Source organism: Carex rostrata, chromosome 13, assembly GCF_964058835.1.
Source record: "Carex rostrata chromosome 13, lpCarRost1.2, whole genome shotgun sequence".
Lineage (NCBI taxonomy): Eukaryota > Viridiplantae > Streptophyta > Magnoliopsida > Poales > Cyperaceae > Carex > Carex rostrata.
The window spans coordinates 6060672-6126587 of NC_135930.1; the positions used below are offsets into that span (position 1 = coordinate 6060672).

A 65916-nucleotide genomic window follows, 5' to 3' on the forward strand; every position below is an offset into this window, starting at 1 on the left:
AGGAATTTTGTGTGGGCCACACAAAATCCTGCATGATCTCCAGCCAATTCTCCATTCTATGCTGGCCGCAGGAAATTCGTGTGGGCCGCAGAGAATTTGTGAAGGCCGCACAAGAGGCCGCACGAATGCCAGTCTGGCCTGATTTCATCATATCTCTTCAGATTTTCCTTCCAGATTTCGGGGGATTGTTTCCCAAGGCACAAAAATAGCTATATATTGACAGGGAGACACCAGGGGAAGACATCTTTCAACTTAGCTTTTATTCTACACATCTTTCCACATCTTTTCTATCTTCCCCAAGTGATTGAAGGCGATTGAAGAGAAGGATTGAAGGTTTTCTCGAGCGAGCAAAGGTGAAGACAAGGGGCAGCGAGCGAAGAGATTGGTGTTTTCTATTCTCTTTCTTCTTTTCCTTAGTTTTAATCATGTTTACTCTTGTATTTCTCTTGGATGTTAACGCACCCATGAGAGGCTAGATTTCCTCTCTAGGGGCTTAGGCTTAAAACATGAACTTGTGTTAAAATCTATCTTAGTTGGATATTTTTCTCTATGATGATTGTTTGCTTGCATGTTTGTTCTTGTTGATTTTATAATTCATGTGCTTGTATGATTTGTGTGCTCGTTAATTAGCGTCCCGTTTAGGTCTAACAAACTTAAAGTGCTCGGATCAAAGAATTGATGGTACCAAATTGTATACATGAATAACCTTAGGATTAAGATTAGAAATGACCAAATCTATTTCTTAGTTCGGAACCACAAGAAACAAAGGTTGAATTGAGGTGAAGGACTTAACCGTGAAGCCTCATATTTGATTGGGACCCCTAGAATTGAACCAAATATTGGTATGAAGGACTTAATCGTGAAGTATTGATATTTAGGGATAAACTAGGCTAACCTGTGCTTATGGTCTAGATAGCTAGGGTGAAGGACTTAATCGTGAAATCCGAATTATTTAGGCACGTCATTAATTCACGAAAGTGACCCTTTTTGATATTTAAGGCTTAGAAACCCCATAATTGCAAACATGAATTTAGAAACCAACTAAGTATTGATTTGACCAAGTGATTGTATGCCAAAAGCCCCTAGACTTCCATCTCATTAAATCACAAAACTCCTTTTATTTGTTTGTTTAAATTGCTTTGTTTACTTTTAGACTCTCAATTGGGTATTGAACCCACAAAACCAATTTTCAAACAAACCCCCCATTTACTTTTATTGCACTGTTTTAGAATTAATTAATTTAGTAAAAAAGTAATATTTCCCGTTGTCTTTGGATCGATACCTAAACTACTACAAGGATAGGTTGTATGCTTGCAACTGACCTATTATTGTGTACTAAGGTTTTATAAATTTAAAAGTGAAAAAGTGTATTAAATTGACCCATTATTCGATACCTAAAATACACAACAGTTATGAAATGCATCAAAAACAGAGATAGAAGGATCAGAAACTATACTAAATAATTGAGGAAAAGAACAATACAGTGCACAATCACCAAACCATCTATCAAGCCAAAAATAAGTATCCTTACCAGTACCTATACTTCTATTAATTCCTAAGTCAAAAATAAATCTGAAAGAGAGAACACCGGACCAAAACGAAGAACATCTAGAACAGGATAACCCCGAAGAGCTATATTTGGAGGAAAGAATTAATTTCCATTTTCCCACAACAGTGGGATCTTTAAACCTATACCACCATTTGGCAAGTAACGCAATATTCATGAATTTCAAATTGAGAACACCAAGACCCCCTTGATCTTTAGGGGAACAAATAACTTCCCATGAAATGAGATGATATTTTCTCCTTTCTGAAGAATTACCAGCCCAAAGAAATTTTCGTCGTATTCTATCTATAGTGAGTCTAATACCCACCGGAAGTTTGTAAATTGATAACCAGTAAAGAGGTATAGAGGTAAGGACAGAATTAAGTAATGTGACTCTACCTCCTAGAGAGAGTAGAGAACCTTTCCAAGATTGCAATTTTTTTTCAAACTTAGCAATCAAAGGAGACCAATCTGATGGGCTTAGTTTTTTCCAATGTAAAGGGACTCCAAGATAAGTTATTGGGAGATTAGATAAAGTACAATTTAATTGACTAGCCAAGGAAGTAGCTAAAACATTGGGTATATTAAGAGGAACCATGACACTTTTATCAAAGTTAATTTTAAGGCCAGACAATAGTTCAAAACCTAGAAGTAAAAACTTCAGATATTCTAGCATCTTAGGGTCTGCTTTCAAAAATAGGAGGGTATCATCTGCAAAATGCAGATTGAGCACACCCTGTACATGAGAAAAGGTACCTAAACCAGAAATATAACCGGCTGCTTGAGCCCGACTAAGAATTTTATTTAAAGAATCTGCTACAAGATCAAAAAGAAAAGGGGACATGGGGTCACCCTGCCTAAGACCTTGTTTACAAGGGAAATAAGGACCTAATTCTCCATTAAAGGAGACACATGATCTGCCACCATACAAAATGTCCCTAATCCAAGAAATAAAGAGAGGACCAAAACCCCTAGCAGTAAGAACTTCAAAAAGAAAATCCCAATTCACCTTGTCAAAGGCTTTCTCGAAATCTAACTTAAGTAGAATACCTTGCTGTTTGGATAACCTAACTTGGTGAAGAACTTCAGTGGCACAAATAATATTATCACCTATAAGCCTACCTTTAATAAAAGCTGCCTGTGAGTCATCAATAAGGGGATCCATAACTAGAGCTAGTCTATTGGTAAGGACTTTAGTAATCAACTTAAAGCTACAGTTAATCAAACTTATAGGTCTATAATTTTGAATAATGGAAGCATCTGTTTTTTTTGGGATTAAGCAAATGGATGCTAAGTTTAATTTAGAAATATCCAATGTCCTATGATAAAAGGATTGAAAGAGACTAAAGAGATCCATATGAACTAAATCCCAAAATGATTGATAAAATTGAAAAGAGAGACCGTCAGGTCCTGGAGCCTTTGAAGGGTTGCAGTTTGCAATCCATTAATTGTATCAATAATTTTTTTTTTAACTATTCTTAATAAAAATTCTGGCTATGTTCGCAACTTTAGAGTATATGAACTCGTGTGTAAAAGAACAAACTAAATTGGCTCAAATTCTGATCGAACAATCCAGATTTAATCATCTAAATAACATATTAAATTGATTTGAATTCTGATCGCACAGTCCGAATTTAATTATGTAAGTTGTTTACACCAGTAATTGTTTATTTTTATACGACTAGAAAATAAGGTATAATTTATAGGACCAATGTCTAGAACTAGAGCTAAAATAAATAAATTCATCATCATTTGATGGGATGAAAAATGGATACCGAAAGTGTTGGGTCCAAGTGAAGGTTCTTTATGTGATGGTCTGATGGACCGGTGGGCCCTCTATAATATCAAAGACCATGTCGATTTGTTTATATTAATTGATGTAAGAACGTGACAGTTTTTAACGGTCAAATTTTTGGTTAGGGTAAATTTAGCTGGAGGTCATCAAATTTTGTTATTTGTTATAAATTGGTTATTCAAGTTTAATTTGTGTTTTTTAAGTCACTCAATTTTATTCTTTATTCTAATTAAGTAATTTTATAATTTTCTGTTCAAAATGCTAATGGAATATGCTCATTCCGTTAGTATTTTGGAAGGAATTAGTATATTTCGTTAATATTTTGGATATAATGAGAATATTCCATTAAAATTTTGAATGGAAAAGTATAAAGTGATTTAACTGAGACAAATGACAAAATTCAGTAACTAAAAAAAAACAAATCAAACTTGAACGACTAATACATAACAAATAACAAAATTTGATGACCTCCAGTGAAATTATCCTTTGGGTTCCGTAAATACATGATATCAAACTAGAACACACACACACACACACATTCTTATATTATGCACGTAGTTGCCTGATCCGTCAACGACTGAGATTGAAAGATGAACTTTCAAATTGAATGTCAACTCTTCAATCACATAATCCGTCTCTTTTTAATTAAATACACCTATTTTATGTGTAGAAGTATAAATTTAGTTAAAAACAAACTCGCTACAAGAACTGCTACATGGTTTGTCACAATTAAAATTGAATGAATCCCTAGCGATCTGTTTCATTATTTCTCTTTAAAACTATCTCCAATTCCTGCAATTAAATTATTTTCTTATTTCTCTATTTCCTCCATTTCATTTCTCCTCTTCCTCCATAGTTTCGACAATGAAAATAAAAACTATTATATCTTTTCGGATTTTGTTTAAGTCTACTATATCTTTGTGAATAGATGAATAGCAGATCTTGTGATGATAGAAACAATCATATCTTTTTGATCTGAATATATATGTAGAGAAAATTTTTATTTGAATCATTTAATCATATATTTCCCAATTTTATTTATTTACATATTATTTGTCCTCTAAATCGTTTAATAACATGTCTTACGTGTGGAGAAAATTAGATTTTAAATCACAATGACACTTCAAGAATTTTTTTTATATTATATTTGATATGTTTTTTTCATTTGTTATTTTTTTTTATTGTTATTTATTATTTTGACATTTATTTTTTATCCTTTTATTTTCATTTAAATATATATATTTTTTGTGTGAATGTGAAACAAAAAGGTCACTTTATATTCTATTCAATCTCATAATATGTTCCTGTTGTAACGCAAGGACACGATCTAGTATATATATATATATGAGGAGGGTTAAAATGCACCTTTCCCTCATATCTTCATTTTTAAAGTTCAAATAGTCGATTCGAACTTTCTAATGTGTCATATTAAAATGTGTTTGGAGACCAAATTTTACACTTTTTGAAATTTTTTTTACTATTTTTTTCAGAATTTTTTATTAAACTAAACGATAATAAAAAATTCAGCAAAGTGATGATTTTCAAAAATTCTGAAAAAATAGTAAAATTTTTTCAAAAAGTGTAAAATTTGGTCTCCAAGCACATTTTAATATGAAGAATACGTTGAAAGGTTCGAATTGACTATTTGAACTTTGAAAATGAAGATATGAGATGAGGGTGCACGTTAGGAGCACAAGAGGGAGGGTGCATTTTAACCATCCTCTCTCTCTCTCTCTCTATATATATATATATAGTAAGTCTACCATATATTGCAATGCATAGGCATCTTTGTGCATTGGACAATAAATCACCGGATTCAAAATCTAAATGACCGATCCAAACTGTTCATCTTGTTCTCCATATTAATATGTGCTTGGCGATCAAATTTTACATTTTTTGGATTTTTTTACTATTTATTAAGCCACTTTGAAAATTGTTAATCCAATGATAACAGTAAAATCAAAAGGCACCGTTGAATCGCGATTTTCAAAGTGGCTTAATAAATAGTAAAAAAAATTCAAAAAAAATGTAAAATATAATTTTGAAAAAAAAAAAAATAAGCAAACAAAAGTTTTATCCAATTTTAAAAAATACAATCGAAATGACTGAAATAAACTTATCAACAACATTAATACCGAACTAAACAAACCAAGCTAAATTTTGGTTAGTTCGTTTGAACCGAAATAAGAAGATTAATTATAAAAATAAATATTTTTTTTATCTTTTTTATTTTTTTAAGATGGGTTTAAAAAATTTGTTTGGTACGGTATAACCGGTTATAAATTGAACCAACCAATATATATTATGTCGTAACGTTCGAATTTTTATTAAATGTTTCGTTCGAGATGAGTTCAGAAATATTGGTGTCCACCCAATTTTAAAATTTATAAACCGAACAATTAACCGGTTTTAAAATAAATCAAATCGATCCATTTAATCGGAAAAACTGAACTGTTTAATCTGAGCTCTCTCAGTTCTGTTTGAAACTGATAGGCCTAAATTATATACATATTCGATCTGATTTTTATCACGAAATAACACCAACTATCTTGTATTTTGAATATAAAGTGAATATAATACATCTAGGATCAAGTTACTGTGTTTACTTGCTTTTGATTTGCAGGAAATGAAGAAAACTGAAGAAAAATGCTCAGTGCGGACACACGGTTTGCGATATGGCTGCAATAAGTACTTAGATGGATTTCTGGACGCGCGTCAATTTTGAAAAGGTATAATAAGCTATACATCAAAATCCGTGCGGATGCACGGATATCGATACAGACGCACGGATATCGATACAGCCGCACTCTGGTCGCACAGAAAAAGTCCGAGCCTAGTGCGGACGAACTGTAGCAGTCAGCTAAAAATGGAGTCTAAACTTAAAACGACCATAACTTTTGACTCGTAACTCCGATTAAGGCTTGTGACCACTTTTTGGAAATCTAGCGAGAAGATCTACAACATGAGAAACTAAAAAAAAAAAAAAAATCAAATTTCTCCCAGTGCGGGTGAGACCATACGCAGTGCGGCCCGGAGCACCCGCACTGGACCCGCAGAAAGCCAAAATTGCACGTTTTTGACAATTTTTCTATTTTTGGCGCATCATGGATGCGTTTTAACAGCCACATGTGGACAAGGCATCCTGAAAAACAATCAAAATATAGCACCCACTAACTCCACTTCCTAGGCTCTTAATTGAGCATCATCCTTGGCTATAAAAGAGGAGGTTTATTACAAAAATCATCCATTATCTCATCTCTCTCTCCACACACACAATACTTAGCGATAAATTCTGAAGTAAGGAAAGCTTTCAAACAAGGAGAAGAAGGGTTTCCTGAGCAAGATTCGGCAAGATTGAGGATTTTGATCCAATAAAGAGTGTAATCATTTCTTTATTTCATTTCTTCTTACTTTTGCCAACTTTTGTAATGAATCTCTCCATGAGGGAGTAGATCTCTCTCTAGGAGTTTAGGTCAATGCATGAACTTGTTTAATTATATCTTATTCGGTTATTTATTTTTATTATGATTGTTTTATGGGATTTGATTGTTAATTTCTGTGATTTAATAATTTGTGTTAATTACATAGTTAGTACTTGAATTGTAGTATCCCGTTTTGGATTCGAAAGAACCAAAATTGACTGTGATCAATAGGATAGTACCAAATTATGAATGCAAATACCCTAGGTTTAGATTAAGATTGTAACCAATTTAATCTAAGCCGGAACTATAGAAATTAAGGTTAGGGACTTGGTGAAGAACCTAATCGTGAAGTCAAACCCTAATTAGGACATCTCAATTCGAATCGGGTATTGGTATGATGGACTTAATTGTGAAGTACCAATATTTGAGGAGAGGAGAGACTAACAAGAGCTCAATGGGTCTAGGTAGCTAGGGTGGGGGACTTAATTGAGAAGTCCGAGTTACCTAGGCATGTTATTAATTTACGAAAGTAACCCTTAATAACATATTAGGTTAGAAACCTCGTCAAATCATACATGAATTCAAACAAATACCGAATTAATAGAGTTAGCAAGAGATTGTAGACCAAAGACCCATAGATCTCCTTTACTTGAAAGCAAACCAATCTTTCTTTCCTTTATTTACTTTAATTGTTTTTAATTCCTCTCTTTAGGGTATTGAACCCAAACTTAGGATTAATTAGAACAAACCCCCCCCCCCCCAATTTACTTTTATTGCACTTTACTTTCCTTTTATTTTCAGAAATTAATTAGTAAAGTTTAAACTAAGTATTTATCATACTCCCTGTGGATCGATACCCGACAATATACTACTTTGATAGGATTGTATACTTGCGATCTGAACCAAAAGCGTATTTAGGGTTTAAAAGGTACATCTCGTTGTACTGAAGCTTTTTACCATACCCTTTGGACGTATCAGAAACTAATTAAATCGAATCCAATGAACACTCCTATCTTTCCACATGAGAGAGTATGCTTGAATACAAAGTTTTTTCAACATTCTAATGTTCATGCTGATCCTTTAAATAAAACCAAGTGAGAGACTCAATTTTTTTAATAATATTGGAAACCATTTAAGCTGACACTCTAAATGATATGGAAAAACGCCATGAGAACATGAAACAAGACTTAAAGCATATAAAATGGAAGGGATAAGGCTAAGGTGCTATGGGTTGCATAGAGACCTACGGTGCTACGGTTTAATATTCGAATTTTCAAAATTCAAACGGTCGATTCGAACCGTTAATCTTGTTCTCCATATTAATATGTGTTTGGAGACCAAATTTTATATTTTTTGAAAAAATTTTACTATTTTTTTAGATAGGTAGAAAATCAGTTGATCTAAAATTTTTTGCACCATTCAGATATTTGATTTTCTACCTATCTAAAAAAATAGTAAAAAATTTCCAAAAAAATGTAAAATTTGGTCTCCAAACACATATTAATATGAAGAACAAAATGAACGGTTCGAATCGACCGTTTAGATTTTGAAAACTCAAATATTGAACTGTAGGTCGCTATGCAATAGCCTTCCCAAATGGAAGCTAGTATCGAAGGGGGAGGAATCAGCGAGACACAATATTTAAAATAAGGGCAAAATTGTCCTTAAATTTTTTTAGTAGTAATTTTTATTTAAATTATTAAACAAAGAAACGGGGATTATTGATAAATAAGTAAGTTTAGATGAAGAACTAACTATTTTTTTTTTAAAATGAGAAAATATGTAAATTGATCAACTAACTATTATGATGGGTGTGTACAGTGGCGTAGCCAGAATTTTATCAGGAGTAAACAAAAAATAAATTATTTAAAAAAAAAAAATTAATTGTGAGCACTCTCTGTCTTAAAAATGAATATTTTTTATTTCTAAACAGTTTGATAAAAAAATCAGGTTAAAAATTATTATTTTTACTATATTTTGTTATTAAGATAATTTTTGCGATAATTTAAAAATAAATTGATTAATTGTATGTTAAAATCGTTAAATAGCAAGGTATAATGGTCTAGATTAAATGTTAAGGCTCAAATAATTTCAAGATGCTCCTAGTTCTCTTCTCTGTGAATCAATAATTATTACTATTTTTATACTTAATAGACCAATACATCAAATCTATTTAGAAAGAAGTATTAAATAATATTTCTTCTCCAAAGAGTCTTTGTTCACTTTCTTTCCAAATCAACAAAACTCATTTTTGTTAAATTCAAAATTGACACGAAAAAGGCCGAATCAAGCCACAACTAGAATAGAATTGCGGTAGGGTAGGCAATGAACCGAAATAGAGATAGACAATTATCTAATTTTATACGGATTTATATGTAATTATCAAAATTCAGAGTAGACGGATGCCTACCCGTGGTCCATGCTGCCTCTGCCATTGGTGTGTATATAACTTTCCACAAGTTTAATTTTTGATATTTTACGTTGATTAATTTTTTGGGTAAATGTTTTTCTGGGCAAGCTGGCATTAGGAAACAAAGAAATTTACTGACTTTCAGAGGCCAAAGCATCACTCCAGAAATACTGGCAGAAAGGGTAAAACAGGAAGGTTTGCTTTGGCTCAGGTACTGCTGAAATGTACCAAAGTGCAGTGAAGTGTGGCTTAGTCATATTGGTGTAATAGATATATAGTTGGTACTTGTTATAACTGCTGGGATAAATTGCAATTAATACCAAAAAGAACATGTTGACTGCATCTTTTTGTTGCTTACAAGTTATTCTTCCAGAGTATTGCGCACGAACCAAATTCTCTTTGAGTTGTGTCTCCGCATGGAACAAACACTGATAGTATACTATTCTCAACGAATTCTCATGCTGTCAAAACTTCTTAAAGTGGGACCAACTTACCTCATACTTGGAAGGATCTGGGTTGATTGAGGGTAGGCATTCAATTCAATTGAGATCAAGCATCATCTCCAAGCTCTCTAATTGTGTCACGTCCCTGACACAGCGAAGCACAAGAACATGTGAATTGAAAAAAAGAACAAACAATCGACTCCAATTTCTATTACTCAAATCTCATAGATACAAAAATGGGGATAAAGGCAAGTTTAGGGGAAACACCAAAATTACACAATAATAGTCTATATGACTCCACAGATACATCCTATATTTATAGCCGATTCTACAGACTCGAGAAATACAAGAATTAATTGAGTATATCTCTCTAATTAATCACAGCATGCCACTTGTCGTCCAAATCAGCAACAGATCATCGTATACAGCTGAGCTGGCTTAACAGATTGAGGTCTCTCCGCGTCTTTCTCGTCTCCAGTCCGTACCTCACGAGTCGTCTCCAATAATGACGATGTGGGTCCCTTCTCTAGTGATTCAGACAAGTAACGGTCACGGGATTCATTTGATCTGCGGACCACTCTGTCAGCGGAACTCATTTCAATTAGAATCCTGACTGTGACCCATTCCACCTGCCCCCGCTGCCCAGTTCTTCTTTCTTCTCCTGCATGGCGCTCAGACGGGCCTAAATCGACCCGTTCGCCTTTTCCCCATGCCAAGGTCATTGCAGTGAAGATGGTACAACACCATCATCGACGAGTGTTTTGCACGTCGAAGAGTGTCGTACTGATAGTGGTTGCCCTGACATAGTGACAGAAATGCTTGTCGTGTATCAAAGAACTCACTCTCAAGGATATCATCCTTGTCCTTTGTGTCATTCGGAATGCCGGTTATCTCCATCTGAAAGAAACATCATGTAATCAGGATTTATAAGTTGCAACTAATTTTCATTATTATGTTATCATGTGCAAAATGCTAAAATAAGAGCACAATATAAGAAGTATGATAAATAATACTATCAAGATAAAGCTCTACTGGAAGAAAGTCCAAGAAAGAGAAAACTTACAGGTCTGAAAGTGTGTTTCTCCCTGCTATGGGTCGGATGCCTCTCCCTGTCCTCACGCAGTTGCTCCGCTTTATGACAGCTATCATGCAGAGAGAGAAGATTATTCATACAAGACAGCAGATGAATAAATGCAAAAGTCAACCAGAAGGATGAAATTGTCATTTTGGATAATGGTCAGTATCGGGATGTTTTTTTTATACAGAAAATTTTCATGAATAATGCTGCCAATTATCATGCTCACCTCTCACATAGGTTGAAATATCGGCAACTATTGCACACCCAGCGTGTACCAGACACCATAAGTACGCAACAGTGGTTGCAGGGATGCTGGAGATGAACTAGGATCAAGTCTTCCCTGTTGGGATGCAATATTTTGCCCAGCTGCACAAGGAAAAACAAGCCGTGTAAACATGAACCACCTTCTCATCACTCAGATTAGATTCTGGCAGACAATAAAAAGCACATTATCCTTATTTAGGTTTAAAAAAAAAAAACTACAGTACCATCTTCATTAGCATGGTATCCTCGGAGACATGGCTGCTGGAATTGGCGTGTTCACTAGCCTTGAGGGGACTCTTAGTGATTAGACCTTCCCCGGCCTTTTCCTTTTGCAGCTTATGGTCATTCTTCTTTTGGTGCAGTTGGGTAATCATGTCTTCTGCAACTCCTGGCCAATAGTCGCCATCAAAATAAGGCAGACGGGCTGCTGTCACCTTTGCTCTGGATTCCCCCTGATTTCTGAAGAAGTGGTCATACAGATTTGTCAGGTCAACGACTATGTTCTCTTTTATGCCCTTCTTCAGCATAGACAAGTACCTTCAAAACATAGACATGGGTAAACATTATAGTAAATATGTTTAGTAACATGTATAATGAATGGAATCTTTGACTTGAACTTGCAGGGATAACACACACCATTCACGCAATTTGTCAGACTTAGGGGTCTTTTGAATCTCAGGATGGCAATATAAGATGTAATCTTCACCCTTGAGAGGGGGACAGGCCCATATATAGCAGCTTGTGAATCCACGTCTTTTGCAATATTCAAGGTACCCAAGCTGAAAATATTATATGAACCAGTTATTATGTATATCAAAACAACTAGCTGGGATAAATTGCAATTAATTTCTTTCCTCCATATAACTTTTACATTAAAAACCTCTGGTGTTCATTGTTCGGATTAGTAAGAAGTCTCTCTATCATCTCTTTCTTCCAGATTTTCACAAGATGAATACTGTAAAAATACAAGATGGATACTGTAAAATTATAAGATAAATACTGTAAAATTAACAAATCAATACTCCATATCGCATTTCTATCATCTTTTTCCTCCAGATTTCCACAAGATGAATACTGTAAAATGACAAGATGAATACTGTAAAATTAACGGGGCAATACTATAAAATTAACAGATCAATACTCCATATCGCCTCTCTATCATCTATTTCTTCCAGATTTCTACAAGATGAATACTGTAAAATGACAAGATGAATACTGTAAATTAACAAGGCAATACTGTAAAATTAACATATTAATACTCCATATCGCCTCTCTATCATCTATTTCCTCCAGATTTTCACAAGATGAATACTGTAAAATGACAAGATGAATACTGTAAAATTAACGGGACAATACAGTAAAATTAACAGATCAATACTCCATATCGTCTCTCTATCATCTATTTCCTCCAGATTTCATTTGAAATGCTAGATCTGTTACTGCATACAACGAAAATAATAAATTCAACAGAAATAACTTACTAGATTTGAATTTTGTCGTGCTCTTCAACAAAAACAACTTCTATTCGATCGCGCTCCACGATTAAAGGTTCCATTGCGATCATGTATAAAAAACGAGATCGAGTCAGTAATCTCAATTAAAATCGACATTGCAAAGGAAAAATGAATCAGAGAAGGTAAATACAAAAAAACAACAATTACGATTTCATTGCCGTCGCGGTCGATCCAGATTATTCTTCCGATCCGATCCGATCCGATCATCTCTTTTTTAGACTGATCAAGTAATGCAAGAAAATAATAACAAATTCGATAAATAAAGATAAGGAGAGATCGAAATGAGAGATGAGAAGGAGATCAGAACTTTGATTTGTTTTGTTTGAGAAAGACAGAAAGATAAAAGGAGATCGGAACTTTGATTTGTTTTGTTTTGTGCTAAAAAAGAGATGAGAAAGAGAGAAGGAGAGATCGGAATGAGAGATCTAGATAGGGCACCAATCAATAGTAGCACACCTAGGCGAGGAAGAAAGCATTTCAGGTTCTGGGTGAGTAAGGTCGAAGCCTAGACACAAGAATAGTAAGCATCTTCCATCAGCTTGGACAAGGCAATTGGCAGAAATTTCCCACGCACAATGATGGACCACCCGCTTTGCACTCTTCGTGAGATTCTGAATGTTTGAAAGCAGCAAGCGGTCTTTGAATGCCAGAGTTCAAACTCGCCTTCTCCAGATTTGACGAACAATCATGTCTAAGCCGTTACGGGCTTAGAGAATCTTGAGGGAATCAATATGAATCCAGTTGGTTGGGGTCAGAGGTGAAGAGAGAAAGAGAGATCGGAAGTTTTTGAGGGATCGGGTGTTTAAATAGCAAGACGAGATGGGGACCGACAGTTAGAATGAGAGTTGATAAGGTTGTGGACAGATGGTGGACAAAACTCATTGGACAGAAACTTTTTCTCTTATTTTTCATGCTCTGAAAGGAATCAAGGTCGTTCCGATTCATATCGGACATCTGGAGTCATTGGATCAGCTTTAAGATTTGTGCAGATAATTTTTATTAAAGTTTGTCCCATGAATCTAAATCGAGCACGCGAATTTTAAAGTGAATGTGTTGTGAGCGGAAGAAGAGAGAAAATTATAATTTATAAGCAAAAAAATTTAGAAGGGGCATAAAACACTAGTCTATAGATGCAATCTTAAAATTTTGTTTCTTAATAAATTTTAAAGAATCGAAACAAAAATTGGTTCTTTTAGATAACAAACCATCTACTGTCAAAAAAAATTTAAAGTTAAAAAAATGATCATTTCTGTACTCCGTATTATTTTTATATAATTTGTAAAAATAAAAAATTCTGCTACACAAACTTTATTTTTAAAATTAGAAAAAAAAATGCTTTTGAGCAGTGTTTTCAAATGTAGCAGCATATGCATATGCAGTTTGATATCGCGCTCAGAATGTCATGTAGTTTCATATATACGGATTTAAATAATCGTATATACAATTATACATTACGCATAATATTTCATGCGGATGCAATAATATTTCATGCGGTCTAGAAAAAAAAATTGAGTTGGAGGAGACTAAAACCCCTTGATCTAAAATTGATTTATTAAATTGTATATTGTACCAATAATTTATTAAAACCACAAACAAATATGCTATATGTTCTTAAATTGATTTATTAAATTACATATTGTACCAATAATTTATTAAATTGCATATAGATATATATTTTTATTAACAATATAACACCATGACATAATTAGTGACTAATATATTAATAATATAATAGATATTTTGTAACCAACAAGATAAGTATAAAAAATATCCGTATCCGAGACTATTCGTATCCGAAAAATTATAACGGATACGGTAAGACCACTATCCGATCCGTATCCGACCGTTTATTGAGCTCCATCTCCATTTCGATGATAATAGAAACTAATTCCATCTAAATTTCTTAACCACTCCATTAGTAAAATTAGTTTTAATTTCTTCGCTTGTTTTTCAAACCAATGAATTAAAGAGAAAGTCTTGTTAAAATTATCTTAATTTCCTAACACTTGCATTAATATAAACATTGAACTTAAGTACCTATATTAGTCATGTCACAAGCTAACAGTCTAACATAACACAAAGATTACTATAGCAAAACATTGTTTTAAATTTTTATTTATAAGAGGCTATGAGCAGATCCACAGACCACAGTGAACTGTAAATTATGGTCTGGTTTTGCTGCTTCATACGCCAGAGCAGATCCACAGTGAACTGTAAATTAATGCCTCGTTTTGCTTCTTCATACGCCAGAGCACGTAGCTCTTCAGAGATTACTTCATATACGGTTTGGTACCTGACCTGGCATAACATATGTATTTTAGAATTAAGAATCCGAATTATATCTATATTCGTATTCGTATCCAAAAAATATTCTATCCGTATCCGTATCCGTTTAATATCCGATCTGTATCTGTATCCGATTAATATCCGATCCGTATCCTTATCCGAATAAAAAATACAGATACAAATATGGTTTTAGCACTATCCAATCCATATCCGATCCGTTTGCATCTCTACTCCGTGACATAAGACTAGGGGTGAAAACGGAGCAAATAATGCTAATACCATATCCGCATCTGTCGGATGATGAGCAGATACGAATACGGATATGGATAGCAAACGGATATCAAAATTCAAAATCAAATCCGTCTTAAATGGATACGGAACGGATAGTTCACGGATACAGATTTGAATATGGATATAAAACGAATAATAGTCAGATAATTGAGTTATATGAAACTTAAGACATATTACTTAACAAAATTCAAATATTACAATTTGTATGTTCCTGATTTGTACTAAGCAAAATCAAATGGTACTCGAGAAAAATTGCGCTGGTGTAATCAGAAGAGAAATATGAGAGGCCTTTCTGAGGTCTTCTTATTACAATACTAGTATTAATTATACCAGTGCGTTGCAACGGAAATATATTATAAGAATTCAAAAATCAATTTTGCGACGGGATAAACTTCAATTTTCTGTTCCAATGAATTCACCAATATTAACGTCAAAAATATCATCAAAATTTATGTTAATATCTTTTGACCCCAAAAGACTTGTTGTCATCTTTTTTTTATTTTTAATGTCAACCGCAGGAGTGGCTACAATTGAAATTTTTGATAAAATTGTTAAGCAAAAGCCGAACGCAATTTTATTAGTTGACTTACTTAGCTACAATCACCTATTTAAGAAATTATGATTTAGATAGAAATTTGACCACCCTTTAACAAATCTGAAGTAATATATTGTTTGGAATTTTGATATAGTCCCGTTAACATGACAAGGCCAATCAAAAGAATTAAACCACATAAGAACAGTTATTAAAGAGATGTGCTTTTATTTACAATAAGGAAAAATAAATATGGCTCCACATGCAAACAGGGAAGGAGTCACATGTGGAATTTAGTAATATTAGGTACCTTTGCAAGATAGCATGAAACAGTGCGATGAAATGTGTAAAATTGAATTTAGAAAAACCTCTCTAGCATCCAAGAATAGATAAGTGTGATCTGACAAGTTCTCTTCAACAAACTTTAGAGCTGCAATAATCTCTGCAAGAACAGCATCAGGTGTATCTTTAAATATTAAAAATATTGTATTTTTATATAAAAAAACACTCCCAGAAGCAAGTAAGAATTTCTTAATAAGCAAGAAAAAATATTCAGGGATTCCATTTTATTTGAGAAAAAGTGAACATTATATTTGTAACTAAAATAAGAAAGAAGGTTGAAATTTCAATAACTAAATGGTTTTGAATTTAAACACAATACTAACCTCATAACTTGTATGTCATCACTGAAGCCAGTGTGAGTTGAGCAATATCTTGAAAGAAGGTTGAACGCATTATGGTTTGCAAAATCTTCAAACTAGACAGAAATTTGAACCAAAGTATGTATGCTTCATAAAATACAAAAGTTTATTAGTTACAAAATCATTGATGCACAATTGTTTCCATACCTAAATGAGAACTTTTTTGCATATTTTTTTCTTGACAGCTGTCATGAACTCATGAAAAAAATCTTTGTAGTCCTGATACACAACACGAATAAAAAACGATTTAAGAACGGATTTCAAGAAAAAAAATCGACTTAAATGCTAGTGAAAATTAACAAATAGAGACATGGAATAAGAGAACCTAGCTAACTACTCTTCTTTGCTATAATCCAATATAAAACTCATCCTTAAGCAACTCTTCATTATTTGTCCCCACATCTATATATTGTAATAGGTAAGCCATCACCATGATATGATCCAACAATAAGCCATCCTAATTTTCTAATTTAATATAATTTAATTTTTCTATTTTTTATACCTCTCTTTAAGACTATTATAATTCTGGCAACAGTACAAATCCTCAGTTGTATCAGTAGAAACAAAATTCAAAATATATTCTCGATTTTTTACAACAATATGTATGCAATATGTATAGAAAAAAAAATAAAGAGAAATAAGGAAATAAATAAAAAAATCGATTTCTATTGTGATCCATATAGAAACAAAGAAAAGGAAAAAAAAGTGGAGTCTGCTCAATTGAAAAGGGAGAAATAAGGACAGAGAGAAATATATTGTTAAATTTTGGAGTCTGCTCAATTTTAATTGTAACATATCACGTGGCAGAACGTGTAGCGAGTATGTTTTTAACTAAATTTAGACTTTTATATATAAAATGGATGCATTTAATCAAAAAAAGACAGAATATATGATTGGAAGACTAATATTAAATCTAAAATTTCATCTTTCAATCGTAGCCGTTGACAAATTGGATACCCAACGTGCTTAATAATGAAATGGAGATATATCATATATGTTACGCAATATATTCTTAGAGGATATGTGAGGCCTTTTAGAAGATTTTTGCATAAAGCCCATTTATTTGGCCCACTATATAAATATAAATATAGTTCTAAGTCCGGATGTTCACCTGTTATACAGATCTGGTCCGATCAAAACGAATATATGGAGCCCTTTATATATATCAAACCTTAAATATATCATATTAAAATTTTGAAATTAATTTTAGCGATAATTAGCATCCCGATTATCTAGACAAATTTAATATACTAGAAAGAACAAATGAAATTTTCTTCCATTGAATCAAATTTGCACAAGGTTTAAGTTTGTTAATTTACTCTGAAATCTCATTGTCCAAAAATATATATGACTCAGATAAATATAATTACTAAAGTTTATTTTTTTATGAAAAAAAAAGATAAATATAATTCTTGTGTGAGAAGTTTTTCCTTAGTATCATATACAACCAAATATCGTAAACATGCCATTCATATACTTTAGAAAATACTTATAATAAGAATCAAGTGAAACATGCATGAATCATGATAATTCATGCAAAACTCCTTTTCTTATTAAACTAGTAAGTGCTGGCCACGCGTTGCCGTGGGAATAAAAAATATGTTTTAATCACTTATTTTAAATGTGATTAATTTAAAGATTAATTGCATAATTATGTATTAGTGATTGATCCTAAAAAGAGAAAATGTTTTTGTCCACTATCTGTCCACAGCCTTATCCACTTTCCGTTTAACTGATTTTAACGGACTCTACCTTCCTTTTATAAATCAGATCTCTTTCTCCCAATCCTTCGCCTCTCTCTACTTTTTTTTCTTTAGGAGCTTCTCTCTCTCGTTTTTTTTTTGAAAATTTGGCAGATCTCGTTTTTTTGAAAATTTGGCAGAAGCTGCTAAAATGCTTCTCTCTCTCTCTCTCTTCTCTTCTGCTCCGGCAGCGACGACCGCGACGACAGCAACGGTAGCGACGGCAATGACGGTAGTGAGGAAAGACGTTTCAACACTGCCGTGAGGAATTCAAGCGAGGAGATCGATCGGGCGATGGGGAAGTGTAGAAGAGGCAACTAGAAAACGAAGAGAATGGAGCGATACAAAATCCTATCCGCTGCTTTACAGTTCGCACTATTCTCCCTCCTCCATCTGAGAAAAGGTTCCCATTCCAATTATTTCAGTTGTTTTTGGCCTTCGATTCTAGTGATCTGGCTTTTGACAAGGTAAATGCTTTTAGATCTGAGATCAAATTTTGTCATTTATTGGATATATGAAGTAATTTTACAAGATACATCAGTGAATTGATTTGAATGATTTTGATCGTTTGATTTTGCAGTTGGATTTGCATGGCTTTGATATGTTATTTATGTAGGATAGAGTTGTCAATTTCATTTATTAGATATACTATTTTACAGGATTGTTTTTTGTCATCTTCATAGAACACATTAATTAACATTATTGGATATATGAAGTAATTTTACAGGATACACCAGTGAATTGATTTGAATGATTTTGATCATTTGATTTTGCAGTTAGATTTGCATGGCTTTGATATGTTATTTCTGTAGGATACAGTTGTCAATTTTATTTATTAGATATACTATTTTACATGATTATTTTTTGTCATCTTCATAGAACACATTAATTAACATTATTGGATATATGAAGTAATTTTACAGGATACACCAGTGAATTGATTTGAATGATTTTGATCGTTTGATTTTGCAGTTGGATTTGCATGGCTTTGATATGTTATTTCTGTAGGATATAATTGTCAATTTCATTTATTAGATATCCAATTTGTTTCATTATTTATTTTATTTTTATGCAGGATGATATCTCAAAAGAACGTGTGGTTCTTGTGATGAGGCTTCTTACTCATCCCAACAATGAATATAGGAGGTTTTTAATGTAGAAGTTATTTTTCCATAATTTTTTTTATGCTATTCTGAATGTTGAATGATATAATTAGGTTTGCTATTTTGTGGTGAATATTATTGTTTGTGTTGAAAAGATGCTGTGTGTGTGGTGAATATTATAGTTTTGTTGAACAAATGATGGATGTATGTTTAGATTTAAAAATTTTATAGTATACATGGAATTGAGTTATAGTTTAGATTTACAAATTTTACAATATTGATTGTTTGTAGGTTGTATGTTTTGTTATAGTTTTTTACATTATTCAAATTTTACAATATACATGGTATTATTTTATGGTTTATATTTTGAAATTTTACAGTATACAAGATTCAATTGAAAATTTGCACTATTATTTGAAAATTTTACAGTATATAAGATTCAATTTTACAGTATACAAGATTCAATTGAAAATTTTACTGTATACAATATTCAATTTTACAGTATACAAGATTCAATTTTACAGTATACAAGATTTAATTTTATAGTATGCAAGATTCAATTGAAAATTTTACTGTATTCAAGATTCAATTTTACAGTATACAAGAGTCAATTTTACAGTATACAAGATTCAATCCAGTGTGGACGCTAATAACTAACTCTAACTGCCAATAACCGCTAATAACCGCTAATAACTAACTCTAACTGCCAATAACTTCCTATAACTGTAATTTCCGAAAGTACAGTTTGAAAGTACATTTATTTTGTCCTGTTGTGCAAGTTGCAATCTTTTTCTAACTATCATGGGACCACTTTAAATAGTTGCTGGATGTTTTGTGATTAACTGATATATTTTATGTGATATATTGTATAATTATACAGTATGTAGAAGTAATTTTACAGTATTCGCGCAAGTCAAAGCTGTGGACAAATGGTGGACAAAAGACTGTGGACAATTAGACGCTTCCGAAAAATAATTGGTTGTACTTTCATCATCTGAATAAAAATTTTTTTGTGTTGCACATATTAAGGGACGGCTATCTTTTCGTTAAAAGAAAAAGAAAAATGATTTTGCTCTTTTCGGACTTAACGAGGATTCACATCATGCAACTTGTAAATTCCATTTAACATGATTTGAAGGAATTTTAACCCATCATGCGAGAGTTGAATTCGATTAAGAAGAGAATTAAAATTTTCTAACAAAACTTTACAATTTTACCCAGCTTCTTTTTTCTTGCGCGCAGAATTTTGAAACCCGATGAAAAAGAGGATTATAACGGTCTTTTATGTAAATTTGTTGTTCAGTCCACTAGTGTAAAAACTGGAATAAGGATCGGCCTATTTGGATCGGTTATATGAGCCAACCGATCCTAAAAGGTATTTGAATCGGTTTTCTTAAAAAAAATGATCTTAAAAACTATTCAGATTGGATTTTATTGTCAACCGACCCTGATTTATGAACTATCAGGATCGGTTTTTTGTTAGAACCGATCCTGATACTATCAGGATCAGTTATTCTAAATAACCGATCTTAATAATTCAACTATTAGGGTCAGTTGTTTATAAAACCCGATCCTAATAGCAGTGTTCTAAATAGCGCGCTATAGCGGCGCTATAGCGTTTTTGGAGACCAAACGCTATGCTATGGCATTAAAACACGCTATTTGCGCTACAGACGCTATAGCGGTAATAGCGGTCCGCTATAGCGTATAGCGTGTAGCGCAAATAGCGCGCGCTATGCAACATTTGCTGTTTTTTTTTTCAATTTATATGAGCTTTAAAATAAATAAATGATGAAGATATTGTTTAATTTTGATGAATATTACATTATATCAAATTCAGGTCCGCTATAATAATTTTTTCATTTTGCTCTTGGTTTTTTTTTAACTGATGATAAATCAAATAAATAATTGCTAAAATATGAAAATTTTAGGGACTAACAAGAATTTCTTCAAGGATCATCTGTTTATTTTACTAGAAGTATGATTTTTTTTTTCTTTTCAATTTCTAGGTAATTTTGAAATTTAAATATAAAAAAGATAAATTATGTTATGATGTTGAAGATATTTTAAATAGAAAAAGATCGATAGTTTATGATAAGTATTACTATAGATATTTTGAGTCGCAATTTGGACTTTGTATTGGTTCAATATGAATATTATAATTTTTTAATCAATTTGATATTATTTATTGTTCTATGAGACTAAATAATGTTGATATTTAGTACAAATATATAATATAATTTTTATAAAAATAAAAAACGCTATTTGGGATAGCTTTCGCTATAGCTTTTTCTGGAGGCTCCCCGCTATGACGCGATAAACGCTATTTAGAACCTTGCCTGATAGTATCAGGATCGGTTCTAACAAAAAACCGATCCTGATAATTGAAATATCTCAAATAAATCTTATATATTATTTTTATCTCAAATAAATCTTATTAATTGAAATATATCAGAAAATAGCATCTGGATCGGGTCTATACATAATAACCGATCCAGATAACTTAAATACATCTAACAAATTAAAATATATCAGAAAATAGCATCTGGATCGATTCTGTACATAATAACCGATCCAGATAACTATCTGGATCGGTTCTCTGTTACAAACCGATCCAGATACCTTTTTTCCTTTCAATTATTATTTATAAAATTATAAAAGTAAATTACAAACATAACCATTAGAATAAATAACCTTATAATTATATAATAAATTATTTCATAAAATATACCTTCAAATTTTTATACATAATCGTGATATATTATATTAGAAATTAACTTACATATAATTAACAAAACCAGATTAATAATTTTCCAATTAAATGAAAAACTATCTGGATCGGTTTTATTGCTAAAAACCGATCCTGATATTATCTGGATCGGTTTTCTTGCTAAAAACCGATCCTGATAGTATCTGAATCGGTTTTCTTGCTAAAAACCGATCCTGATACTTTTTTTTTCAACTTTGAAAAAAAATAGTATTAGGATCGGTTATTTATTAACAACCGATTCTAATAGTATCAGGATCGGTTTTTTATAAACAACCGATCCTAATACTTTTTTTTTTTTAAAAGTTGGTTCTGCAAAAAAAAAATTAGTATCAGGATCGGTTTTTTTATAAAAAAAACCGATCCTGATACTTTTTTTTTTTTTTGCAGAACCAACTTTGTGTGGTGCGCTGTATGTAGTCTAAAATGCTCTGTTCGGATTAAAAGCAAATTGGCACAGTGACAGCTTCAAAATTGAGATAGCAAATTTCATTTTATAATTAGTTTTTTTTCAATATTTTAAAATATTTATGTTTGTAATTTTAATATTGAGAAGTATATGTAATTAGGCATATATGGCTGTTGTATATGACATATGGTTCAATTAAAATTTTTTTTTGATGAAAATTAATGTAATTTATATTATTAAAATTTATGTGATAATATAATTAATTATTTGACATTGATATTTCATTTTGAAGTCATTTTGACTATTGAATTTTTTTATACAATCATGCATGATGCATCAATGACTTGTGCCATATAATAATATACATAGGACTTGAACCCTTGTTGTGTGGGGTTGTGAAGGAACGAATACGAACATTAGCATTTGGTCGATCGGAACCGTTAAAATGAAAGAATGTCATATTAATTTCACCATTATAAAATTTGATACAATTCGGGATTCGTGTACTAGTTCATCAAAGCAAAACAATATAGCAACATCGTACGGCCGTAAATAATTTACGTTGGATCAAAACTTACAGTTGTCGGGCCTTCGGCACTTTTACGTTATTAATGTTCCATGTTATATCTTGATCATTTTAAAAATTATTACATGCTTCAAGTTTATAAAATTAACATTTTATCCCTTATTAGAAAAAAAAAGCATGTGGTCACTGAAAGAGAAATGACAAGATTTCAAATTGGTCGGTTTGTAAAGGCAAATAATTCATTTTTTAATTAACCTATGATGTACACACATGTAGGTATAAATGTCACCGTGTATGTGTTAGAAGTAGAGAAATAAACTATTTGTTCTTATAAATTGGTCAATTAAAATGCTAAATATCTATCTTACATAGATTAATATAAAAGACAATAAATCAGATGAATTCTTGAAATCTACAAGGGTAAAAATACAATATTGGAAACTTTAGAAGGGGATATATGTAATTTCTAAGAGTGATGAGAAATAAATCTGCTGTGATTCTGAAGGGATCGCAGGACCCTGTCATTCCAAATCCATCCATTTATCTGTCTAAAGATTCGTGCATACAAAATAAGTGCTATAAAGATTTGTGTATTTCAAAAATTTAAAGGCTAGATTTGGAATCACAGCAGATTTATATGATATTGGAGTTGAGGGGCTAATCCACAATCTCCCTTCGGATCATCAATCCCATCCATTCTCCCCAAAAATTCAATAGAAAATAAAATCTAAAGAATCAGTGAGTCGCAAGCCATCAAACTAGAAGGAAGAATCGGCGCAACCTTGACGAACGGGGAGTCAGAGGAATCAGCCGTCTGGTAATTTTGTGTCATAAACTTCTAATTTTAAGTATGATCAGAAACTATTACATCTCATTTTTTTTTTTTTTTTGAAAAAAAAAGGCATTTGGTGTTACATCTCATGTAGTAGAATTGTAGAAGATAAGAACCAAAAATAACACTTATGTTTTTGGTTTTTGTTGTTATAATCAGTGAAGCTTCATTTTCTGTCCTGTTAAGATTTTTATACTGGATACTATTTAATCCATAACTTTACCAATCTAATTCTTCTGATTTTGTGTTCATCAGGAGTACACTGGATGCTATTTTAAACATGCAACCTGTTCTTGCTTGGTACCCAAATCAATCTGTTCTAGCCAAATCTTACCTCAATTCAGACAAGTTATGGGTATTTTCGTTTGAGAAGATAAGGAGAAAAGGGTGTATTAGCTGTTCCAGTTACATTTCATTTCCTGGTTCTAGGTTTGCTCCCAATTTTTCCCCGTTGAAGACCGATGTAAAAAATAAAGTTGCTTTTTACTCCACCAGATGCTTTAATGGAGTTTTGGGTTTGGATCAAACTTGTGAGAAAGTAGAGGTCGAATATGAAGAAATTCCGAATGCTGTCCAAAATGGAAGAATCGATGTACGTGCTCTCACATTGACCTTGCACAATGCAAAAACAGCAGATGACATGGCAGAATTGCTCAAGGATTATCCTTATTTGCCTCTTCAAGTTTATAACTGTATAATTCGAAGGTTAGGCTTCGCTCAGAGATTAGATGCTGCCTTTGCTGTTGTCGAATGGTTGAAGAAAAATAGAACCCTTAATGAGTTGATCTACAACAGTTTGCTGAGTGCTGTGAAAATAAGCAAGAGATTTTACAAGGGTAGTGAGGTAATTGATGATATGAGGTCACAAGGGTTTGAACCAAATATAGTCACATATAACACACTAATGTCGATTTACATTGAAGTAGGGAAAACCAAAGAGATCTTTAATTTATTCTCACAAATTGAGGCTTCTGGTCTATCTCCTTCTTTAGCAACCTATCGTGTGATTTTATCAGCCTACAAGGAAATGGAGGATGCGTATGGTGCACTAGCACTTTTTATCAAATTAAGAGAAAAGTACCAGATGGGACAAATGCAATTGCAAAGAGATTCTTTTGAGGAAGATTTGGAGAGGGAGTTTGTCAAGATTGAAAATTCAATGGTCAGGATCTGTCTATCAGTGATGCGCAAATGGCTTCTCAAGGAAGAAAACAATACAGCTGAGGTATTGAGATTTCTCAGTTGCATGGACAAGGCAGATGTAAAATTAGACCAGTATTTCCTCGGCCGACTTGTCTGGGTTTGCACTCGGAAGGAACACTACATGTTGGTTGAAGAATTATATAAGAGATCGAGAGAGCCTGGTCTTGAAGGTGATCTCAGTGTATCAGTTTGTAACCGTATTATTTGGTTTATGGGTAAGGCAAAGAAATGGTGGGCTGCACTTGAGGTGTTTGAGGAAATGCTTGAGAGAGGCCCAATGCCAAATAACTTTTCTTTTGAGCTTGTTGTTTCGAATTTCATAGTTCTACTGATGGCCGCAAAACAAAGGGGGATTTATAGATGGCCCCTCAAGCTGCTTGACAAAATGGGTGAGAGGGACTTGACACCTAGCAATAAACAATGGAATACAATGCTCATTGCATGTTCCAAGGTCTATGAAACCGAGGCTGCTGTTGAGATATTTAAACTAATGGTACAGAAAGGAGAGAAGCCAAGTGTGCTAACGTATGGGCTGTTGCTAAGTTCACTTGAGAAGGGGGCACTATATGACGAGGCGGTACGTGTGTGGGACCAAATGCAAAAGGCTGGTGTAAAACCAAATGTGTATGCATACACCATCATGGCCTCAATGTATGCTCGAAAAGGAAATCATGATATGGTTGACTTGGTGCTTCAAGAGATGGCGGCAGCAAGAATTGAGCCGACTGTTGTCACATTTAATGCGATAATTTCCGGATGTGCAAAAGGCCAAATGGGAGCGGCTGCATTCGAGTGGTTTCACAAAATGGAAGGGAGAAATGTGAAGCCAAATGAGGTTAGTTATGAGAAGGTGATTGTGGCTCTTGCACATGACGGTAAGCCGAAACTCGCACACCAGATGTATGAAAAGGCATGCAAAGAGGGTTTTGTGCTGAAACAAAGGGCGCATGATGCAGTTTTCAAGGCAGGTCGGGTTGGTGGGGTCAGTGTTCATATGGATGATTTGGGGTCGTATCCTGTTGAGGGAAGAAAATCTACCCAACAATCTAATCAATCTGATTTTTGTTATAGTTCTGCATGAACTAATTTTCTGCTCGTGTTCAGACTTGAGAAATGAGATGCGGAGCTTTGTAAGAAATGTTATTTCATTTAGTTTCTTACATTGATGCTTGTTTTGTGCGGTTCATTACTATGTAATCTTCAACAATTAGGGTTTAATTGATGCAAATTTGAGTTGAAGTGATTCTCAGACTCTCAGTTGACCAATTGAGGCACTATAAGGTATGATATTAGTGTGGTATTGTTCTGTTCCCACAATATTGTCAATAAAATCAGATTCACCTATTAGGCCTAAGTAGATTTTATATTAGACTTAAAATTTAGAGGCCTAATTTATTAATTACGTCTAATTAGATTGGCCTAATTAATTCGCATGTGATGGAATAACTGAGATTTAATTCCTTAGTTATTCCATAGTTTAGGCCTCAAGCAAACACCAATGATTCAGGTATTCTGCTAACTATTTTCCTTTGAATGTCTAATTTCAGAAAATGGGTAGGAATAAGACCTGGAGTGACATTCTGAGCTACTAGCTGCTACCAAGATTCTAGAAAAAAAAAGGGCATTCTGAGCTGCTTCTGTTTTATGTTTCAATAATTAAGCTGGAATTAGAAATGAAATTTTACATTGCTTGGTCTCGCCTTTTCTGTTTAATTTTGTAATCCCTCAATTGGGTCGAAACTACAAGTTGATGAAGAGGCTAAAATATATCTATAAATTAAAAATTAGCAGTCCTTTGTATTTTATAATTTTGTATAAATATTTAAATAAGAGTGAGGTTATGGTAATATGTATGTTATGAATTGGCTCATGCTATACATTAATATTTCTATTTGTAATATTTAAACTGTCGATCTAAACAGTTAAATATAATCTATGTAAATTAATATTTATATATTTGAGAATATTTTTACTATTTTTTTAAATAAATAAAAAGCTACTACTTTCGGGGACAGTAGAGAATTTTTTAATCAAGTAATTTTTTACTTATCCAAATAAATATTGTAAAAGATATAAGATTTGATTTCTAAATATATTATTATATGAAGATCATATTAAGTAGTTCAAATTGATTATATGAATTTTACAAACAAAAATATAAGTTCATAAGTTATAGCACGAACCGCACTGTAATATGTTACAACACAGCCTGTTCAAGAGAATTAGTTTTGGAGTAAATGCACCAATCTCTTATAAAAAAAAAAAATTATATTACATAAGAAAATTATACTACAACGGCCTGTCTTAAGAGAATAATATGGACTGCCAACATTCTTTCAAATTGCTTACAAATTGCTGCAATCAAACTATTTATCACAACACCCAACTATTTGTGGCTAATAATTAAGCTCTCTTTCATAATTTGCCATCTCTCTCCGAGATATAGGGTAAATATTTTAACAGATCAACTATGGCTGCCTACAGTGCACAGACTATAGAATCAAAATGTGATTCGTGTACTGCATGAAGCGAAATATGCTCTGTTAATATATCTCCTCCAAGATATCCTATCACCGATCGCCTATGTGAGGACTGAGGTAGACTTCTACACGTGTCATCGAGTGACGGCCACGTGGGCCTCACTAGTAAGTGGTAACGGATAACCCAAAATTTAGTGGGACAGATTCGGAAGCTCATCATTTTATAATTTTATTTGCATCGAAACGGCCACAACGGATATATACGTGCGATTTTGGAGTTTGGAGACATTAAAATTAGCAGCTTGTGCAGCTGTGCGTGTCAACTGTTCATGCATGCATGCATATGCTCGTACCGAGTATAGATAGGCCAGTAGGAATTAGAGTACCTATTTAAGAATTGTACCCAAAAAAATAAAAAATCGAATTTTAAATGATTTTTTATGCTTCCGTATTGTCTTTATTCTAAATAAAGATTAATTGATTCTTGATTCTTTGTATATAGCACTGAAAAAAGTAAAATTGCAGTGTATTTCTTCCTTGTTAGATATTAAGAGTAGGGTTACAATGTCTCGTTGTATTTGTGTATCAATCATGTCTAAATTTTTTATTTTTGTTTCTAAAGTTCAATTACTTTGATTCGAATAGTTCAACATGATTTTCATATTAAAATGTGTTTGGAGATCAATTTTCTTTTATTTTTTTACTATTTTTTTAAATATGTACAAAATCACTATATGAATTAAAATTATGAATTTTATGGAAATTTGATAGAAACTTTCAAATTTCCAAAAGTAAAATTATGAATTACTAATCTTTTAACAAAACAAAAAAACTAATATTTTGCATCATTAAAAAACTTTAGATTCACATATTTTATAGTTCTACTCTAGCTATTTGATATTTGCACAATGATTTGACATGTCATCAAAGTTTTGAACTTCTCAAAATTTGAGTTTATTATTTTAACTTATTCAGATATCAAAATGTAGAAATAATTGACTTTTAAAATTTAAAGTGAAACAATTAATTATGGGATTGGACTTCAAATTTTAATGGCTCTAGTTTTCATTGTACAACTATAGAGGATTTATGGAATTTAGATGCACCAATACCCCTTAGAATTGGTAAGAGGTGTTGTTCTTTGATAGGTATGGTTAGAGGGAAATAATATTATCTTCAAAGGCTCTAATCTTGTACCAAGTAAAGTATTAGAGACTAAATAGTATCTTTGACTTCTTTTCAATGTAAGTCCAAATGTTTAAGTCTTTTTTTTTTCAAATTGGCTCTCATTCTCCATTCTAATGTTAAGGAGCTACAAGAGCATGTATAACAGAGAAGGGAGAGGGAGAAAGGGAGGCCCCTCTGGAGGTCGGCTGCTCCTAGCCATGGCAGAGGAAGAGGAGTTCATGGAGGATAACCTGGAAGTTAATTACTAGGGACCTTTTTGGGGATGGGAACACCAATCCAGATCTAAAATGTGTGTGGAACAGGCTCAAGTGAAGAAAAATCAGAAAATTGGAGCTTATTTAGATTTCTTGTAGTTTTTCATGTGGTCTATGTTTTGTTGAAGTTTATGCTACTATCTTGCATGTTTTGATGTTTTGTATTTGTTTTTACATAAGCTATATTTTGAGTATGTGTAGCTGCAGGGTTAGAAATATTTAGTTTTTAAAAATTTAATTAGAAGGGCTATTTTGTAAGAAGTAAGAACATGTAAGCTGCACTTGTACTATACTGTGTTTTGGGTACCATCTAGATACCTGTTTCATAGTTGAATAAATTTCACCATTATTCAGAAAATAGGAGGGAGGATGGAGGAGGGGGGGAAACATTGGCCAATTTTATTTTCTACACAAGTAAAATGAATATTGTAGAGATGGAAACATTGGCCAATTTTATTTTCATATTATAGGAGGCCTATATAAATATTCCATAGATAAAATCTTGGTCCAGGTATACATTGGTCAATTTTGAAGTCGTCCAGTAAGATATACATCGATTTAAAGTTTGGAATTTGGAAATGCTCCTATATTTTATTCCACGTGTCACTCCCAAGGTTAATTAAATGATATTCTTTTTCCGATATTTGGAAATGCCCCGTTTTGCGGCCCGAATGCCTGATCCTTGGAAAACCGTTATCGGAGAAAAAGAAAATAAAAAAAAGAGAGAATCAGCTTTGATCTTCTACGGCAACAACCATGTGGTATTCTATGGGGCTGCTACAATAAGATGACATCAAATGCGTTTTGTGGATATTTTGTTTCGATTTTCAGTTATTTTCCCTTAGAAAACAAATTAACGGTCAATATCAGGGGAAAGCTTTTATTTGGTAGTTAAAAATTTGAATTCTAATTATCCAACTCAACAGCATTTGAATTTTAAAATCGAGCATTCTATATGTTTAATTTAAACGTCAAAAGGTTGACTATTAAATGCCCAAAAGTTAATAATTATATCTTTTGTTATCTTACTATATTTTTAATAAAAGAAAAATTGTCGTTTTTAAGTAGCCCATACTCTTCAAAAATTAAAAGCGTGATCATTAATTAACGTGATATTGTTCTTCACTAGTTTAGTTACATCACTTAATTTTTTTTTTATCATCTGATGTGACGAGCATGATCAAATTACAATATGTTTATTGCGTCACGTTATATTTTTATTTTTACTTTTGAAAAAAATAAAAATAAAGTAGAGAATTAGCTTTGTTTCTTCTACGGTCTCAGCCATGCGGCATTCTATGGGGTTGTTACGATAAAATGACAATAAATATGTTTTGTGGTTATTTTATTTTTATTTTAACTTCTTTTCCTCAGGTTAAAAACAACCTGACTTGCTTTAAGATGACATATGTATTTTATTGTTAAAAAAATTACTATAAAAATCAGGGGAAAGTTTTTTTATTTGGTAACTAAACTTTTGAATTCTAATCTACCTCAACTGCATTTGAATTTTAAAATCTCGCATTCAATGAGTTCTAAACTTCCAAAAGTTATTTTTTTCATCTTTTGTTATCTTACTATTTTTTTTAACAAAAAGAAAGTCATTGTCTTAATTAGTTCATAATTTGTAATATTAATAACAATGTGTTTCCATCTATCCAAAAAATAATGAAAGTTTTAAATAATATAAAATTAGAATTTTGAGCATATTTTGTTAACATCTATAACAATTTAGCAATAGTTCTATTTTCGCCTCTAATTTAAAGTGTAAAGAGATTTAGTTGAAGTTTGAAAGAACTTTAGTTAACATGATGGCTACATCTGAAATTCTTATGTGTCTAGACATAAAATTAAGATTTTGAAACCGTATATATTTAGTAAAAGTAGTTGGTGTGATTTGATATGGTAATGAATTAACATTTTAACATGCATGGAAGTTAGAATTTTAAGTCAGATTTTTTTTAATAATTGAGATAATTTTGAACGTTAATTGTGTTACCATATTCTATTGTAAATATTTCGCATACCACACTATAATTTAGTTAATGATTCAACGGATGTGAGTTTGTATGATGGTTGATAACTTGATATCAAAATTCTATAGAAGTTCTATTCAGAATTTCAGATCAGTACTTACAAGGCCGGAGTCAGATTTTTTAGCTATGGGTTTTAAACATTAATGAGAATCGATCATATAAAATTTTATTACTGTAAATAGAGATCAATTTTACAGTATCTATAACATTTTATTCTAAACTATATAGAAAATTTTGGCTAAATACAAAATTTTTGAAAATTAATGAGGTGAATTGACCCCATTATCACTTCTTACTGTATTTGCCTCTTTGTACCTATTTACATGATAAATTATCTCGTGACAACAAACATGAGTTGCATACCTACTTACATGCTACTGTCACAAATTATCCTTTTACAAAATGGAAAATGTCATAAAACAAAATTATCTCATGATGTTCTCTGTTATGCCACCACCTTTAATTTGTTCCTTTTTAAAAGCAAACGCTCATATATATACCCAGTGGTATCAGTTATCAGAAAACATGGCCTGTTTGCTAGCTCCTTCAAACAACATGGTCTCCGTTCATAACCTGGTTTTGACCATGATCTCTACTACTCTTTTCTTCATTGTCACCACCACTTCCCTGGTAACTGCTCATGGCCGGATCCGGCGATTGTCATCCTCGCAAAATAGCAACAACATAATTGAAGTGTCATCGGTAGAGAGGTCTGGGCTTTGTGCATCATTAGTGACCCCTCTAGGATACAAGTGCGAAGAGCATCAGGTGATAGACAATGCTCGGTTCTTCATCATCATCAATTCATCATCATAATTTTTTTCATTATATAGAAAGTTTTTATTATTATTGAACATGATATTTTCATGTAAAGGTTACAACACAAGATGGATATATTTTGAGCTTGCAAAGGATTCCGGAAGGACGGCATGGTGGCAACAGCGGCGAGAAGAAGCAGCCGGTGTTTTTGCAACATGGAGTCCTCATGGTACTTGATTAATTTGTTAGCTTGAATTCAGAATACTAGAGATATATAGTGATTGTTGATGCTTTAGCTTTAATGAGATAAATCAGTGATTTTTCAGATGATATAGTAATTAAAATTAGAAAAGAAAATTACACTTTTTTATAGAGAAAAATAGAGGTCTAATCTTCTAAATTTCAATTAGAACCTGCAATATTAATTTCACACAGACGACATTAAGATGTTAATTAACATAGCAGTTTTGGCTTCATGCAGTGCACCAACTATATAATCAAATCAATGTTGCATCTTGGTTCCTGTGTTGTATGAAATCAAAATTGTTGCCTTAAAATCTTTACCCCTTTGTTCCTAGATAAAGGTTGATTTTAAGGAAAATAAAGGACATTTGTTCAGTGCCTGTCTAAAGTCTCAACAAAGAGAAGTACCATAATCAAATTGCCTTTAACTAATTTAAGCAAGAGAACAATTCTAATTGTTATACTTCATTATTTGTAGGATGGGATAACATGGTTGCTAAATCCTCCTGATCAATCCTTGGCGTTTATTTTGGCGGATAGAGGTTTTGATGTGTGGATCGCCAACTCAAGGGGCACACGATGGAGCAGCCGCCATGTCACGCTTACGACTAATCAGCCGGTTGTAAAAGGGAACGGGGGCGTTTCGATGGACATTAGACCAAATTTGGTCAGATGTTCGATCAGAGCTATTTGATCCATTATAAGATTTGTGCATCTGTTTAGATTTGCATGGCGGATTTTAAAATAAATTGTATGCATGAATCTTAAAGCAGATCAAACAGTTTCGATTGGACATCAAACCAAATTTGATCCGATGCCCATCAAACACCTCCGGTTCTGGTTGTAAAATCATTATTTATTTTGGGAAAACATTGCCAAATTGTGTGTTTTTTTCAATCAAGTCTCATCTTTGTCCAAAAAAATAACTGATTAATTAATTCTATGATTAATTGGAAGGAGTATTGGGCATGGTCATGGGATGAACTAGTGACTCAAGATCTCCCTGCCACTTTTGATTATGTATACCGCCTCACTGGTCAAAATTTGCATTATGTTGGCCATTCCATGGTAAGGCCCAATTAAAAAATACTTTCACATTTTAACAAACTTCTCTGCTTTTTCATGACATTTTTTACTCCACTGTACAAATGATCAGATTTGAAACCGTAAATAAATAAATGAAAAAGCAAATTACCCACTATAACCAAGAAAAATTACCCTCTTTATTAATCAATTAAAACTTGTCTAAATTGCCCTGATTTTGTACCATTTCTCTGTCTAATTAATATTTGGAAAATTGTTAATATGATAATGTTTTTAAAAAAATGGGATCTCGTGCACGGCTACCAGTTTCATGATTGTTATTCAATTATTCACTTATTTAATTTCTTATTCAACTCATTATTTTTAAACCTTTTATCAAATGCTTTAGGGGACGCTGGTAGCATTAGCATCTTTCTCAGAAGGGAGATTGGTAGATAAGATAAAATCAGTGGCTCTTCTAAGCCCAGTAGCCTATTTGGCTCATATGAGCACCCCTATTGGCATCATTTGTGCAAAAGCCTTTGTTGGAGAGGTAATTTCATGCCATAATACTAATATTAATATTAATGTTAATATTTACTTTTATCTGTGTGCTTTACATAAGGTATATATATTAATTTGAACCTGTATTGATCTATATTTCCTTTTTGTAATTTAAGTAGGTCGTTACGGAGTGGTTTCGTGTGGCTCAGTTTAACCCGAAAGCGTATGTGATTTAAGTTTGAAAAAATGCATTGCAGTAAAAAAATTTCAAAGCATTTTGTTGTTCCACTTTTGCTGTTCTTTTCTGTACAGGGAGATTGTAACAAACTTTTTGAAAGCATTCTGTCATGAACCACTGAATTGCTATGACCTTATGCAATCTTACACAGGTACATTGCTGGAATTTCACATACTTTGTTTAATTTTGAAGTTTTGGACAAGCTTATTTAATTTCTCCGTACAATATGAGCTACATATGTTAACTATTTCAGAACTTGTTAAAAGTAGATCTGAAAATTTTGCAATTGCTAGGTGAAAATTGCTGCCTCAATGCATCCACTATAGAGGTCTTCTTGAAGTATGAACCCCAGCCCACTTCTACCAGAACTTTGGTTCATTTGGCTCAAAGTAAGCTCTCATGTGCTCCACCTAGCTTTAAAACATTATTTTTATAAAAAGACAAAAAATATGGAAGTAACACTTTTTTCTTTTCTTTTTTCAATTTGAGACAAAACAAAAGAGCAACAATATATTACAAGACTGGTATCAACCATCTGGTACTCAACAAAAACCTAAACTAAGCTAAAAAACATTACATTTTTTTAGTAATTATACAGCTAACAGATAACAAGAACATCCAAAAAATAAAAGCAGTTTGTAATGCACATACATTTTGAGGCAAAAAGTACCACACTATGTTACATAATTACATAAAAAGTTTGTCATCATAATCTCTTATCTGAAACTGGATAACAGCATTTAGGGATGGTGTGTTAGCAAAATACAACTTCACGAGCGAGGAAGAGAACATGAAGCGGTACGGTCATGCCACACCACCAGTATACCAGCTCTCTAATATACCGAGGAGTCTGCCGTTGTTCGTAAGCTATGGCGGGCAAGACTCGTTAGCTGACTCAGCTGATGTCACTCGTCTCCTAGATGATCTCAAGTAAGATTGTTGGGAAGATCTAATAAGAGTGAGGCTATGGTACTCTGCATAGCGCACTTTGATCCATACTATGGATGCATATTTATACTTTTAAAGTCCAAACAGTCGATCCGAATTGCTCAACATGATCTCCATATGCAAATGTGTTTGGATGCCAAATTTTACATTTTTGAAAATTTTTTACTATTTTTTTAAATTGGTACAAAATCACTTGATCTTATAATTATGGACTATCCAAAAGTAGTGAATTCTTACCTATATAAAAAAATTAAAAAAATTCTAAAAAATGTAAAATTTGACCTTCAAGTACATTTTCATATGGAGATCATAATGAGCGGTTCGGATCAGCTTTTTGGATTTCAAAAATAAAGATATAGATCCATAGTACGGATCAAAGTGTGTTGTGCATAATACCATAGCCTCACTCATCTAATAATTAATTAATCGGATGATTATTTCTGACATTTAATCCTGCTTCGGGTCTCAGAACTCGATCGATTGCCCGTGTACTTTTGATGATTTGTGTACACATATATATCCTGATTTACATGAGTTGCCCTGAAATTAAGAGAGTATTGATTACTTTCAGGTTGCATGACCGTAACAAGTTGACAGTGCACTTTGTGAAGGATTATGCTCATGCCGATTTTGTCATGGGGGTCTCAGCAAAGCAGTTGGTTTATGAGTCGGTGATTGCATTCTTCGATCGGAACTAGAGGTTGCTCTGATAGATCATCGATGCAAATCACTTGAGAAAAAACAGCAATGCTATGTTGTGTGTATAATGAGGATGTGGCAACATATATAGAAAAGCAGGAACTGGTATGTATATAGTCTCAGTTATAAACAATCTATGGTGTACGTACTAATGGGATCTTTATTAGCAATCTAAAAAGTTAAAAAATAAATGTCGAAGTTAATAGAATCCTTACTTTTTTTTTAAAAGAAAAAGACAATCTATCAGTGCAGAGACAGTGCATTCATATACTCTTTTCTCTATTAATAACTTAAGATTAGCAAAAATAACAAATAAACCCAATTTCCTCAATAATTAAACCCGCATTTTAATCATAAATCAGACAAGAACAGTAAAGAAAAGATAAACTGGAGTTGGTGGTTCCAATAAATTGTCACTTTATTTCCTAAGCCGAATCGTTACAACTATTGCCTTTGCGATCCTATAAGGAAAAAAATAATAAAATCTATTATCTAGATTACTCAAATGAACTGCTGATTGCCGGACGTAGACATCAGCGTATTTTCCCGGTCAGGAATTTAAGTGAGGGGCCCAGTCGCAGCTCAAGGAATTTAAATGAAACGCTGCCAAGTTTCTCTGACCCGCTTGACCGCTCCTTCCTTCTCTCCCTGAGGTCGTGACACCGAATTTAGTCCGATGCTTACGGAAATAAAAAGATTTTTTTCACAGAGATTCACGCATAAAAAATTTTGAACGGTTATGATCGGAACAATAGCAGATTTATTTCCGATGCGTATTGAATATCCGGAACCGAATCCTTTGCTTCCGGGGGGGCGGGAATTTCCTGCCTCCAGAGTCACTGCGTGTGAGTCTGATGTGGACCCTCAGTTCAAAAATTAAAAGTGATATTTTTAACAGTGACCAGCCCCACACACAGTGACTGTAGGGGCAGAAAATTCCTGCACCCAGGGGGGGCAGAGGATTCGGAGTCTTGAATATCCTGCATTCCCGCTCCCTTCCCAAAAAGTGATAAAACTGAGGATGTGAATTCGTACAGGACAGGCATGAAGCGCCTTTACAATCGAATTTTTTTATAATCCATAATTCAAAGAAAAAATTTACCATAATTGATTTCGTCTTTACAAAAACTATAAGAACAAAACTACCATTTCAGTTCAAATATTATTTTTTTCCGGACTGAAATGATAATTCGATATGAGGTGCTTCCACATGTTTTCAATCCAAAGAATACATAAAATTCAAAAACTATCTGGACCGAAATAGCATTTTGGCTCCACTGCATTAAAGTTATTTTTTACCCGAGAGCCAGCAATCTTTCTCTTCTCTTCTCTCTTTTGTCCTTTCTTCCTCATCTTTTCTTTCCACCAGAACAAACTTCATTTTTTTTCAACTCTCAAAACTCATTTATTTTTTATTCTAATTACATAAATTTATATTTTTTTAGGAGAACAAGGAAAAAAAAAGTTCAGACCGAGTTCGGACCGAAATGACAGTTCGATCCTTATGATTTTATAAAAAAAATAATAATAATCATGTTGTTTTTATTGATTTCTTTTTTTTTAGTTATGGTTTATGAAACAAAATCTTTACAATCCTTTTCGCTGTTGCAGACGTGGCAGCATCAGGGCCGCACTTGCCCTTCCGAAACATTTTGTCCTATCTCTGCCGTTCACCCTGCACATAGTATTTACCCTTTCTGTCTCATGGAGTCATGGGTGTAGGCTTCAACTCAGGGTAGGGCTGGGTAAAAAAGCTCGAACTCGTAACTCGGCTCATTTGCAGCTCAGCTCATTTACAACTCGAGTTGGCCAACTCGTTTAATAAATGAGCCGAGTTCGAGTTAGCCCCAACTCGCTCATTTATAACTCGAGTTGCAAATTATTGGTCACAATAAATTTCAAAATAATCAAACCCGAATCTCTAGACTGTTATTTGGGCTTCGAGATTCATGCAAAATATGTTTGAACTTGTGTTGTAATACTATCACTGGTTAAACGAGTTATAAACGAGTTGTGAGCCAACTCGAGTTGATAACGAGCTGAGTTTGAACTTGTGTTGTAATACTATCACTGGTTAAATGAGTTATAAACGAGTTGTGAGCCAACTCGAGTTGATAACGAGCCGAGTTCGAGTTGGCTCTACAACTCATTATTACCATCTCAACTCGAGTTGGCTCGCTCGTTTATTAAACGAGCCGAGTTCAAGTTGAGGGTAACTCGCTCAAATTCGGCTCATTTACAGCCCTAACTCAGGGGTACAGTTCTTGAGGCCCAGCAAGCCAGCACACAATTCTGGCTACATGGGCTTTACATTTGCATTCTCTCGTTTCCTTGCTTGCTGGGAGACTCGTACTTATAATGTTGGATTTCAAACTTAAAACTTCATTTTATTTTATTTTATCAACTAAAGTCTTGTATAATAATTCCCTCGTACATAAATGAGGAGAGATTCAATTACACTTTTTTTTGGTGACACCAGATTATACCTTACATTTTTAAAATCCAAACAGTTGATCCAAACCGTTCAATATGATGGGTATATTAAAATGTGCTTGCATATCAAATTTTACATTTTTTTTTTAATTTTTTTACTATTTATTAAGATGGGTACAAAAATTCAATGGTATGAATATAGCAATTTTGTTAAATAATTAATAAATAGTAAAAAAAATAAAAAGATGTAAAATTTGATCTGCAAGCACATTTTAATATATCCATTATGTTGAACGGTTTGGATCTACTATTTGAACTTTAAAAACTTTGTAAATGGAGAGTGTAATTCGGTGTCACCAAAAAAGATGTAATTGGATCCTCTCTACATAAATTATTTTACTGGATCTTTTAAAGGGAACGACTAACAGTACCCCCATTCAGTCTCTCGTGCTAAAAGACAAAAAAAAGTACAACGGGAGACCACTAACTGACGCACACATGGTAACTACCGCCAATGAGCAAGGTTAATGCGATTTTATTCATCGTCAGTATTCATACCTACGAATTTATAGTATTTATACTTATTATCTATAATATTCGTCATATGTAAACACAAACTGGAGGAGACTATTAATCTTGGGGACCAGTGATGACCAGGGGGACCGCTGACGACGTTTGACAGCCTGAATTGGGGACCACAACCGTATGAAAGCGACATTTGCCAAGATTGGAGACCACTATAGCGAATCACAAATATCAGTGAATGAAGTATTCATCTCTAACTAATAAAATATTCACACTTGACACTAACAATATTCACATTTAACATTAACAAATATTCACACCTTCCCAGATTGGGGACCAGGAAGTATTCACACGTGACACTAACAATATTCATACTGAAGATTACGAAGTATTCAAACATGTACGAAATAATTTATACAATTCAAAATCAGACAGCTCTTCCAAGACACCTCTTCAATTCACTTTAAAAGTCTTTTTTTTATAATAAATATATTGTGTTCATATCTAACTAATGAAGTATTCATATCTAATTAATGAAGTATTTATATCTAACTAATGAAGTATTTATAACTAATTAATGTAAATATGAAGTATTCATATCTAACAACATGAAGTATGCATATCTAACTAATGAAGTAGTCATATGTTGTACTCTGACAACCTTTGCTGGGCTAGCATGGACCCCCTTCGACGGTGCACCATGCTCTCCCCGTCGGATCTCATTGGAGACGAGGTAAGATTATGCCAGATGGCATGGGATCTCGACAGTGCACCACGTGAAGGCCGTGAAAACCGAGAAGAGGCAGAGGCCGTGAAGAGGCGGAGGAGAGGCGGAGAAGGCCGTGAAGAGGCAGAGGCCGTGAAGAGCGCGAATATGATTTTGTTTTTTTGTTGATCGGGAGAGAGAAGGGTCAAGACAGTTGACTTTGAGATATTAATTAACTACCATAGGTAGTTAATGGTCAGGAAGACTGTTAGGTGACTAGATCCGGAGATGAAATCATTACTCTTAATTGAATATTTTTAGATAAATGAGTAATTTTCAAACTCTTTTCACCAAATTTTTTTTCATTCCAACTAACTTCTAATCATAAAAATCCAATTCATAATCAACTCTATTAAATTCTTTATCAGTGAATTGAATTGAACTCTAGTAAAACTTAGTATCTATCAGGGGTAAAAGAAAGGAACTAAATTATTACCCACTGGTGGGCATGAAAATTATTTCCTGTCTATTGCGTCTATCTGTCTATACTTGCTCTAATTTGAACTGTTATCACAATTAAAATATAAATTGTGTCATCTCAAAATTCAAATACTCTATCTACTGCAATTTTCTATATTTTTTGTTGTAATGAAGAATGTTAATTTCATCATCATTAATATTTAAAATTTAAAATTCTCATCTCATTAATTCGTGTCCGTTTCTTTTTCTCATGATAACGTTCATCAATTAAAGTCAGAAAAATTGAAGAGGTGTCATGACTCATGATTATATTCTCCTCTTTCTGTTTTGATACGCCGAGGAGGGGCTTGATCAACTCGCATCCTCTGCATTAACTCAAAATGAAATCTTTTGAGTTAATGAAACTCAATCATCCGATCCGTTTTAAGTTCGTACGAACTTGATTTGCACTAATATTGAAAAATCACTTATATTATAAGCAAGTGCCGAATTGACTTCGTTTAAAATCAGACCCTCAAATTCATTAACTCAAAAAATTCTCTTTTGAGTTAATGCAGAGGATTCGCACTTGGTCTTGATTGGCTCCCACGAAAAAGTGTTTTTATTTTTTTATTTATTCTTCCTTTTTAATTTTTGTCTCAATTTAATAATCAATAATTTAATTTACAACATCACGATAGAGACGTAATATGAAGTAACATCGCGATCCAGAAAATGTTATTTCAATATTTTCTTTTTATTAATTTTTACTATTCAAGTTTCTAAATTTTTCATCCCAAAACTTCTTTAACCTAATACTATATTATTGTTCTTAAAATCTCTCATGAACTCCACTAGCATCTCCTTCAAAAAGCATTACATGAGCATGCGCTATTGGGACCGTGCTAATTATAAACATTAACCATCTTTCTACTCAAAGGAGCTGCTCATGTGCTAAAAGTTTATCTTCACTTTAAGTAAACTAACAACCTATATATTAACTATATATTCATGTAAAACATTAAATAAGATTATCATGTCATGTTCTGCTGATAACTACTTCTGTTTTGTTGATGAATTCAATGTAACCTATGCTTGAGATAGCTTCTTATCAATCGATGTTGTGAAAGCGTTTACATTTTCATAATAAAATTGTAATATATACTAGTGCTGAATGTTTTAAAAAAATATATACTGTTTTTTTTTCTAAGTTGAGAGGCTAAAATAATTATGACTCACTTATATATAAATATTTAGACAACAAGTATCAATTAATACTAGCGTTATAATGAAGTGACGAAACATACAAAATTGACCTAGCTAGATAATGAAATTTACTTAAAACAATTTTTATGACATCATATTCACATAAATGATTGAATGTTAAACTTCAAAAAACTTCATAAAAATAATTATATTCATCCTTTGTGATCCTCCGGATTTTTTATAGAGAGAAAAATAATCGTTAGAGTGAAAATTTCAAAATGTGAAAAATAGTTATTTAGTTATCACCCAATAACAATATAAAAAACTTAAAAACCACTTTTTAATCTAATGACAAAAACAGTATTTTTTGTAGAGAATTTTCATGAGAAATAAAAAGTTGTATCTATTTTTGAAAAAAAAATTAAGTTATTTAATGATTGTTATTCAAATTTTTTTCTCAAAATAGATACAACTTTTTAGAAATTAAATGTACTAGAAGGATGACAATATTTTTTGTATTACCTAGAAGTGACTTTTGAATCGGGATCAATAACTCAGAATCCAAGCATTTTTATTTTTTTACAATAACACATAATGAAATATATTAATTTTTTTTACAGTAGCGAAAATCCAGCCTGAAAAACATTGATCCGGGTTATTTGTTACAGTCTTTCTAATAAATCAAATTATATTGTATTCCATCTATTTTTAAAGAAATATATTCATCATTTCTAATATTTCAATACAAAAAATAAATAAAAAATTCTGTTTTGTAAAAAAAAAAAGCTTGGAACAGTGAATTTTTTTTTTTCACGGTTTGAAATTAAAATTCTAAGCCGTGAAAAATTTTACGCTTTGAATATTTTTAAAAATATTCCTAAATCATGATTATTATTATTAAAATATTTGGTTAATTGGGTAAAAATAAAAATGTCGGTCGCAGGAGCATATCAATTTTCCTGTGTGTACGAACTCCGAAGTTTGGTTCTTTACCTTGCATTCCGCAGTAGGTTTCTGAAAGTGGGACATAATCTTTACATTCCTAATTAAATAACTTGGTATACAGTTTTCTGTACTTTGATCTGCCACTGGGGATCATTGTAAACACATCCTCACTTATTAAAGAAACATCTGCTGCACTAGCAGAGCAAACTTGGATTATAGTACTAGGTAAATAACAAAATAGGACTACAATCTCCCCGAATTCATAACGTAACAAAATATTTCTGTTTAGATTTCGACTGTCCAATTAGAACAACACGCCCTTAATATTCGAGCTGATTTGATCGGACGGTTCATATCTAAACAGAAATATTCTGTTACCTTAGGTATCATCTCCCATACCACTTAAGTACCACTCCGCACTGTCAACTTTGGGTTCTAGTTCTTTCATACCTCGCCTCCCAATACCCTAATTTCCAAATCAATCTCTTATTATTCCCCCAAATTTCAATGTATTTCTTCAATAGCTCTCCAGATATCTAGTTCTATCATTCTCTCATTTGCTCCTGATTTTTGCTTTACTTCTAACGAAGAGCTCGCAACCTAAATCTCCGGTCTCTGATTTCTTCACTCGTTATAATTTTTTTTTTAGAAATTTGAGAACGGTTTTATCACCTTTAAGCCAGTAATACCAGATTGCTTCTGAGAATCCGATTTTTTTTTTTCTGACATTTAGCACAATTTCCCAAAATTACCGAAACCTAGTAGGGTTTTGATGCTAAGTTTTCTCTAAGGATTAAACTGTAAAACCCAGTACTGATCTTCTATAGGGAGAGAGAAAGATGATTCAGCTACTCTTTCTGGTTCTATTTGCGGAGGCAGCCGTGGCATTCCTACTGGCCATCAAGGTGGGCCCACTCCGTGACCTGACTATGAAGGGGGTAGATGGGATGAAAATGGGTCGGGGACCGGCAACTGTTAAAACCCTGGCTTGCACAATGGCGGTTATACTCGCTTCGAGTGTATATAGCCTCTTGCAAATTCAGCGAAGAGGGGCCCGCCTCGGTGGTAATGTCAGTCCCATGGATCAGGTTCTCTGGCGAACCCACCTTCTAGAATCTTCCCTCATAGGTACTAGACTGTCTGCTTTCAATGTAATTTCCAATTGCTGGCAGGGTATTTGCAAAATTATGAAGCATTGTACAATACTTGCGAAAAAAAAATTGCATTTCGCTGTTTTTTGACACAACGAACAGCAGACACTTCTTGTATTGCAAATGACAGTTAATTGTTATAATGAAAGCTAAGTTGATAGAAAAAGGACTAAATGCACCTATTTTTTTTTTAATCATCACTGTAACTCTGGAAAATTAATTTCTAATGAGAATTTAATATGTACTAACTTATAACCTAGCACAGTACCCTTTTCATTTATTGAAATTTGTTGAACAAAACTAACCGTGTTGGATTCTGACACCCTGTTTGGATGGAGAGTAGAGGAAGGAAGGAGAGGTGAAGAATAAAAGGGAATGAAATGGAATCGAAAGGAAGATTAACATTTTTATCCACTTCGTGTTTGGATGATTAATGAGGGAAAATAAATTTAACTTTCATTTTTGTCTTATTTCTTGTTTGGTGGATTAAAATTTAGAAGGTTAATGAGAAATTTGGTGGCTGTTGTAGGATTGTGACAAAAAACTTGTATGAGAATTATATAGGTAAGATATAGGGTTGAGCATTTGTGTTATTTTTTCTAAAAATATTTGCAACAAAATTTTTTTCCATCCGTTACACCTCAAATCGGGAGGAAAACCGATTCTATTGATTACAATGATACAAGGTTAAACCTTTACCCTTCACCTTCGACATAATTTTGTCAACCAAATACGATTTGACGAAAAGTTTTCTCTTCTTTCCATTCCCTCCCTTCCTCTACTCTCCATCCAAACAAGGTGTAGTGGAAAAGAGGCTCTTTGATGCAGAAATATCAATACCTTTTTTCCATCACATAAGGCGGCAAATTATTTGCATTTAACTGAAATAAGCTGGATAGGTATGCAAATATAAGAATTTATCTAGTGTGATTTGTAGGTTTCAGAATATGTAGTTGCTGGTTCTCGATTTTAGTACCACAATTTGTAGCTTTCTATTGTGTCACAATAGCTTGCTATTGGTTCACATTTTTAATCAAAGATTTCATACTATAGCTTGCTATTGATTCTGGATTTGTTAGCAGTAAATGGCTTGAACTTAGCTTAAATGGCTGCCTTCAACCATTAGTGGACTTCATACTTGTCAGTTTTACATGGAATTCGATTAACTGTATTTTGTAAAAGGGGAATTAGTTGTCTAACTTTATCTCTTTATATGTCCTTCCAGTAAGTGACTATTTCAAGAGTAGCTAAATTTTATGTTTAGATTTTCTTCGTCATTATACTTGAGATGTATTAATTTTATAATTACTACTCCATAGTCCGGGAAGTCTAGATCTTGGGGCTCGGTATAAGGAGTAGGTGAAATTTATTTAGAATACTCGATTCATTCAAAAATTGGTTTTGTTCAATGGATCCCAACTTCTATCAGGATGCTGAAATTTCGGCAGATGCATCAATACCGAAGTCACTTATAGTTATGTAGTACCTGAAGGTATGTAACTGTGTCACGTGTAAGCTATAATTTAGCATCCATTTGGTCTCAATTACACAGTAATTGCTTGCTTAAGCTTCAAGTTAGCCTGAAGTATTTTCAATTCACACTATAATGATATGTCAGATAAACTTCAACTTGTCTATGTGTGGCTTCTTTACAGTTTCTCTCTGTTTTATTTTGTTCTTAAACTGTTTGTGGTTATACCTAACTCCATATACTTTTGAAATGTACATTTACATTATAATTTTGAATTGCAATGACTTAAACAATATACTTTGCCAAGAGCACACTTTTTTATGTTCTTGTGTTTGAAATGTATGCATATTTTTTTTCATAAAGTTTTCATCAATGATATTCTTTTATTTTATCTTCTTGCTTTTTTTTTGGAGTGGGGAAGTGTATTCCTCAGTATAGATTGTCTCTGAATTCATTATTTTTGCATACAATACTTTGCCAAGAGCACACTGCTACATACTTTGACAGTTGCATATTTCTTTCTACTTAAAAAAGCTGGTTAACTTATAATTTAATCTTCATACAGGGTACACGCTCTTCCTTGCAATCCTCATAGACCGGCTTCACCACTACCTTAAGAAAGTAATCCTTCTTCGAAAAACTGTGGCCACCTCCCGCGAAGAAACCGAGCGGCTCCAGACAGAGAACCGAACTCTGCGTGAAAGGGAATCGAAAGCTCTGGCTGAGCTCAAAAAAATCCAGAAGGAGCTCGGCACTTTCAATGAGAAATTACAAAAAGTAAAGAACGAGTCTCTCGAGCACGAGAGAAAGGCTGTGACAGCCGAGGCACATGTGGCGGCCTTACAAAAACAGAGTGAGGAGTTACTGTTGGAATATGATAGGTTGCTGGAGGATAATCAAATGCTTCAGGCTCAAGTTCTTTCCTACAGGGAATAGAGCTTTGGAATAATATCATGTATGCCCTTACAAAACATAAAAATATCATGCGTGCTTATGAAAAGTTAGAGAATCTCAAATGCACCTATAAAGCATGGTAAATGTCACATATACTCACCTCACCTCCTATTTGCTTGTTTTCCTAGTTCTTCTCTGTGGAGAAATTGTGTGGAAGGGTATTTGGGTATCTTTAAGTAAATAGGAAAGCGGGGGTACAGAGCAAATTATCATGCTTCATGGGGTTGAATTTGATGTTTCCAATGTTTTGTATGAGTATACATGATATACTAGTTTTGCAAGGCTGTCTGTGAATTGTGAAACATTAAATTTCCCCCCTCTTTGCTTTGCACCTTGCATTTCTGTGATATTTTGAAAATCAGCACATAAATATTTCAGAACAAGTGATCTTTTTGAAGTAGTGTCAATGTGAGGTATTGGTACATTTCATGAAAATCTGAGTTTGGAAATGAATTTGCTTGGTGAACTTTCTGGTCTGTGTGAAGTACTACGGCCTATGGGTATAAATATAGGGGCCTACCAAACCTCTAATGCTCCGGTTGATCCAGTAACCTTGAACCCAACTTCTATCATATGTTTAGCAACAAATTTCTTGTTTGGTGTTGAGGGATTTGTGCACGACCAACTTTATAGATATGTTTTTAATAATTTTAGGTTGGTAGTTGTATCCAATTTGGTGCAATATGACAATTATTTGCATCGATTAAGTGGAGATAGAAGTGACTGTTAATTTGCCGAAAAAAGAAGCGACTAGTAATTTTTTTAAATTACTTGATGCATTACCGGTCGGTTTTCTAATTGCATTGAATTTGATACAGTTTATCTAATTCATTGAAATCGTAGCTTTATTTTTTTTTTTTTTGTAATCGCTTTTGTTGGTTTGATAGGTCTGTTCAATACAATTTAAACCTACTTTATTCTGTGAAACAAGTAGGCTACTTTACAAATTTATCTTAATTATTTTGACACTATCTCAAACTAAATTTAAAAAATTTAATAAAAAGAACTTATTTTAGGCATATTGTGAATTTATAGACTGATCATGTAGCAAAATTTAGGTAATTTGGATGTCATTTGACATTTGATAAAAAACCGTGAAATATGGATCAGTTTAACAATAAATTTGTATTAAATTTCATCATTGTATTTTTAATGTTGGATTCTAAAATTATAATTTATTATTTACGAAGTTAATGTTATTAATAGATTCGCACTCTTCCATTTTTTTTTCCTTAACCATAGCGTTGTAAAGGCATATCTAAATGCGTGGTTTCTTTTATTTTTAATTTTTTATAAAAGACCTGATTTGGTTGTCGATAGCGGATTAAGATAATCAGTCTTAAATAGGAAAAAGAAAAGAAAATAAAAAAATAGTTCAATAGTTGTTAATTTGAGAGCAGTTTGTTTTCCAACTTTGAATGATTATTACGAGACAATGAAAGAAATGCCACAAACAAAAAAAATTAATAAGAAAACAAGCGCACAACACTTGTGAACTAAGATTGACAATGCTGTAGCAAGTTTAAACTAACATCTCTTTTGAGAGTAAGCCGCGTCTTAAAATAGAATTTTTTTTATAAACCATAATTAATTAAATTAATTTTAGCAAAGTAGTATGATTATTATTTTATAAAAACCATAAGGACCGAATTCCCAATTCAGTTTCCAAATTTTACTTTTTGGAGATACCGAATTGGAAATTCCTTAAAATACATGTTATTTATTTGGTGGCTCTTTTATGCTTTCAATCATCACAAATTTAAATCATTCAATGTTCATATTAGTGATAAATATCTATACACAACTGGAAATTTTGGAATTTTGGAGATAGGGCGTTTATTCTTACATATTTGACAAAATATGTTTATATCAATTGAGCTTTTAGGAAGTGTAATTAAACTTGTTAAACCATTTTATGGAGCCTCTAGCTTTAAAATTCTCTAATTAAAAACACATTGTATTTTAATGACGTTCAAAAAATGTTTAAACCGACCAAACCGTGAACTGATATTTCATACCCCATGTGCATATAAAAATGTTTATTAGCTTATGAAAAATATGCATTCCTAAAACAAACCGTCTTAATTACCTCATGACCCTCTAATAAAATCTCACAACAGTATGATTTGGTAAGTTACAAGTAGCACCTCGAATGAAGATTTTTGCTTGGTTAATAGTTCAGTTCTGAATAGAGTTCTCACAATCTCACAGCAGTGGAAACAAATTGTCTGTTATTCCAATGGTAGCCGTCCAACTTTGTTGAAATTCACATATGAAAAAAGTGTTTTTGTCAAGATTTATGTATGAAAAAAATCTGAACGGCTGCCATTAGAATAACAGGCTCTCGTTATTCCAATGGAATAACAACCGTTTTTTTCCACAACAGTAGGATTTGGAAGCTAATGGTCCTGAATAGAGTTCTTTCAACATTTATGTGACTTGCATTATTTTGTTAATTATTTGAAAATAACAAATGAATTTTATGCTACAAAATTCTCTAAAACACGAAACATCATTTACATTATGTCATAAAATTCTCTAAAACTAAAAACATCCTCTGTGTTGGTTGACATCATTTGCTACTGTTCATCCTGTTCAATAACAAAACAAACATAAAATAATACAATCCATATACAACATAAATTAATACAACACAAAATAATACAATACCATAAAGTTCATAAAATAAAACAGCATAAAATTCAACTATTAAAAACCAATTCAAAAATAAAATTATACAAGCCAGTAGAGTTTATAAAATACTACGATACAATAGAATCCATATTAAGTCTTACGAGTTGAGAAACTTGCTCTCTTCTTATCCTCAGCCTGGCAGACGCAAGCAGGACACTCTCACTTAGTGAGACAAGCGTCATTCACCGAATCTCCATATAGGTCAATGCAATTGAGGTCAACAACTATACCACATTTAAAACAAAAGAACATATCCACCATATCTCTTTTCACCTTACATAAGCAACAATGTCCCCGTCCAGTTGGTTCATGTCTTCCCAGCCATCTATGCACATTTCTCTAATTTACGGATCAACTGTGCTAAAGAATTCTTCGGGATCTCTGGGTGAAAACATATTTTGCAAATTCCTCCTCGCGAGGGCTTCACCCGTCCAAAAATTATTAACAAGTGTTATTTTTTCCTCATGTTCATTTTTACTTCTTCATCGAATTTTTTCGACTTTGGGTGTCATTGTAACTAGGGTTTCAAATGACAGTGATGGATTAGACAATTTCGACTTTGGTATTGATTCTAAATTTTTCTTAACAATTTATAAAAATTAATAACAACTCATAAAAATTAATAAAAATTGTTAATAATTTCTCTTTTTCCTTCACGTGACATGGTAAGAATTAGGGTTTCAAATAACAATGATGGATTAGACATATTGTATTAATTGTAAACAATTCATAAAAAATAATAACAATTGGTCTGAAGCATTTTGTAACACTTTCTAACAATTTCTAACAATTACTAACAATTAAGAAGAAAACAATTAGTTAAAAATAAATAAATAAATTATCTGAAAATCATCTCAGAAGTCATCCTTTTTCGTTTCAGAAATCACCTTCTTTTTCTCTCTTCCTTTTCCTCTCTTTCGCTCTTTGAATTCTGATGAGTTTGAGAAGAAGGAGAGAGACGAGTATTTTTAGTGCAAAAATAAAAAAATTCCAATCCGCTGTATGGTACAACGGATTGGAATAAAAAATCCGATTCGCTGTATTGTAAAGCAGTTTGTGTATTTTATAAAAAATCCAAAAATTTGGATATTTTTAGATATTTATATTAAAAATTGGATATTAATAAAAATGTCGGCACAAAATTGAATTTTTTTTTTTTTTTGAGGAAAAGCCCTTGGGCGCACAAAATTGAAGTTACAGAAGCGAAAAGGATACCGTATTAACAAGTCGCGAAAAGACAAAAAGTAAAATTCCAGTAAAAGACCCAAGTATTTTCTGGTAAATAATTTAACAGAATGGTTTTCGCTTCATGCAGGGCACGAACCATATGCATCACTGTTTTGCTTCTATAGTCCATGCGCTGCATGCAGCCAAAACTACTCTGTTAAAATCTTTAGCCGTATTTTCCATGAGCAGCCGACCTATCTCCTTATAATTAACAAAATCTACCTCACACACTAACACCACCCCCAAATCTCATCATTAATCGCATCAGCCTTTGAAAAAGTTCCAGTAATTGGAACGGACGTTGAGTCCAGGAATCAAGCAGCCAAGCCGGTCATCACCCTCTCCGCCCAATTCAAGCGTAGATGTTTTTCTCCCAAAAAATCGCAAAGGTACTAATTGCAATAGAAAAAGGGTCCTAGTTTAAGTACGGTACTTCAGAAACAAACAGTATAATAGGACCCTCCAGTCCTCCACCGGCCTCCGTCTCTGCTCACCGGTGAACAAGCCCTAGTTACTAGGTGAAGAATTGGGATGTAACGAATCCAATTTTGACTCGGTCCAATTTTGACTTCGGGAAAAAATACGTCTAAAGAGTTGACCACCACCGTTGAAGCTATTATGTCGCTGCATGATGGGGCCAGAGAATCAGAAATAGAGACGAAGAATGAAAAGAAACTGGAGGAGAACCGTGAAGGATCGTTAAGAAACTAGAGGCCATTCAATTGAGAAATCCATTGTGCTGTTTAGTGTAATTCTTTGTTATTAACTTCACTTATATAAAACCATCAGTTGTAACCACACAGATTATGAAATGAAATTAAGATTTTTGAGCTTCTCTTCCATTTTATCCTTTTGCCATTACCGTACCCACCTTCCTAATCCAAAATTCGCCCAAATTCGTCAATCAGAGTTAGAGATCCCTATCATAACATTTTTCAGTATAAATGAGAGCTTTTCTAGATTTATCTGATTTTTTGGTTAGGCCTAATCTATTTTATAAAGGGCCCTGATTGGTGTTGCTATTGACTGTTATGATTGTTAATTGATTTATTTTGTATATGATTTCCAGGTGTGAGGTGCGAGTTAAGTAAAATTGGTTTTGGACAGTTGGTTTGAAAAATTGTCCAATAATCAACATGATGCAAAATCATACCGGCCATGTTAGTATGGACCCAGTGTTCCAGGCGTTGCGAATCAATATGCAAGACAAAATGTCAGTCTTTTTTTTATTCTACTGCACTAGTATTATAGAAATCTGTTTTCTTGAATGCAAAGTAGTGTGTGCGTGTGTTACCTTATGAGTTATAAAGCATTGCTTACCAGCTTGTTCTCTTGTGTTTAATTGGTTGATTTCTCATACAATTGGTGATCTAGCCTGTCACATTAACATACAATTGGATTTATGTTCGAGTTGTATATGTTGAAATTGTTGTTACTGAAGCTTCTTGTTCATTACTACCAAAATTTAATTTGTTTTTTTTTTTTGTAAAATACAGATGCAAATGGTTTGAGAGAAAACACCCTAATCGGTCAAGTGAGTGGAAGCAGAGGTTGCCCGATATTGCGAAGATGCTTGAAGAGTCTATATTCAAAGAGTCCCTCAACAAAGTAAATCAATCTCTTTATTCCTCCCTACAAACTTCTGTTGTTCCTTCTTGTGAGCAGGAAGGCAATTGCTCATGTTGTACAATTTTTTTGTGCTTTGTTTTGTGAGCAGGATGACTATATGAGCAAATTTCAGAGTGGGATTGAGAGTCGGATAATAAATATGCAGAATCAATTGAACCAGAAACGGCAACAGCAATTGCAACAGCAACAGCAGCAGCAGCAGCAGTCGCAACAGCAACAGCAGCAGCAGTCGCAACAGCAACAGCAACAGCAGTCGCAACAGCAACAACTGTCGCAACAGCAACAGCAGTCGCAACAGCAGAACCAACACCAGACTATGGCGCATCATAGCATACGGTCTAATTCCTCAGTATCTGGCATGATGATTCCTACGCCTGGCATATCACACAACCCGACTGGAACCATGCGAATACCATCCTCAATGGAGAGCAACCAGGGGATTAATCCCACTAGCGGCCCTGCTGGTATGATCTTGAATAGTAGAGATCCCTTTAATCTCTTATCAATCCCTTATTGTGGTTTTCTTGTGCGTTCCTGCACATGTTGTAGTAGACCTCCATTCCTCAAATGAACTAATAACGATCCCCTTAATGGAACCAATGATTGTTACCATTATTCAAAATGTAATTTATTATCTTGTCTCTGTTCCGCATTCAAAATTGAAGGGGTTGTATAAGTACCCCCAGAATTTTCCTATACAATTTCCTCACATTTATGTTTAGTTAACTAGGCATGGCTTATTTTTGGGTATAAACTAAAATGTGAGTTTTATAAGTTAAAACTATCAAATGAAATTTCTTTTCTTTTGTGTGCTACTGAGAATACCACATTCTTTCCTTTTTAGGGACCATGTCTAATGGATACCAGCTCTCACATGGGAGCATGTCAATTAATCAGCCAGGAAGCACTTCAATGTCTGCATCAATAGGCGTTCAACGCCAGGTCACACCACAAATGCTACGGACCCCTGGATTTAATTCCACCAGTACCACACAAGTAACCCAACAGACCATGCCTATGAACTCTGACTACAATAATGGGTCCGGGATGCAGCCCCAGAAGCAACAACAATACAACACTCTCAGTGGACAAGTGGGGCCTGGCATGCAGTCAGTTCCTATGAATCAGAAGCATTCGTCCCAAGGGTTTGGAGATGGCATCAAGAATAATAACATTCAACAACTAATGAATGGACCAGGAATGTCAGAAGGGTACATGGGCATTGGTGGCACATATGGGAACTCAACAAAGCCTCTCCAGCAGGGTTTCTCTTCACATCAGATCCAGCAAAGGACGCCGAGTATGTAAATTTGTTGCCATATTCATTTGTTTTCATTAAGCTTAGTAGTTGTAAGTCCCCCCCAACTCAACTAGCAGATGGCCAGAGCTTTGCAAATTGCATTATATATATGCGTACCTACACACACACACACACACATGCATACGAATGTATACATACATATAGATGTATGCTTATATGTATGTGACGAACTTCCTGTCATCCTTAAAATGTGTAATTGAACAATAGAAAATACATTCTCACTTGGTTTTTTCCCCTTTTATCCTTTTTGAAGCATCACTGTCTCAACATGGTGTTTCTCTGATGGGCGACAACACAGTTGCCAAACAAGTTGACATGACCATGTCAAGTTCTGGAAACTATTACAATCCTGCAGGCCCATCTAACATGTCTTCAACAAGCAATTTAAACAAGATCTCAGCTGTTGCAGCATCCCTCCAATCAAAGCCCAGGGCAAACATGCTCACAGGCAATCACCAAGCAGGCATTCAACAAGCTATCCATCAAACGATTCAACAACCAATTGTCAAATCTGAGCCATTCTCTCACCCCGAGAAGGTCAACATCCAGCCATATGCACACATGAGCAGCCAGCTTGGTGGCAATCAACTGCACCAGCACAGCATGCAACAGCAGCCAATGATGACGAGGGTTGGAAACAACACCTTTTCGAGACAATCCTCTTTGGGCTCTATCGGCTCAATCGGTTCTTTTGGGGGCATTAATACAGACCAAGTAATGCCTGAGAGTGCCCTGCTGACGAATAATGATCTAATGCTCCCTCAACTTGCTGATTTCCAGGTGCCATTTGGTAATAATGAGGGAGGCCAGGGACAGTTCTTTGGCCCTTTAGCTGGTTCCAATGCATTAAATCAGACTGTCCAGTCTGATGAGTTGTCATCCCATAATGGGGTGGGGAACGGCCGATCGAGGGGTGGGGTTCAGCAGCCAGACTCGATGCTGGTTCAGCAACAGTCTCAGTGGAGGCCGACTCAACAGGTGCAACGGAGCAACCACCAGATGGTTGCTGATAGTAACAACAGTCACAATAGCAATGCACTGATTGAGGGTGTGCGGGCCCCTGGTCCTACTGTCACTACTACAGTGGTTCCCAATAATGGATCCTCCCAGCTCTCTCAACGGGAGACACAGTATCAGAACCAGTTGAAACTGATACTATTCCTACTCCATGCGAGATCCTGTCGTGCTCCAGTTGGCCACTGCCCTGAGAAGAACTGTGTTAAAGCACAACAGCTTTGGAAACACATTGAAAGATGTCATCAGAAGCAGTGCCGGGTCCACCTTTGTGTGACAGCCCGGAATGTTATTCTTCATTTTGGTGATTGCCAGGAAGTGAACTGTCCAGTCTGTATCCCTGCCCACAAGTTTATAATCATGGCCAAACAGAAGTCCTTGACACCGAAGAGTGGCTCAAAAAAAGGTTTAAATGGAAAGGAGGTCGATAATAAGGTGGAGACTGAGGCTGGTTTGAAACATTCACAGAAGGGTGTGAATCAATTAGACTCATCGTCAGGAGTATTCTCGGATCAGATGGATGCCGAGCCAGTTTTGATGGATGTCTCAAATGGGCGGCGGCATCAGCCTGAGCCACCACTCCAACAGCCTCTACCAAAGAGGCAAAGGATGAATATGGATATCTCCCCCGTATCAGTCAACAATACAAACCCATCATTTAGTGCTCTGCAGGAAACATTTCCTATTGAACAGAGTACCAGTAATATACCTGCAAAGCAGGAGACAGATGTTAAACTCAGTCCTGCATTGCGAAACATGCACATTGCCTCTACAGTGTCTGACACGTCATCAGTTCAGATGGGTTATGGCATGAATGGAGATGTTAGCATGGTAAGATCTTCTCAAACTGATGTGGGTCCTGCTGGTCCATCTGAGTGGGTCAAGCAGGAACCTTCTTTGTTGGTTGAGAACGAAGAGAGAAATGATGAAAATGCAACAGAGGCAAAACAAGAGGAGATGGAGGAGGATGGGGCTGCCGGTAAGTCAGGGAAACCTAAGATAAAGGGTGTTTCTATGATGGAACTCTTTACGCCGGAGCAAGTAAGAGAACACATCAAAAGTTTGAAGCAGTGGGTTGGTCAGGTACATATTTTTCCTTTATTTATCTTTTTATGAAATATAATTTTGAGAAATGTCCTTGATAAGATGAGCATCAGACCGTACTGGCCTCCAGCTTTGTAAAATGTGCATTTCGAAGGTATTTACAAGTACTTTTCTACATTGCGCTACCGTCTTTATTTTGTGTGTGTGTGTTTGTGTTGGCATTGTGGTGGGGGCTGGGTATTGTCATGCTAACAAAATTTTCTTTGTTGCTTTTCCAATCACATTAATGGAAGAAAATGGAAATGCTTTTTCCTACCGAGGTGCTTGTGAATGATAAGTACTCCCAATTTGAGGGCCTAACTCACACATGTTATTTTTTAATGCTGTTGAAATTAAGGATATTAGGGCCATGTTTGGTTGCTACTTAAATTTAAGGAGGACTAAGTTGCGTACTCCATCTTATTCCTATTTTACACCTCGTTTGGCAGCTTAAGTCATGGCTTAAATTAATCTCTTTGGGAAAGATAAATTGGTAAATGAATCTGTCTAATACAGTGGGCCCTATAAGCAGAGTAAGTATGGAGTAAGTTAATATGTTTGAGAGGTAGTTTAACTTGCTCCGCCTTAACTCCATCTTACTCCTCCCGTTTTACACCTCATTTAGTTGCTTAAGTGTGAAGGGGTTTACTCAACAGCCAAACATGGCCTAGATGAATAACTTCTCTTTGAGAAACATGTGCGTTGTTTATTCTATTTTGAATAATGACTGTTTATGTGGTTTGTGATGCAGAGCAAATCAAAGGCTGAGAAGAACCAGGCCATCTCGATGAATGAGAACTCATGCCAGCTTTGTGCTGTTGAGAAGCTGACCTTCGAGCCACCGCCAATCTACTGCACCCCATGCGGGGCTCGTATAAAGCGCAACGCTATGTATTATACAATTGGCATCAAAGGGCAGAGACACTACATTTGTATCTCATCCTTCAACGAAGCAAGAGGTGAAACCATTGAGATTGAGGGCCACACTGTCCCCAAGAGAAGGCTCGAGAAGAAAAGGAATGATGAGGAGACTGAAGAAGGGGTACATTTCTTTGTTCTTATAACCAAGGATAGTAGTAGGGTACCAGACCCGTATTGGTGTGATATCGCGATAGTATATATTTTTTATTATTATTATTATTATTTTCGTTCCACTTTTTTGGGTTAGCAATTTCCTCGATGAATCTCTAAGAGTAGAGTTTGGTAGCTCAAGTGTGCAAGAGATCTTTTTTCTTCTCTGATCTTGTTGTTTATTTCCCCTTTTTGGGTTTATAAAATTTTAATTCTTCTCATGGGCTGGGGATTAAATTTGTCAATAATATGTATCTTTTAAAGCCTTTTAATTTCTGTTGTCTATTTTCACTGAGAACTAACCAATAAGCCACCTTCTCCACAGTGGGTGCAATGTGATAAGTGTGAGGCATGGCAGCACCAAATTTGTGCTCTGTTTAATGGGCGTAGAAATGATGGCGACCAAGCTGAGTATACCTGCCCAAACTGCTACATTAAAGAGGTAGAAACAGGTGAGCGCAAACCACTACCCCAGAGTGCTGTGCTCGGTGCCAAGGATCTACCATGCACAATCTTGAGTGACCACATAGAGAATCGTCTCTTCAAGCGGCTGAAGAAGGAAAGGCAGGACCGAGCCAACCATTTTGGGAAGAGCTTTGATGAGGTACCAGGAGCAGAGGGACTTGTTGTTAGAGTTGTCTCATCTGTTGACAAGAAATTAGAGGTGAAGCCAAGGTTTTTAGAGATATTTCAGGAGGAAAACTATCCAACTGAGTTTCCCTACAAATCTAAGGTGCTGAGAAGATCCTATTTTGAGGATTTGATTTTCATTTTCTATGGAATTTCATTTTTGTTTTTTGTTGCTAAATTTCGGGTTTTACTTTTTAGGCAATATTGTTGTTTCAAAAGATTGAGGGCGTAGAGGTGTGCCTTTTCGGAATGTATGTGCAAGAGTTTGGCACAGAATGTGCCTTTCCAAACCAACGGCGTGTTTATCTGTCTTATCTTGATTCAGTCAAGTACTTCAGGCCTGAGATCAGAGCAGTCAGTGGAGAGGCTCTTCGTACGATTGTCTATCATGAAATCCTGGTATAGTCACTTTTTTTACCTTGAGAAATTACATACAGTTTGCCTTTTTTCCAGATAAACAGCTAGTTGTTTTGATATACATAATAACTGGTTCATATAATATTTTCAGCTTGGGTACCTTGAATATTGCAAAAGACGTGGATTCACAAGCTGCTATATATGGGCTTGCCCTCCTGTCAAAGGCGATGATTACATCTTGTATTGCCATCCTGAGATTCAAAAGACCCCTAAGTCTGACAAATTGCGTGAATGGTATGTGTTATCCCAGCAAATTCAAGTCAAGATTGTAGTCATCGTACATGTTACTAAACATATTCACTATAATGTTTACCCATGTCTATGTTTTGAAGGTACTTATCTATGCTGAAGAAGGGAGTAAAAGAGAACATAGTCGTTGACCTGACAAATCTGTATGACCACTTCTTCACGCAGCAGGGGGAGTCCAGGGCAAAGGTGACAGCTGCCCGTCTGCCTTATTTTGATGGCGACTATTGGCCAGGAGCTGCAGAAGACATGATAACCCAACTGCACCAAGAGGAAGATGACCGCAAGCAGCAGAAGGGTAAGATGAAGAAAGCCACTATCACCAAGCGTGCCCTTAAGGCTGCCGGCCACACCGATCTAAGTGGTGATGCCTCAAAGGATGCTATGTTGATGCAGAAGGTTTCCTACTCTTTGTTGTTGTTTTTTTAATTTGTTTTACCTCAATGATTCCTTATGAGTGCTCATCTCGTAAAACGAGTGATGTGATAGTTGTTGCAAGTACTTGGCTTCTTGTTTTTAATGGATGTAATTATTGTCTGATCCTTTTTTTGTTTATTCCTTGTGAAGCTGGGCAAAACAATATATCCTATGAGGGAAGACTTTATCATGGTTCATCTCCAGCATCCCTGCAACCACTGTTGCATACCTATGGTGTCTGGTACACGCTGGGTGTGCAATAGTTGCCGATATTTCAACCTCTGTGATAGGTGAGCATAATAATTGGCAGCATTATTCATGAAAATTTTCTTTAAAAAAACATCCTGGTGTTGAACATTATCCAAAATGACAATTTCATCCTTCTGGTTGACTTTTGTATTTATTCATCTACTGTATTCTATGAATAATCTTCTCTCTGCATGATAGCTGTCATAATGCGGAGCAACTGCGTGAGGGCAGGGAGAGACACCCGACGCATAGCAGGGAGAAACACACGTTCAGACCAGTGAGTTTTCTCTTTCTTGGGCTCTCTTCATATTATTATTTATCATACTTTTTATATTGTGTTCTTATTTTAGCATTTTGCACATGAGAACATAATAATGAAATTTAATTGCACCTTATAATCCTGATTATGTGCTGTTTCTTTCAGATGGAGATAATTGGCGTGCCGAATGTCACAAAGGACGAGGATGATATCCTTGAGAGCGAATTTTTTGATACACGACAAGCATTCCTTGCACTATGCCAGGGCAACCACTATCAGTACGACACTCTTCGAAGTGCAAAACATTCGTCAATGATGGTTTTGTACCATCTTCACAATCCAACAGCGCCGGCCTATGTAACTGCATGCAGTGTTTGTAACCATGAAATCGAGGCTGGCCAGGGCTGGCGCTGTGAGGTCTGCCCTGACTTTGATGTTTGCAACTCATGCTACCAGAAAGAGGGGGGGGTTAATCATCCCCACAAGTTGACAAACTACCCCTCAAATGCTGAGAGGGATGCGCAGAACAAGGAGGCTCGGCAGAAGCGGGTTTCACAGGTACATTTTTTATTGACTTACTTGTCGGCTGCTGTGTTGTTTGAATACACTGCAACTTTGATATTTTGGATTATTCTTTGACCTACTGTGGAATGGAGGTAGGATATTTTTTAATTTCAGATTCAAGTCTTAATGCGTAATCAAGAACTATAGTTGTTTAAAATAGAAGTTGTAGTTTTAGTAGGATATTTGGATTTGATGATGGAAAATATGGGTGGCAAGAATGCCATTTTTAAAAAATGCACGCCTAGTGGACTGTGGGTGTATAAAAATATGAATGTTACTATTATACTAGATGCAAATGAAGATCCTTTTGGTAATTTCCAGGCAATAACCATTAGTAATTATTTCACTGCCATTAGTATGAAGAAATAATATAATGAATTACCTAATTTATACATCTATTTTACCTAATGCAGCTGAGAAAGATGTTGGAGCTGCTGAGACACGCCTCACAGTGCAGGTCCCCACAATGTCAATACCCGAATTGCCGCAAGGTAAAGGGGCTGTTTCGCCATGGATTAGATTGCACAGTTCGTCTCTCTGGAGGTTGTGGTCTCTGCAAGAAGATGTGGTACATGCTTCAACTCCATGCGCGTGCTTGCAAGGAGACTGCGTGCACTATACCCCGCTGCAAGTGAGTGAAATGAATTCTTGCTTTTATTATTTTCTGCTGTTATATTTTGCAAATCTTGTTTGCTTTGCTTTAGTCATTTAGTGAGTGTGTCCTGTGTAGGAAGAATATCTCATAGAAAATACATTCCAAAGTGGTCTTAGAAAATAATTGTTTACTGTCTCACTGTTACTTCATGGACTCATTGTTTGAAAAATATTATGGTATACTAGCGGTCTAGTACATTGTTTAACTTTCTCCAAAGGGAAAAAGAGGATAAAGATGGTAAGGTAATTAACCTCTCTCAAAAAGAATCAGAAGAAAAATGGGCATCAACTTTGTTTTTCCTGTTTAACTTGTGTAATGTATCCCCCTAGTAAAATGAGAATTAGATTCCACGCACCTACAAAGCATAGCAATTATAACATAAAGGATATCTACAACTAAAGCAAGATAATTAGGACTGAAAATGGAGATTATGAGAAAAGTAATGTAGGGTGGGTACTGACAAATATTTGGTACTTACATAGTTTAGAGTTTGGTTAGATGTTACTCAATTTATGGTTTGCAAAAATGTACTTTTATGAGTGGGTTTCATCTTTGATGAACTTAATTTTAATACAGGGACTTGAAGGAACAAATGCGGAGGCTTCAACAGCAGTCTGAGTCAAGGCGTCGGGCTGCTGTGAATGAGATGATGAGGCAACGCGCTGCAGAAGTTTCTGAAACCAATGACATGTAGAACAGTCATCAAGATAATTCATGTACATAAATCTTTTTTTTTACCTAGGTGAATTTATGTACATACTTATACCTCCATTGTGTCATATACTGGAGTGCTAAGTGCTAACTAGATGTCTAGATTTATTGCAGTGCAATCATAGACCTTGACCCCCGACCTACACCAGTTGTTGTCATTCTTTTGTAATTTACATTGTGCAAGCTTAAATAATCTGTCTTTACTTCCAAAACTAAAAATGATCATGTTTCTCTCAAAACTAGAAGTGATGTCTTTATTTTCAAATTATGAAAGTTGATGTCTGAATATGTATTTGCTTCGTGAATACCTGAATGATAGTTATAACTAGATGCACAACGATAGAAACATTGTTGTAATATTGAAAAATGCCCACATCTAATGGGCTATGGGCCTATGGCTGTGGCGCTGAGGCGATGAGCTGAGTTAAGAGGATAGTAGATTGAATAACATATTATAAAGTAGCAAAAAAAAAAAAAAAAATATATATATATATATACTCTCTCTCTCTCTATATATATATATGAATATGCTAGCATGCTATGCATAGTATAGAGTCCCTCCATGTAACGGTTCGGATTTCGAGTTTTCAAAATTCTAACGGTCGATCCGAACCGTTCATCTTGTTCTCCATATTAATATGTGTTTGGAGATCAAATTTTACATTTTTTGGAATTTTGTTACTATTTCTTTAGATTTATTGAAAATCCTTGTTTTCAGCAAATCTGGACCTCTATATGAGGTTGGCTAAGATCAAAGTGGTAGTTCCTGAGCTTTGGTGCTACCAATTCGTTTTTCAATTTTCAAAGTTCAAAACATCAATCCGAACCGTTCAAGTTGTTCTCCATATTAAATTGTGCTTGGAGACCAAATTTTACATTTTTTTTGAATTTTTTTACTATTTATTAAGCCACTTTGAAAATCGTTGATCCAACGGTGGCTTAACAAAACAGTAAAATCAGAAGCCACTGTTGGATCAGCTGTTTTCAAAGTGGCTTAATAAATAGTAAAAAAATTCAGAAAAATATAAAATTTGGTCTCCAAGCACAATTTAATATGGAGAACAACTTGAACGGTTCGGATCGACATTTTGAACTTTGAAAATTGAAAAACGAATTGGTAGCACCAAAGCTCAGGAACTACCACTTTGATCTTAGCCAACATCTATATATATATATATATATTATAAACATAAAATATTTTTGTGAAAGCGTTTATCGATTGGAAGATGTTCATAATTTGCTTCAAAATTTTATTTTCATAGGATGTATTGTAATGTAATATAAAATTAATAAAAATATGAAGAACGCATTTCATTTAAATACTACTAAAAGTCTAAAACTAAATACGGCCTAACAAAAATATATATATTGATTGCATTATTTTTTTTTTAAATAAATAAATATGGAGATCAAGCCTCGAGGTTCTATTAATAGTTTAATACCGACACCAAGGGTGTCAAAGAATTACAGGAGAAAAAAAAATAGAAATTAAAATAAAATAAAAGCATAAGTAAAAGAAAAGAAAAGAAAAAGGAAACTGCTAAGCTCATTTTCAATTTTCATCTGGCAATTTCCATCAGGAGCAATTGTGTTGTTTTTTTTTTCTCTTCCTATATATTCTTCTACACATTTACCTCCATACCACAAAACATACTACTTGCTACATCTGCCTCTCACCCTTAACTGATCTCACCTGAGAACCGCCTTGTGGAGGTCATTTGCTAAGAAATATAGACAACACAGTAAGGATTCTGCTATTTAGCATCAAACAGATGAAGACGAGAATCCTCATTGGCAGCTTATACTTCCAAATTCTGCTGATATGTGTTGTAATGTGCCGGCCTCTCTTCGTGGCCTTATAAAAGGATTTTACTGTTAACTGCCTCATGTGTTTCAAGAGCTAATAAAATTTATACCCTAAAAGGTATTAAATTGGACGGATTGCAAGCGTACAAACCTACCATAAAAGGATTTGACTGTTAACTGACCTGATGTGTTTCAAGAGCTAATAATCAAGGTCAGAACAATTTGTGGGTTCAAATCTGGCACAAGGGGGATGTGCTGCTATGGAAGTTGATGCACAATGGTATCCTTTTGGGGGAGATTATGGCGTCACGAGTCACGATTTGGGAAGGGTGACCCGGTTTGTCAGACCAGTGGCCAATGGATGTTGCATTGCAGTTTCTCAAGATGGTGTTGGTTCTCGTCTAATCTGGCCTAAGGACTGAAGGAATTGACAACTCCCCGAGAGAATTTTTGCTATGGTTAAGTCAGCATACAAGCGCGCGCAGCAGTGGACTGATTTCACAAATTGCCTATGGGTTTTGTGGCACTGCAGGATTGGTCAAGCTTACCAGGGTCATTCTCCCTCTAGATCAACCTTTGTGAATTTTCTGAAATGCATCGAGTCAGAATGTGGCTGCAGCTGCGAAAGGCAAAACCAGGACAGTGGCGCAGGCTGATCAACAACAGGTACGAATCTCACAGAGGATGTATTTTACGGATGGAGGAATTGGCTGTCTTCTTTGAAAATGGGGCACTGCTGGTATATAGATCAGCACGTCAGCTCACTTGTAGCCCATTGCAATCTGAGGCAAAGGCGAACTGCGGCTGTGTGTTTCATACTGACAGCCAAGAACTGCAGCAGGCAGTGGCCAGTTTGCAGCCACCTGTGGATATTTATTCGAAGGCGCATGGAGAGGCTTTTGAAATTTGGAAAATACTAAAACTATATCCTGGATACAAATGTGTGCATGTCAACAGGTGCCAAAACGATTTGGTACACCATCTTGCTAGACTGGGAAGAACTCTAAGGCTGGGACCATCAAGGATTTACTTTTCCTTTCTTTGCTATGTGATCCCTTAAGTATACTTAGTTTGCTTCTGTTTTCTTTTTTAGATCAGCAGGATGTAAATTTTAAACTCTTAGGGGGGCTGAATGTAATGGTTGTACTTTTTGGCCTACGGGCATGAAATATGCAAAAGAAAAAAACATGAAAAGAGGAGCAAGTTATATTACAATTCATAGATCAACTCATTGGTGATAGTGGTTGATGGGATATGTGCATGTCAGTCCAATGACACTCTCATGAATACGCTTGTAGGACCACAACCTAGTATTAGCACACCATGTATTAATGGGACTGTTTCAATAGAAAACAAAATTATGAAAACGAATTTATTAATATTATTGTAATTAAAAAAAAATAGTGATGTGCTCGCTATGATTTAGATAGGTCGTACATTAAATTTTGTGTAATATATATATATCTGATTAGTGATTCATCGAGTAATTTAAAAATAATCATTTTAGTTTTAATTACCATTCAACCATTGGTCAAATAATTTTTCGATTATATCAAACTTCATACACATTCTATCTAAATTATAAAAATTATCTACAATTTTACTAATTTTTTTTTTTACTTAACCTCCAAATCTATGACCAAATTTTGGAATACCTTATCAAATCTGCAGTGTATTACTATCTAGCCTGTAACCTGAACTGTCGGGAATTCGTATCCTCTCCATTAACTCAAAAGGGAATCTTTTGAGTAATGAATATCAACCATCTGATCTGTTTCAAGATTCGTGCATACTAGATCCGCACTAATATTGAAAGACCTCTAATATTATAGGCGGGTGCCAGATTGCCTCCATTTAAAATCAAACAGATGGTATTCATTAACTCGAAATATTATCTTTTTAGTTAATGCAGAGGATACACATTCAACTGTCGGCAGATAGGTTGGAATACCTTTTGTTCATTATTAGGCACTTCACCAGTATTTAGTTTTAGTATTTAAATGAAATGTGTTCTTCATATTTTTTTTATTAATTTTAAATTGCATTACGTTACACCATATAGAAATTAGATTTTAAAGCAAAGTGATGAACAATCTTCATATCGATAAGCGCTTTTTAAAAAAATATTATGTTTATGCTACGTTGTTATTTTATATTTTGTTAATTTATAATATATTGTAAGGAAAGTATATTCCGATTTTTTAAAAAATACCCCAAAAAATAATTATTTTATTAATAATAACCAGGTTTGGGATGAAATTTTAAAAATACCCAGGTCGCAGATTTTTTCTGCGCCTGGGAATTTTTATTCCGGGCCGCAGAAAAAATTTGCGCCCCAAAAATTTTTTTTTTTTTTTTTTTAGAATTTTTTATTCCGAGCGCAGATTTTTTTCTGCGGCCCGGATTTTTTTTTTTTTTTTTTTTTTTTTAGAGTTTGGAGAAAATAAATCCATTATGTATATGTATGTATATGTATATGTATATGTATATATATGTATATGTATGTATGTGTATGTGTATGTGTATGTGTATGTGTATGTGTATGTGTATGTGTATGTGTATGTGTATGTGTATGTGTATGTATATGTATATGTATATGTATGTATATATAAATATACAAATATGTATATGTATATATATGTATATATATGTATATGTATATGTATGTATATATAAATATACAAATATATGTATATATAAATATACAAATATATGTATATATAAATATACATATATATATACATATATATGTATATAATATTTATGTTTATGTATATGTATATGTATATAATATTTGTGTTTATGTATATGTATACACATATATACATATATTATATACACATATATACATATACATATATTATACACATATTATATTATATATACATACACATATATTATTAAAAAAAATCAGATCATGGATATTTTCTTTCTCCAAACTCTAAAAAAAAAAAAAAAAAAAAAATATACATATACATCTATCTACCCCATACCCCATACCCCATACCCCATACCCCATACCCCATACCCCATACCCCATACCCCATACAACATACAACATACACATACACATACACATATACATATACATGATGGATTTTTTTCTCCAAACTCTAAAAAAAATAAAAATAAAAAAATAAAAAAAAAATCCGGGCCGCAGAAAAAATCTGCGCTCGGAATAGAAAATTCTAAAAAAAAAAAAAAAAAAAAAATTTCGGGGCGCAAATTTTTTCTGCGGCCCGGAATAAAAATTCCCGGGCGCAGAAAAAATCTGCGGCCTGGGTATTTTTAAAATTCCATCCAAAACCTGGTTATTATTAATAAAATAATTATTTTTTTGGGTATTTTTAAAAAAATCGGAAGTATATTGGTCAAATAGCTCTACTACTGATTTTTTTTAAAATACCCACTAAAAAAATATTTTATTAAAAATAACCAGATTTCAGCAAAATTTTTAAAAATACCCAAATCGCGGATTTTTTATTCCGGGCCGCGGAAAAAATTCGCGCCCCGAAAAAAAAAATTAATTTTTTTTTCCGAGCGCGGATATTTCCCGCGGCCCGGATTTTTTTTTTTTTTTTTTTTTTTAGAGTTTGGTGTTAGGAAAATAATGTTTTTTTGGAAATTTTTTGTCCAACTTTGCACCCCTGATTAACATATCAAAACACCTTCAAAAAGCATGAAAATTTACCGACATGCATTCTTGACTTCATAGAATAAGACTGTGAAGTTTCATACAAAATATCAAAACAGATCGTGAGATATCGGCTCTCAAAAATTGCCCGAACTGCTGAAGGAGTGTTTCTGAGCCCAACTTTGCACCTCTGGTTAACATATCAAAGCACCTTCAAAAATCATGACAATTTACCGATATGTATTCTTGATTTCATAGAACAATATTGTGAAGTTTCATACAAAATCTCAAAACAGACCGTGAGATATCGGCTTTCAAAAATTGCCCGAATTGCTGAAGGAGTGCTTTATGATTGAAGGTGTTTTGATATGTTAATCAGAGATGCAAATTTGGGTTCAGAAGCACTCCTTCAGAGAGAATTTAGTTTTGTTATGTTTGAGTTTTGATTTGTTATGTTCAGTTTTATTATCTTCTTAGTATATGTTTTATTATGTTTCAGTTTTCAGTTTTGTTATGTTTCATTATCTCATGGTCTATTTTGAGATTTTGTATGAAACTTCACAGTCTTGTTCTATGAAATCAAGAATACATGTCGGTAAATTTTCATGATTTTTGAAGGTGGTTTGATATGTTAACCAGAGGTGCAAAGTTGGGCTCAGAAGCACTCCTTCAGCAGTTCGGGCAATTTTTGAGAGCCGATATCTCACGATATGTTTTGATATTTTCTATGAAACTTCACAGTCTTGTTCTATGAAGTCAAATATGCAAGTCGGTAAATTTTCATATATTTTGAAGGTGCTTTGATATATTAACCAGAGGTGCAAAGTTGGGCTCAGAAGCACTCCTTCAGCAGTTCGGACAATTTTTGAGAACCGATATCTCACGATCTGTTTTGAGATTTTGTATGAAACTTCAGTCTTATTCTATGAAGTCAAGAATGCATGTCGATAAATTTTCATGTTTTTTTAAGGTGTTTTGATATGTTAATCAGGGGTGCAAAGTTCGTCAAAAAATTCCCAAAAAAATATTATTTTCCCAACTCCAAACTCTAAAAATAAAAAAATAAAAAATAAAAATCCGGGCCGCGGAAAATATCCGCGCTCGGAAAAAAAAAAAAAAATTTCGGGGCGCGAATTTTTTCCGCGGCCCGGAATAAAAATTCCAGAGCGCGGAAAAAAATCCGCGGTTTGGGTATTTTTCAAA

General features: G+C 34.0%; 5 protein-coding genes and 1 long non-coding RNA gene across 11 annotated transcripts; 4 read left to right on the forward strand and 2 right to left on the reverse strand.

The window, feature by feature from the left end:
* Window positions 1-9797: 9797 nt before the first annotated feature.
* Window positions 9798-14777, reverse strand: LOC144563884 (putative histone acetyltransferase HAC-like 1). Its single transcript, XM_078313350.1, has 6 exons — window positions 14766-14777; window positions 11595-11737; window positions 11183-11495; window positions 10921-11060; window positions 10680-10758; window positions 9798-10513 (listed from the first exon to the last, which is right to left on the reverse strand). Exons 1-6 carry the CDS (start codon window positions 14775-14777, stop codon window positions 10289-10291), a joined length of 912 nt encoding a protein of 303 aa, XP_078169476.1. The 3' UTR covers window positions 9798-10288.
* A 1486-nt stretch (window positions 14778-16263) lies between these two features.
* LOC144564043 (uncharacterized) lies at window positions 16264-16689 on the reverse strand. The gene is made up of 3 exons (XR_013514540.1): window positions 16608-16689; window positions 16430-16501; window positions 16264-16338 (listed from the first exon to the last, which is right to left on the reverse strand). It is a non-coding gene; the product is annotated as an uncharacterized LOC144564043 (long non-coding RNA).
* A 6793-nt stretch (window positions 16690-23482) lies between these two features.
* Window positions 23483-26677, forward strand: LOC144564153 (protein LOW PHOTOSYNTHETIC EFFICIENCY 1, chloroplastic-like). 2 transcript variants are annotated; one of them, XM_078313691.1, is made up of 3 exons: window positions 23483-23646; window positions 23917-25994; window positions 26412-26677. In XM_078313691.1, exon 2 carries the CDS (start codon window positions 23942-23944, stop codon window positions 25943-25945), a length of 2004 nt encoding a protein of 667 aa, XP_078169817.1. In that variant the 5' UTR covers window positions 23483-23646; window positions 23917-23941; the 3' UTR covers window positions 25946-25994; window positions 26412-26677. The 2 variants fall into 2 exon arrangements, with proteins under 2 accessions (XP_078169817.1, XP_078169816.1); XM_078313690.1 differs by lacking the exon at window positions 26412-26677 and having other exon boundaries at window positions 23484-23646; window positions 23917-26103.
* Window positions 26678-31347: 4670 nt separating this feature from the next.
* LOC144563885 (triacylglycerol lipase 2-like) lies at window positions 31348-35332 on the forward strand. The gene is made up of 10 exons (XM_078313351.1): window positions 31348-31590; window positions 31697-31810; window positions 32303-32446; window positions 32785-32892; window positions 33257-33400; window positions 33531-33574; window positions 33664-33740; window positions 33883-33978; window positions 34327-34519; window positions 35109-35332. The coding sequence occupies exons 1-10, from the start codon at window positions 31348-31350 to the stop codon at window positions 35233-35235; spliced, it is 1290 nt and encodes a 429-aa protein (XP_078169477.1). The 3' UTR covers window positions 35236-35332.
* Window positions 35333-41926: 6594 nt separating this feature from the next.
* Window positions 41927-45529, forward strand: LOC144564618 (B-cell receptor-associated protein 31-like protein). Its single transcript, XM_078314225.1, has 2 exons — window positions 41927-42638; window positions 44698-45529. The coding sequence occupies exons 1-2, from the start codon at window positions 42350-42352 to the stop codon at window positions 45066-45068; spliced, it is 660 nt and encodes a 219-aa protein (XP_078170351.1). The 5' UTR covers window positions 41927-42349; the 3' UTR covers window positions 45069-45529.
* Window positions 45530-49242: 3713 nt separating this feature from the next.
* On the forward strand, window positions 49243-59538 carry LOC144564196 (putative histone acetyltransferase HAC-like 1). 5 transcript variants are annotated; one of them, XM_078313745.1, is made up of 17 exons: window positions 49243-49396; window positions 50077-50220; window positions 50504-50615; window positions 50725-50819; window positions 50868-51100; window positions 51481-51936; window positions 52211-54054; window positions 54806-55096; window positions 55451-55858; window positions 55954-56154; window positions 56264-56406; window positions 56505-56817; window positions 56986-57125; window positions 57283-57361; window positions 57509-57901; window positions 58321-58538; window positions 59139-59538. In XM_078313745.1, exons 2-17 carry the CDS (start codon window positions 50144-50146, stop codon window positions 59254-59256), a joined length of 5121 nt encoding a protein of 1706 aa, XP_078169871.1. In that variant the 5' UTR covers window positions 49243-49396; window positions 50077-50143; the 3' UTR covers window positions 59257-59538. The 5 variants fall into 5 exon arrangements, with proteins under 5 accessions (XP_078169871.1, XP_078169869.1, XP_078169873.1 ...); XM_078313746.1 differs by having other exon boundaries at window positions 49255-49396; window positions 50725-50801; window positions 50874-51100; XM_078313743.1 differs by having other exon boundaries at window positions 50725-51100.
* Window positions 59539-65916: the final 6378 nt, after the last annotated feature.

Bases quoted from the DNA above. Each gene is read 5' to 3' on its own strand.
- LOC144564153 (XM_078313691.1), top strand. From the start codon at position 23,942: ATGCAACCTGTTCTTGCTTGGTACCCAAATCAATCTGTTCTAGCCAAA.
- LOC144563884 (XM_078313350.1), bottom strand. The intron at 11,496-11,594 runs GTGTGTGTTATC...TATGTTTTGAAG, and splicing joins TCTGACAAATTGCGTGAATG to GTACTTGTCTATGCTGAAGA. The intron at 10,514-10,679 runs GTAAGTTTTCTC...TGTTTCTTTCAG, and splicing joins AGAAACACACTTTCAGACCT to ATGGAGATAACCGGCATTCC.
- LOC144564618 (XM_078314225.1), top strand. From the start codon at position 42,350: ATGATTCAGCTACTCTTTCTGGTTCTATTTGCGGAGGCAGCCGTGGCA. The intron at 42,639-44,697 runs GTACTAGACTGT...ATCTTCATACAG, and splicing joins TCTAGAATCTTCCCTCATAG to GGTACACGCTCTTCCTTGCA.
- LOC144564196 (XM_078313743.1), top strand. From the start codon at position 50,144: ATGATGCAAAATCATACCGGCCATGTTAGTATGGACCCAGTGTTCCAG. The intron at 51,937-52,210 runs GTATGTAAATTT...TCCTTTTTGAAG, and splicing joins GATCCAGCAAAGGACGCCGA to CATCACTGTCTCAACATGGT. The intron at 54,055-54,805 runs GTACATATTTTT...TTTGTGATGCAG, and splicing joins TGAAGCAGTGGGTTGGTCAG to AGCAAATCAAAGGCTGAGAA.
- LOC144563885 (XM_078313351.1), top strand. From the start codon at position 31,348: ATGGCCTGTTTGCTAGCTCCTTCAAACAACATGGTCTCCGTTCATAAC. The intron at 32,893-33,256 runs GTAAGGCCCAAT...CAAATGCTTTAG, and splicing joins ATTATGTTGGCCATTCCATG to GGGACGCTGGTAGCATTAGC. The intron at 33,741-33,882 runs GTACATTGCTGG...TGCAATTGCTAG, and splicing joins CCTTATGCAATCTTACACAG to GTGAAAATTGCTGCCTCAAT.